Source organism: Gobio gobio (assembly GCF_949357685.1).
Source record: "Gobio gobio genome assembly, chromosome: 16".
NCBI lineage: Eukaryota > Metazoa > Chordata > Actinopteri > Cypriniformes > Gobionidae > Gobio > Gobio gobio.
Window position 1 is genome coordinate 13,084,746 of NC_137109.1, and position 72,089 is coordinate 13,156,834.

Sequence of the window (72,089 nt, forward strand, 5' to 3'; positions counted from 1 at the left end):
ACAATGACGAGGCTACAGGTTACAAAACCAAGATCATGTAGTTGTCAGACAGATGTTAAAAACATTTTTTTTTACATGGATCATTGTCAAGGTATTTCAGATCAACACATGCAAATGACCACTAGATGGCGTCGTAGAGACGGGTGTCAGATTGATTCGAAGCTTCGAAACAATATGGCACATTTGCTTCAACTGCTTCAGTGCTTCACGAAGCCTCGGTCTGCCCATCACTACTGAGAGGCTAAGCAGTGGGATTAACATCTCTGACGCGTTTCGTTTCAAATTAAGATAGTTTAATTAAAGGAACAGACAAGTGTTGTATAATGATAATAAAGCAGAAAACATAAAATAAACAAAATAACAATACAATAATATATGGTACGAAAACGGTCAACAGAAAGTGAGCGTCTCAACTACTCACCCCCTCCCTGTCTGCCATTCACAATGAACAGGTCATATAAGCACCTACACCCCAAGTGAAGTTACCCAAACAGAAAAGAACAATTTCAAAATAAAAGACAATTTCAAAATAAGAGATATCGCACTATTGCTGGCACCTACAAGTTGAATCAAAGATTCAATGACCTATTCATAAATGACTGCCTTATTCCTGAACGAATCAGCTGTTTCACTGAATCGACTAAATGACTCACTCATTAACGGTCACCTGGGCCCCATACTGGCGGTTTAGTTTCATGTTTAAACATTCTTTCCAACATTTCTTATTTGTATATTTAAAAATATTTAAAACAATCTCATAACATCATTTAACGCAGTTGTAATTTTTCAGTGCAAATTATTTAATTTAATTGGTAACAGCCCTATAGTGTTATATTCTAATTTAATTTATAGAGCCCTGATATATATAAGTGTGCCATCAACAGCAAAGTTGGTGTTATTTATATTAGATCAGATCGAGTAGCTACAAAAATTTGATTAGACAAGAATTATAATTCTCTTCCAAGAACGTGTATTTTGTAAAAGTTGTTAGCACTATTAAAAGATCAGAAGCAAAATAATACCGCCAGAAATACAAAAACAAACTACCAAATGACTAATTCCGCGGATTAATGCGACGACATTCTGGAACTGTCTGAGCGCACAGACTCTGGCTGTAGGGCTGCACGATATGAGGAAAAGCTGCGATGTGCGATAACATTGTTTGATATTGCGATGAGGATTTGACTTGCGATAAATATTCAAATGTGAATGTTAGCTATACTGTTCCCATGTCTTAGTGCTTTAATAGGTCGTGTTCAGGGTTGGGCAGTAACGGAATACACCGGCATCACGTATTCAGAATACATATTATGAGTAACTGTATTCAGTTACAGTTACAATTTAAATAGTTGATATTTAGAATACAGTAGTACATTGTTGAAATCAGTGGATAACATTAACGATACTTTTCTGTTTCATGAGTTTATTTACTCTCTAAATAAATTAAGGCAACTCAATGCATTTCTCAGAACGCCCTAATATGAAAACGAAAAAATGCACGGTTTGCGTGATCAGTCGGAAGAGGAGCAGTGGGAGCTAGAGGTAGAGATGGAGCCAGAACTACTGAGCCAGGGCAAGAATGCGTTTCTATCTTGGAAATTCAAACAGCATTTCATATTAAAGAAAAAAAGAGAAGGGAGAACGAAATATAACATGGCAGTGCAACTGTGTGGTGGCGGATACACACGCACACACGCCTAGGCCCATATATATATATATTTTTGGCTATATCATATATATAAATTCGTTATATATTTGTTAAATATATTACTCGTTTATATTTTTTATTTTCAAAATGTAGGCTATTTAATTGAGGTACTCAATTTAATTGAGATTGAGTACCTCAATTAAATAGCCTACATTTTGAAAATAAAAAATATAAGGCTCAAACATGCGTGTTTATTTTAGTAGGCCTACTTCTGTCAGTGAAACAACATACTACAGCCTGTAAAACATTTAAATAAATATCTGTAAATAATCGAAATATAAATAATATAAGTTAAATATTAGTTAAAGAAAAAATTTGTTTATATTTCCTGAATGGGATGACACGAGCAGGAAAGAAGCATCGTTTTCTAATATCTTCATGTTTTCTCCCGATGTTCCAAAACTGATAGGCTGCTTGTAGTAAAATGTGAAGAACGAAATTATCTTCCGCAGGGTCAAGAACTTAGGCTTTGTTTGATTATGCGCTGTGAGAGAAAGCGAAACTAAAAATCTCCGGCGTGAAATGCGCTATACACATAAACTTGACCAAGTCAAATAGCAAGCACAAACGGTGTTAAATAAAGTAAAGTTTGAAGTAAAATGTATCTGTCCTACTCCGTTTGCTACTTTACCGCAGTAAATGATGCGAATATAGCCTACTCCTAAATACATCAAACATGGAAGAAACGTATCCCCTGTGAGAGACGTAAATGAGGATTTGGGAAAAGAGATTCCATGTCCAGTAGAATAAAATGGAGTAAGCCTATTGTTAAATTCGTGGAAAATCGTGTGACCAGATAGCAAAACTGAACTAAAATTTAGCTCACCACATAAAGCCTCTCTCGATCGGCATGAATCCATTTGTTTCCATGGCTGTGATATAACATTTAACTGCGAACCTATTATTTATTTTGTAAATAAAGCTTTGTGCTTCACTCGTGTCATAATATAGGGCTCGGGCGCTGCGTTGCATTCTGGGACGTGGCGGCCATGTTGATGGCCTCGCGAATGTAAACATACAGCAAATCGAACGAGGAGAAGCAGAGTTGGGAGAAAGAAAAACTATGTTAAAATCCCGAAAAGGATGTGGAATTTACCGGGATACGTTAAATAGGGAAGCCAGGGACCGGTAAATGGACAAAATTGGAACTATTAACGGTTTGGATTCATATGAAATTTGCAGTTCACAAATGGATGGGTTCAGGAGCTGCAGATCATGAAGCCTATGTAACGTTAACCTTTTACCTTGAAGCATTCTGCATCGTTCTGTGTTCTCAGGTTGCACTACTTGCAAATAAACACTGAAAAATATCTTATTGTGTGACACTTCTTGCTTTTGCACATTATACGGTTATTGCGATTGTGTGACACTTCTTGCTTTTGCACATTATACGTTTTTTGCGATTGCGTGACACTTCTTGCTTTTGCACATTATACTGATTTAAGTATATTTATTGTGAAGATTGTGGGTATGGATGCAACAGACACTTATGGCTGTATTTAATGCATATTTATTTCAGCACAACGCTAGGGCTCATGTTTGTCAGAGTAAGTTACAACATACAGACACAATCTTATAGAGGAATGTCATGTCTTCATCCTTGCTTGGCAACACCATGTGAATCGTTACTTTATCTGACAAAATAGTGTACAAAATAGTTGTTGCGGACGGTTCCAATCACCCTTTACACGTGAATTCGGAGGTGGGCATTTTTTCTTGTGCTCTCCGCATCTCTTGCATCCAGCTGACAGCGTCCTTTTGTGAAAGCCGACGACTCTTTGTTACCTCGGATACTTGGTCTCCGTGGTTGCGCCTCCAAGCAGGAAAGCGGTGGAAAGTTAATCCATTTTCGACGCCAAATTAATCAAATTAAGACACACGACTGAGAGGGAGTACATCTATAAACAGTGCGTAGTAGTCCGAGTAGAAGTAAAGGAGGCCATCAACATGGCCGCCACGCCAAGTAATGACGTCAGACGCCCGAGCCCTATTCACGTAAAACAGCTTCACATACAAAAAAAAAAAGTGTTTTGGCCGACCACCGCCAGTGCTCCTGCTTAGTTGACGTGCAACTTTACATTCTCCTATGCGCTGATTTACCGTTTGACGTTAGCTAAATATTTTATAATTTAAGCAGGATTTGATGGCCGCATTCCTACACTTATAAAATGCAATTCAATGTGGAAGTAATCCAAGTATTCAGAATACGTTACTCAGATTGGCGCATGTAAACTGTTTTCCCTTATTCATCGTATCAGGCTGTCTGTTGCGATGTGTTCATCGCGCGAGTTCATATCGCGATGACGATGAAAATTCGATGTATCGTTCAGCCCTATCTGGCTGTGTTCGAAATCGCCTTAAAGGGGTCATAGAATGGTACATGCACTTTTACAAGTTGATTATACGGAAATGTGTGTTGGCAGTGCCTGTACACAACCATCCTATATTGATAAAAATACATCCAGTGTTTTTTTTTAATCTCCTTATATATTTTCCCCTGTCTCAAATCGAGCCGTCCGACCGTGTGACGTTACACGGTGTACGCCCCTCCTAAGATTGTTGATTGACAACAGCGTTTCAACACAGACCCGCCCTGAGCGAGCTGTCATCAGTCCGCCATTGTTGATACTCTGGAGCAGAATGGCGTCTAAGCGATTTTGGTGTTGTGTTGTTGGGTGTAATAACGAACACAGCAGTCGTTTTGATGTTCCTAAATCCGAACTGCTGAAGACCCAGTGGCTGCAGTGCTGAGTTTTGTTTTAGAAGGGAATATTCCCCCGATCAACGTCAATGTTTGCGCAATCATTTCTCAGCAGACTGCTTTATAAACGAGCGTCAGTATAAAGCAGGTTTTGCTAATAAGCTGCTCTTGAAAAAAGGATCGTGTTCCTGCTGCACCTCAGGAAGATCGAAGATGTGAGTGTAACGTTTTATTAACCTTTATATTAATCTTTGTAAATCGCTTGCACGCTTCACGATGAATGAGGCTAATGTTTACAGGGTAAGTTACATTACGGCATGCTTTCTGTTTATGACGTTCTCAATATAATTCATAATCCCACGTTTATAATGAACAACGCGTTATGTTTGTTATTACAAACTGTGTACTCGGGTGATAAAGTTAACGTGGTAACACTACACTAAGCTTACTTTTGTACATGGTTTATAACGGTGTCTGTTACTGATTAAGAAGTAATGTAAAAAAAAAAAATCTTATAACATAACATCAATCTGTCAATGAACTAACACATCAGTAAACACATAGCAACTACGCTACTCTGCCAGTACAAAGATAGATCAAAGTGACATGACGTTAACCAACCATTCAGAAACGTCCTGTTCGAACTTCGATGGGTTCGTCATCTGTTCCTGGTCCGACTCCGGTTCAAAATGATAAGGTTGCTTAGATGTGTCTTCAGAGACTCCCGTTGCCATTATTTCTCGAAAATATACCCTCAAATGTTGTCAAGGCAACCCTCCACATGTGTTGTGGTGTTGTGTCGGGTCGAACCGAACGCCCCACAGAGCAGAGGGGGCGGGGTGAGCAAAGCTCATTATCATTTAAAGTCACATACACTGAAATGACTTGCTAAAAACTGAGCTGGTTTTGACCAGGTAAATTGAGTGTTTTCTTACAATACTAATGAGAATTTTTAATTAAAGTATATTACAAACTTTTCATTTAGACACTAAAGAATCATATTAACTTGCACAAAAATGTCATTCTATGACCCCTTTAAATAGGGCACTGTTTGAGTGAACATACATTTGTAGTGGTGTCCGAAACAATAGTGGACGTTTTTGAGCGCACTCATTCAATCCCACCATGCACCGCAATAACGAGTGTACAGTAGATGTACACTCTAAAAAAAAAAAGGTTCTATATTGCACCAAAAATGGTTCTTGGCTCGTAATCATAGGGGAACCTTTTTTAGTGCTATATAGCACCAATTTTGGTGCTTCAGTGGTTCTTCAGAGGTTCTTCAGCGGTTCTTCAGAGGTTCTTCACCGGTTCTTTGACTAAGGTGCTATATAGCACTTCTGAAGAACCGCTGAAGAACCACTGAAGCACCAAAATTGGTGCTATATAGCACTAAAAAAGGTTCCCCTATGATTACGAGCCTTTTTTTTTTGAGTGTACGCGCTGGAGAATATGCTTGTTCGATGCCCGATCGGCGTATGACAGCAAAGTCCCGCGAGAGCATTTCGAGAGCAAACGAGAAACAACTCCTTATGCTTTTGAATCGTTCTTTCACTCAACCAGACGGTGTACTCTCAACGCACTGTGAGAGCCGCGCCCTGAATGAATGAACTTACCTGTCCGATTCGCCCTATGTACCCTCATTCTCCATTACTCCACTACTCCAAAAACGAGCCAACAAGCTTAAAGTTAACCCTATAACTTTTTACTTGTGTGGCACTGAACTTACTTGGAAAGGGGAATAATAAAGTAACTAATAAGCATTTAATTAATAAAATAACAATAATATGTATATAGTATAATATATATATATATATATATATATATATATATATATATATATATATATATATATATATATATATATATATATATATATATATATAGTAGGCCTATATATTTCATACTTTATAGTAGGCTACTATTTATATTATGGGCGTCAGAAGCAAAAAAAATGTCGGTGGGTCCTTTAACAGAAACATTTTACTGGAGTAGATGCAATTTACATAAAAATATATCTAAATATATCGGCTTGTTTAAACGTATGGTTGAGGAAGACACACCTACGGAACATACAATCTTTATCAGCACCAATAGTGTAGGGGCAAGACGCATGGTGTTAAGATTTGACACAAATTGATCAGAGGTTCGAATCTGCCTTTTGCCAAACTCGCACTGATCCTTTTTTCCATCATATATCAGATCGGAAAGGAATTTATTTTCTATGAATATGAAGAAAATATTAGAAAAGTGAAAATAAAGCTTCTAACGCGTTTAATCAGTGTTTATCAGGGTATGTAAACAGACGTGCTCAATTAGAGACGATACAAGTGAGTGGGCCCAATATCATTGGTCTTAAAAAGTGTGTGAGTCGATGCCATCTCCTGGCGAAACGCGGGAATTTATTCAATGCACGGCGCGACTCTCACAGTGCATTATGGGTATTCTCTAGCCATCGAGCATACATCGGTTGCAAACTCGTTATTGTGGTGCATTGTGGGATTGAATGAGTGCACTTAATAACGTCCACTATGGTTTCGGACACCACTACAATGGCTGTTCCCTCAAATAGTGCCCACAGCTGAATCAATCATCCATCCATCTTCCGAACCGCACTGGTCCAGCCCAATATCATGCATACAGGTATAAATGATCCTTTTTAAGAGGATTATTATATTGTTTGATTAAGGTTACATGCTAGTTTCCGTAGCAGAGTTCAGGATAAATCTTTTCATTATTACTGGAGCTGCCAAACAGAAAGCACAAACTGCAAAAACGGCAGCCTTTCCGGCGCACTTAGTGTCCGAAATCACTCACTCGTTTTCGAAGTGGACTATATCAGTGGACTAATGTAGGGAATAGTGAATGAGGGTATAGGGGGCGATTTCGGAAACAGCCTCTGAGTGACGCTGGGGAGCGAGCGGGAAAACAGGGGAGCGGATTCGCGGAATTTAGCGGAGGGAAAACAGAACACTTTTAGCTGATGAGGGCAGAGGGGCAGTGGCTCTAGCCACCGGGCCACCCCCCTGTGCACGGACCTGCTACTGCTCATATTGCCCGTTCATAGCAAATGTTTATTTTCACACTAGTAATTTTACAGCATACCATTTTTGTTTCATGTCTGACACTTTGTTCAAAGCTTAAGAAGGGGGATGTAGAATATGCAGTAAATGGTTCAGTCTAGGTCACCCCCATAGAGTTGTGTAGTTGGTATGAACCGCGGATGTACGGCGCATGTTGTTATAACTGAGCAGGTGAAAAATGCACTAGGGTAAAGAGAAGCTCAACACATTGAATTCTGTGTACGTGCCTTTATGGGAGTTAAGTGTTAAACAAAGAACACAACAAATACAACTAGCTAAAATCACATGTAAAAGCCAGTAAGGTGAGTCCAGTAAAAATACACATATCGGTCTACCTTTCTGAACCTTAGAGTTTTGCTTAACACTTAAAAAAAAAAATTACACTAACTTACAGTTTTTTAATTTTCTCAATACTTTTAACAAATTTCCTAAACTTTTAACGCAGTTAGCACAACATCTGTCTGTGTAGGCCATACTATTAAAGAGCACCTATTATGGCATTTAAAATGTTCCAAATATTGTTTTAGTCCCCAAAAACAGTTTTGCATGCATGCAATGACAAAAAAGACTTTAGTTTTCTTAAAATATGCATTTATTTTTACCTGTTTTGACAGCGATTCTCAAATGATTCCTTTAGTGATTCACTTTTCAAAACCCCACCTTCACGTGACGCTAATCTGCGGTGATTGGTCCGATGACCCAGTCAGTTGTGATTGGTATAGTCTGTGCAGATAATAAGGCTTGTTCGACTTCACCCAGCGATGCGCAGACCGATCGGCGGCTGACTTGAAGCAGTGCATGCCGGTTAGACTTGAGGCAGCGCCGACGCCATGTGACAGTGACGTATGTCAACAAAGTGCCGCGAGAGCGATTCAAGAGCAGCCGGCGAATACAGCCGGTGCAGTTTCTCCAAAGCAGCTGCTCGAGGCTGCAGGGGCTCTGATGACGACACAGCTGTTCTACGATTGGCCAGATTCACCGCATGACAGCGATCACGTGTGTTTCGTGTTTATTCTAAAACCTTCAGCTCCACTAATGCGCACAAATCTGTTTTTTATAACAGTAAAACCTCCTTTCATTTAGTCGCGATGTTATATTGTCATGTTTATCAAAATAGAACTGATTAAAAACATAGACCCCACTTCATTGATAGTGTGGCTTATATGTTGAACTTTATTCTTGTACAAACACACGCTGTATTAAGCAGTACATGAAGTATTACATGACAATAATGTCTCTGAAACATCTGTGTATTGCCAAATATTGCATTTATTTCACTTTAGCTGATAAAGTGTGCAAACACAGCGCGAGCGTCACTGCGGGAAGCAGAAAGTGTCTGACTTCACGTCTGTGTTTGCAGCTCCTCCCTGCCTGCACGCGGCTACTCTCGCCGATCAGTTGCATCCAGCCGCAGCCGATGTCGAACACACCTATAGGCTTGTTTGAGATGAGCGAAATCTGCGCAGAACCGATCACCGGTGATCAGCGCGAGATGCATTCCGGTTAGAAAAGTGTCCGAGGGCGGTCCGCTTGATCTGATGTCATGCCGACGTATGTCAAAAAACTCTCACGAGCGAAAGGCGGATGTGTCGGATTTTGCAGTTGAGCGCAGCTGCTCTCCACTGACTGCGCTGAGCAAAAGCATGATGGGAAACGACTTGCTGACGACACAGCTTAATGCTTATTGGTTTAAACAACCGTGATGTATGGTTCTTTTTAAAAATGTTTGATTTTAAAACTGTGATATCATGTTTTTAGGTGTGAATATTCCCAAACTCTCTAACAAAGGCGATCTCTCTGTGGGTTATGTGATTGTTGTCATATTTATAAATATATATATATATATATATATATATATATATATATATATATATATATATATATATATATATATATATATATATATATATATATATATATATATACAAACATGTATGTAGGCCTAATTAAAGTAAAAATGATTGATAAACACGTCTTTCGAATGGAAATAAATAACAAAAACTTTGGGTGTCTTGTTCATAATATTTATTTTCATATAAAAGTAACACAGAACTTAAATTACATCCAGTTTATCAGCAACAAAGCGCACGAGTGTGAATCCCGCGATATCCGCCTTTGATCTTGCAGGTGTCGGATCCACTACGAGAAGAGAGAACGTCTAGGGTTACGTATGTAACCTCTGTTCCCTGAGAACAGGGAACGAGCGCTGCGTCTAGCTGACGCTATGGGGAACGCCCTCGGCGTGACTGGTGTCTGAAGCTACTATCGAATCACGGCAAAGTCTTTGACCGACGTCAGCCCATGACGTCATCAACGTGCGACCCGGAAGTATAAAAGGGCGCCGTGCCAACACATACACATCTTCTCGTCTGAAGGGACTGTATGGTAGATAAGCCCTGAAGCATGGCAACGCGACGCAGCGCTCGTTCCCTGTTCTCAGGGAACAGAGGTTACATACGTAACCCTAGACGTTCCCTTTCGAAAGGGAACTCTCGCTGCGTCTAGCTGACGCTATGGGGAACGATATACCAACGCCGCCATGCTGAGGGGAGTGTCTGCCCATTGGCAGTGACAACTGTCAACACAAGTAATTCATAGAAAAACCTGAGCGATTCCCCCTCAGGTCCCTGGGCTGACAGTGACAGCACTCCCTACGGTCATAGCCCAAGCTACACAACTAAACGGAACCCTAACGCACTGCGTGGGGTTCCATCCAGACAGCTCGAAGGCCCGGGACCACTACTTCCACCGAAGGGGTCCCTTTAAGGGAATGTGGCTAGGGGACCCGAAGGAACCCCAGCCAGTCACTACCCGGGAAAAAAGTTATCCCGAGTGCCACCAGGGAGGCTTGACCTGGTGCCCTAAGTGTTATGGACACTTCGGTTTAGCCAACCCTGTCTGTTCAAAACAGAGCCTCTGGATGGTGCCCAAGGGGCGTCCAAGCTAAGGGACTGAAACACTGGCAGTCCTACTTAGCCCGGAACTCAGAGACGGGTTATCCAAGAGAGCAATACTCAGCGTAGTGCTTTTCAACCCTTGCTATCGAGGGGAGTCTGCCTGCTCAAATCAAGGATCTACCAGGTGCTTGTGTTTCAAAGCAGTAGGGAGGCCGAAAGGGCCTTAATGACTGATCTAACAGGGAGGCCTCATGAGAGGCCTACGACCGTCTGACCAGGCTCAGGCGGCTGAGCACTCATAGACGACCCTCATTGAGGGGAGCAGCTGAGCCTGCCTGGCGAGTAACCTCCAGCTGTAGGCCCAACTACCACAAGTTCTCACAGAGAACTGGTAATCAAGTGCCTAGCTCAGGAACTTCACCTTCAAGGAGGCCCTGTGGGCCTACTACTTGATAGCGGGTATTCCAGGGAGGCCTATAGAGGCCTACTACCTAACCGCAAGCCATGCTGGAAACCAAGCATCCTGGCTCGGGACTCCGTCCTCAGGGAGGCCTAGTGAGGCCTACTACCTGACAGCAATACCGCCAATTTTAGCGAAGCATGGTCCTGCTGAGGTTACCCTTGTTTTCTCAAGGAGGCCTAATGGAGGCCTACTACTTGACAGTCAAGCTACGCAGGCTAGTCGGGCATCCTGTTTAAGGAACCCGTCCTCAAGGGAGGCCTATTAGGGCCTACTACCTGATAACCAGCCTTTAGGGAGGCCTGGAGAGGCCTACTACCTGTTTGCAATAAGTGCTAACTGTTTCAAATGACTGGGTCCCAGGAACACCTTAGGGAGGCCTGATGGGGCCTACTACCTTGTTCGAGTGACCACAATCTGGGAGCTCACCCTCCGGGAGGCCTATTGAGGCCTACTACCCGACAGTCAAGCTACGCAGGCTTTTCGAGCATCCTGATTAAGGAACTCGCCCTCAAGGGAGGCCTATTAAGGCCTACTACCTGATAACCAGCCTTTAGGGAGGCCTGGAGAGGCCTGCTACCTGTTTGCAATGCGTGCTAACTGTATCAGATGACTGGATCCCAGGAACACCTTAGGGAGGCCTGATGGGGCCTACTACCTTGTTCGAGTGACCACAATCTGGGAGCTCACCCTCCGGGAGGCCTATTGAGGCCTACTACCCGACAGTCAAGCTACGCAGGCTTTTCGAGCATCCTGATTAAGGAACTCGCCCTCAAGGGAGGCCTATTAAGGCCTACTACCTGATAAGCAGCCTTTAGGGAGGCCTGGAGAGGCCTGCTACCTGTTTGCAATGCGTGCTAACTGTTTCAGATGACTGGATCCCAGGAACACCTTAGGGAGGCCTAATGAGGCCTACAACCTGATAGCCTCCAGGCTAGCTGTCCTGATGCGCACATCGGTACATACCTCCAGTGAGGCCTGGTTTGAGGCCTTCCAACTGATAATGCGCCTTGTTCAAGAGGCCTACTGAGGCCTACAATTGACAGCCGACCTTCAGGAGAGCGTATTTACCCCTTTTTAACCTGATAGCCAGCTAGGCTAGTAGTACCTTGATGCTTAAGCATTGTCACCTGCCTTACTAGAGGCCTGATAAGGCCTACCACTGTCACTGTTTAATCTTGAAAACGGTGCAATCCTTCCTGCTAACTGGGACAGACATATTTGCAAAATGTGGGTTGTAGTAACATTAGACCCTATGGCTCGTTTTCATGGAGGCCTGCTGAGGCCTAACACATGATAGCTACCCATTACTATGGGGACCCGTTCCAGGGAGGCTTGTAAAAGCCTACAAGCTGTACGAGTTTCGCAAAAACGAGAAATAACTGCCAGACAAACAAACTGACTGCTATTTAAACCAACGACTCTCAATGAGAGGAGGCCTCCGATCTAAGTGGTGTACAACCAAAGGTGACGGTGCCTCAGCAACGCGCCTCCTTCATCCACATACCGACTGACGCCGTAGCGCTCAGCTGTAACAGAGACAAACTAATCCAACCTGCAGTGGCTTAGGGAACCGAAGACAATAGTAACCCTAAGCGGTAGACAAACACTACATTCTATCAGAAAAGTGTGCTACCGCCTAGTAATCCGCAAACATTTCAAAGAAAAGAGCGGCGGCCTAAACACTACTCTCAATATGAGAGGAGGCCCATCTTCTGATAACCATAAGCGGTGGCCTATCTGGCGCCATCTTGACCAACCAGGGAAAGCCAACACACGCTCACATACACAGTCCAGTTTTAGAATGGTGCTGTGTTAAAGCCTAACTTAACAGGGGAAAGACAGTTCTCTCTGATGAATACCCAACTCTATACAGGAACCTGGGGTCTGTAAGAAATACATATTTTTAGTATAACACACAAAAATGACCACTCTCACCTGCGGCATGCTGAGCGAAGACTCATTGTGCGGTTCTCACCACCATGTTCTACCGCCCTTGAATGCCTGAAAGGGGCGTTCTCACTGAGCAAGTCCGGGCGGGCCATCAGAACATAGTTCTACTCACCATAGGCCCGCCTCAGGCCTGATGTAAGAAGCGCCTGGGTAAAAGTAATAAAAAGACATTAAAAAGGAAAAAGGAGAGGGCTATGATGTAATCGCCCTCAAGGGAAGTGATCCATCACCAACGCCCTCGTTGAGAACGTTTGTCCTGGATCACCTCCCTTAGATCCTTTTTCCCGCGGGAATCCCGTCTCCTCTGTACCCTGCTCCTCCAAGGAGGGGGGGCACGAGAGGAGACGCTAGCACTCTGGTCCTGCCTACGGTCCTCAGACCGTGAAGGACCAGGTCCCGCCTGCCTGGGTGGGGGCGCGGATCTCAGCGGTATGCATGTCTTAAATGCCGCTGAGCGCGCCTTCGCCTCCCTGAACTTTCCAACCACCGCCTCCACGGAGGTGCCGAAAAGTTCAGTAGGCGAAACCGGCGAATCGAAGAGAAAACCCTTTTCTTTCTCCCCGATATCAGCCAGGCCCAACCACAGATGCCTCTCCGTAACCACCATAGCCGCCATAGAGCGGCCGATAGCAGCAGCAGTCTGCTTGGTGGCCCGGAGAGACAGATCTGTGGTGCGGCGCAGCTCAGCAACCGCCTCAGGGGACAGCCCGGCCCCCTGGTCGAGATCCTCCAGCAGGTCCGCCTGGTACGCCTGAAACACCGCCATAGTGTGAAAAGCAGCACCAGCCTGACCCGCTGCCGTGTATGCCCCTGCCATTAAAGCACAACGTGATTTAGAAAGGCAGAGTTTGAGCTCTTCAGTGTTGATGCCCACGAAATGCGAGAAAAGTTTGAAAACTTTCCTCGCCAGTCGGTAGCCTCAACACATATCCATATTCCCCTATCCCCTCGACATCAGCGAAGTTAAAACGGTAGAATATGGATTCTTCCATGCCCTCTCGATCTCTGTAAGAAGATCAAGAAGGAATGGAAGGCTCATCTGAGCTGATGGTTTATGGCCAAGGAGAAATCGATCGTGCAATCTATCACGAGCGATCTCTCCTCTAACGCGCCAACATGGCAGCAGCAGCCTGCCTGCAGTACGTTCCATAACATTCATCAGCTCAGCATACACGGTCAAGGTGGCTGAGAGGATTCATACCACTCTCACCAGCCATCCCTAAGAGCACTTGCTGTTTAGTCTCGTTAGCCGCCAGATCGTCGCAACGATCGGCGAGCTGCATCTGAGAACCCATGATGTATGCCAACGCTCAGCCTCAGCTTGAGCGGGACAGCATCATCCAGTCCCAGATGCCAAACTTTCTTCCCTCAGGAAAAAAGCCAGACTAGAGTGGAGCGATCTCAGATTGAAAACCGCTCACACTCACACACAAACAACTTCAAATGAACTTGACTGTGCATGCTCTTGATCCCAGGCAGTAAATACACACTCGTGTGTATTAATAATTGAATTTGTTTTACCTTAACTCGTATAGCAGTTCAAACAGACAGTCCCTGAAGACGAGAAAGATGTGTATGTGTTGGCACGGCGCCCTTTTATACAGGGAGTGCAGAATTATTAGGCACATTGATTTTCTGATCATATTTTTTTTCCAGGCACATTTGACCAATTCCAAACCACAGTAATCCTAATAACTACTATTGATTTAGTATTTAATAATGTATAAGTGATATATAATTGTTCATGAAGGCTGGAAATGAAAATCACCTTATATTCAGGTGTGCAGAATTATTAGGCATGTTTTCTTTTACAGATAAATTGAGCCAAAAAAGAGATTTAACTCAGACTGAAAAGTCAAAAAGTATTAAATGCCCATGAGAAGGATGCAATACTAATGCAATACTAGACATTGCAGTTAAGGCATGACCACTGGAGAGTGAAATGCTCGTTGGGTCAGCAGGATCTGACAAAAACAGGTGGTGAAGAAAAGACACCTGTTAACTGCAAAAGAATTAAGAATTAAGGTGAAGAATTAAGGGTGAAACCATCAGGAACCCTTTAGTCTCCAGCGCCACCATTTTCCAAAGCTGCAACCTACCTGGAGTCTCCAGAAGTGCAAGGTGTCAGGATCTCAGAAACTTCAGTTAGGTAAAGAATCCTAAAAAATGACCCCCACTAGATAAGAATCACATTTTTAGTCCATCTCTGCAAAACGGACTTCAGGATGGACTAAAATGAACTCCCAAAACGTACTGCCAGATTCTGGAAGATGAATTCTTCAAACAGTGGTACAAGAGGATGTGGTGCTGGTCCTTCAAGAGTCACTCTCAACCTATCTGTCCATAAAGCCTATAAAAAAACCTTCTTCATGTATTTTACAACACTTCAGCTTGTGATTCTTATTTAGTGGGGGTCATTTTTTAGGATTCTTCAAAGGAAACAAAATGCATGCATTTACTAAACCCAAGAAAACAAAAATGCTTCAAAAGACACATAATCTATGATCAATAAAATATACTGTCTATTGTATAAAGGCAGACCTGACACATAAAATAATGCAGTTTCTGTAATTCAGTTTTTATAACATTGTGCTATGATTGACTAAATGTTCCTGTTGGAAGAGAACATGTGTTAGGGTTTTGGTAGACATAGTGTATTGTGTTAGTGAATTATTGTATTTTGAAAATTAGTTTTGGAGTTTAGTCTAATCAATGTGTGATTTTGAGTATGAAATTAATTGTTTTGGCAATTGCGTGATGTAGGTGTGTTGGTGCGTTAAGAGTTTAAGAAAAGTGTTAAAAGTATTGAAAAAAATGTCATAGCGATTAAAAAACTGTAAATTATTTTGTAATTTTACATTCTATATATTAAAGTCGCCATGAAATCAAAATTGAAGTTTTTTATATGATTGTTATCTATGATCTAGTGAGCTCCAAAACAATGACAAATGATTCGTATTTAGAATATATACACATTCAAACCTTACAGTCTCTAACTTCTGCCAATATGGATAAATTATTTTGATGACATATCTGTACTTCAGCTTCTCATTAGATTTTCAGTCCAATCAACATTTGATAATTGTCATTTTAGTGAATTTTGGATTTTGAGGGATGACTCGAAATTGCATTCAGTAGTTGACGTGAAAATGCACTGAACCTATCATCACTATTCATTTTTGCTTCCTCTTACAATGCACTACAGTACAGAATGTATAATTTCAGTATTGTCCTCCATTCATGCAAAACCATCCAAAAGAAAGAAAAGAGAAAGGGAGGAGATACAGTATAGAAAAAGAGCATGCAGGCACATCCGTAATATTGAACCTTGTGAACCTATAGGGAACCATCCACATAACAGTGCTTGAAGTGAAATGGTGCTCTGCAGCACAGACAGAGCGAGAGAGAGAGAGAGAGAGAGAGAGAGAGAGAGAGAGAGAGAGTGTGTGTGTGTGTGTGTGTGTGTGTGTGAGAGAGAGAGAGAGAGAGAGAGAGAGAGAGAGAGAGAGAGAGAGAGAGAGAGAGCAGAGGGTGGGAATAAAAACGGATGAAATCGGGCTGTGCGTCAGTTTGCAGCTGATCATCACTCTTCATCAGAGGGACTCTGACATTCTTTAATTATTCATTCTGTTCATTCAGTGATTATTCATTCTCTCCTGTTCTTTTTTTAATTTATTTCTTTGGAGAAGCGAGGACATGTTTTTTTTAAAGTTGGACTTTTTGGAGTTTTAATTTCTTCATCGATTTTTTGTGTGCATCCTTCATCTGAGCGGAAACTGGAGAAAAAACAGAGTAGGGGTGAAGGATTTCACACTTTAGAAGACAACAAAACACTTTTCAGTCGAGTTCATGTCGATTTACCTTTTGTTTGCCTGCCCTCGATTCTCTGAGGTCCTGAATTTTGCATCACCTTGGTCCTGTTTTACTCTGTTCCCCACAGTTGACTGTTCAATCTCTTCTTGAACTGAATATTGAACTAGTTCTGGATTTAACTAGCTCTCATCCTGAGACATTCTGAGGATGTCCGGCTGTGCCAGACGCTGCAAACACGGGTTAGTGAAGTTTGCTCTGTCTGTGACCAGACTGGTGACTGGAACACTCATTAAAGGTATGAACATGTGTGAATAATTAACTTATATGGGTGATCACTATGAAAATAATTTTTTACTTGCCATTTCTTTGAAATTATTTGTAGAATTTACTACTTTACTTTAGTGTATTCATTTAAATCAGATACTCTGCATTAATTGCAGCATGTTTTGTGTTAGACATCTTTAATAAAGGAAAGACAGCTGAAGAACTTGAATCCTAATGACTATCAGTTGTTCAGTTCCTTAATAATATAGGGAAGACTTCGATGCACTTGAATTATAAACTGAAGTTCTTTGAGTACACATAATATACTACATGTACAGTGTAGTATATTGACTGCTGGGTGGAAAAACAGTGATGACTATATTTATGCGTTTCTGAGCCGCGCACAGTGAGTGTCATGTGAGAGAAATAAAGGTAATGGTGTTGTTTACAAGATTGAAGATGTGTTTTATGTGTGAGCAAAGAAATATGGGAGTGATCACACATTGGATGTGTGTGCGTGTGTGTGCGTGTGTGTGTGTGTGTGTGTGTGTGTGTGTGTGTGTGTGTGTGTGTGTGTGTGTGTGTGTGTGTGTGTGAGAGTGAGTGATTGCTTTACTGCTTTGATTTACCTTCTTATTTTATTGCCCGTTGTCAAAAAGAATTAAAGGAAAACACAAAATACATCACACACACACACACACACACACGCACGCACGCACGCACGCACGCACACACACACACACACACACACACACACACACACACACACACACACACACACACACACACACACACACACACACACACACACACACACACAGAGAGAGAAAATGTTCAGCATTTTACATTTTCAAATAAGCATCATTTAGTAGCCTATGTTTATTAATCAACAACTTTCCTTGTAGGGACAAATGTGGTTCACACAATGTAGGTGATCTCAGATTTTTGTCAGTAAATACTTACATAAACATTTTTGGTCCCCATGAGCTTTTTACATATATTATATTGCAACAGTGCCATTTTTGGTTCCACAAAGAATCTTTCAGTGAACAGGTCTTTAAGGTTTTTAAATTTCCTCCAACATTAAGTAATATGAGCTTCTATCCACATAAAATGTATAACCTTACTCTTACTGTATGACAACTGTTTCTCATTTGCATGTATTTTATGTCCTAGAATTTTAGGAGAAACATCATGAAGTTGATTCCTCAATGAGTTATGAAAGAGCAAACTCTGAGCAATAATAATTTATTAGTGTGATTGTAACCTGTAAATGTCTGATATGCAATTGTGATGATTTGTATGAAAACTGGAGGGAGTTTTGTAATGTTTGACTTCTTCTTAGCCCATGTGTGTGAATGTGTGCACCTAACCATTTTTGGGGGCAAATATGTACCCAGGCCAGAAGTGAGCTAAACCTGAGAAAATCCCCCAAAATCTAATTTTTTGGTAATTGTAAAAATGCAGAAAATGTTCTGTTTGTGCTAGAGTAGGTTATATCTATAACTAGCTGTGTATAAAAACAAAATAAGTCTCTGCAATGCCCCCTTTTAGATAACTTCAGTAAGTAAACATAAGTAACTATACCATTATGTAAGTAAACACACAATCACTGTGTTTTGCTGTAAACCTGCAGGCAAAGATTACCGCATCTAAGAGAGACACGTGACAATTCACTAAGCAAATTTAATTCTGTACTTCTGATATTGTATGTAAAATGTATATGTTTGCGTGACTTAAGGCCATAGACGCTGCATTGAACGTACACACATACACAGTCCCCATGAGTCAGTATGCATTCAGGTTGAAGTCCCCACCAGGATAGAAAAACATGAACACACACACACACACACACGTGTGGATGCGCGTACACTCGATGACTCTGGATTAATGTGATTTCCTCAGATTCAAATGGTACACAGAGCTCCCTGTGGAGCCCTGAGCTGAAGCAGAGATACAGTCCTGTGTGTGTGTGTGTGTGTGTGTGTGTGTGTGTGTGTGTGTGTGTGTGTGTGTGTGTGTGTGTGTGTGTGTGTGTGTGTGTGTGTGTGTGTGTGTGTGCGTGCGTGCGTGTGTGTGCGTGCATGTGTTTTATTGTTCATCCCCTTAGGGAACACACATCACGCCTCTGGCTTTAACAGCATATGCGTCTGTGTGTTTGTGGCGTGATTTCACTTCCTGGCTGGAACAGTGTGAAGTTGTATTTGCACTGTTGTTTTTTAAGAGCAGTAACCTCAGGAGATATTCTGGCATGGGCAGATATCATCCAGATCCAGCCAACACTATACTGACAGCTCTCTCTCTGTGTGTGTGTGTGTCCGTCCTATATTTATAGAAAGCAGACATATAGAAATAGACTTATCATGACAAAGGTCACAGCCACATAAAACGCAAAGCTGGTTCACTGTCTGTATGCACTGTGATAATAGAGCATATATATATTTGTGCCATATATATATACAGTGAGGAGAACAAGTATTTGGTACACTGCCGATTTTGCAGGTTTGCCCACTTACAAAGCATGTAGAAGTCTGTAATTTTTATCATGGTACTCTTCAACTGTGAGTGACGGAATTTACTAGTTGCCATATCAACATTATTTGGTAACACTTTACAATAAGATTGTATTAGTTAACATTAGTTAATGCATTAGTTAACATGAACTAACCATGAACAACATCTCTGTTCAGCATTGGTTGATCTTTGTTAATGTTAGTCAATAAAAATACAGCTGTTCATGGTTTGTTCATTTTAGTTCACAGTGCATTAACTAATGTTAACTAGATTTTAATAATGCATTACTAAATGTTGAAATTAACATTAACAAAGATAAATAAATGCTTTATAAGTGCAGTTCATTATTAGTCCATGTTAACGAATGTAGTTAACTAATGTTAACTAATGAAGCTTATTGTAAAGTGTTACCCATTATTTAGAGAAAAAATAGCGCCAAAATTAAAAAATCTTTGGAAGTTATTACTGAACATTTATTTAACCATAGTAAAAGTGAATTTCTTACTTAAGTTTATTTTTCATCTCTGTTTTTTGTGTTTATTTAAAATAAGACAAATCTAATATAATTTTAATATTATATCTGTTATTTAACAGTTGAGCTAGTTATTTAATGCTGATCTAACCAGCAGAATACACAAACCACGGTTTAAATCCCAATTGTGCAGGTGGGGTGCGTTGTAACACTGCGTTACAATGAGCCCCTATTATAACTACGATATTATATTTTCTATACTTTTATGAATTCTTTTGAGAAACCATGAGAAAAGGGTGAATAAAGACTGAGAGTCAATGTTCAGAAATGATTCATTATTATTGTTTTGAACTATGCAGTATAACTGTATTTAGCGATGTGTTTGTTGTCAAACTCAAAATTTTGTATATTTTTAATGATTTAAAAATTTATATGAAAATTGGCAAACTTCAGACGGGCCTGGACATGCGCTGGCTTGAGCAGGGGGACCTTGCGTGCACTGCAGGATTTTAATCCATGACGGCGTAGTGTGTTACTAATGCTTTTCTTTGAGACTGTGGTCCCAGCTCTCTTCAGGTCATTGACCAGGTCCTGCCATGTAGTTCTGGGCTGATCTCTCACCTTTCTAAGGATTATTGATGCCCCAGGTGATATCTTGCATGGTGCCCCAGACTGTGGGAGATTGACCGTCATCTTGAACTTCTTCCATTTTCTAATAATATATATATCAAAAATAGTTCATGGGTAAGTGTGTACAGTAGTCAGTGGTCATTATTGGTCTATTTCTTTGGTTTATTATTGGTTTATTTTCCAATAATGATCGGTTGACTGTACATTTATGATAGGTACTGGTCCTTCAAAGAATACCATGGTACATGGTAATAGTAAATATCATGACCTTTTTTGAGTGTCCATTTCTTAACTCAATATGACTGAAAGATCAAGAAACACTCAACATGTTCCTTATATCTTACCCAACTCTGTCATTGAATTCAGTTCTCCTGCTGGTTTTAATGATTCTCGATTCCCTGCAGCATGAAGAAACTTTCTCATCATCTTCAGCTGCTGCAGGAAAACGTTCCCTTCCTTCCCATCGCTACTGTAAACCTCACTGCGGAAACCATTCACTTCTAACACATAGCTTTTCAATTTCAATCTCTCTTAAGTTATGCATGTTTCGCTCGTATTTTATGTTTGATAAAGTGCCCTGGGCTCTGTTATGAGCAGGTTTAATTGAACTGATCTGTTTTAAATGTGTGTTCAAGCAGTCAGTAGGAAAGCCTGTAATCATGCTATTATCTTACCTTTAAACTCGCAGCTTGAACTCACTTTGTCTACCTGTAAAGCAGCAGGAGCCTGATTTCTAGTTTACACTGCCACCTAATGGATGCATACAGCAATCATACATATATTATTTTCATACATAGTTATTTTATTTCACACACACACACACGCGCACGCACGCACGCACGCAAGCAAGCACACACGCACACACACACACACACACACACACACACACACACACACACACACACACACACACACACACACACACACACACACACACACACACACACACACACACACACACACACACACACACACACACACACACACACACACACACACACACATACACTGATCAGGCATAACATTAGGACCACTGACAGGTTACAGTTTTTTTTATTCGCTTTGGTACTATTTTCACTAGTAAGGTGTATATTTTCAAAACTCTTAGTACAAAAATCTAAACTGATCACACTTGTAACACAGCAAGTCATTCTTTCAAAACCTGATCTCATGCTTTCATTCAGTGGCACATATTTTCAGTCCACATAATCATTTTTTCAAACACAAGATTATTGTAATATGTAATGAGAACATTTGGTTTAATCACTGAAACACAACAGTATGATCTTCTGTCAGTTTAGTACTTTTAACAATCAGTTCATCCAACAGCAAACAATGCAAGATACATGTTTCAAATCACCCTTGTTGCTGAATTATCTACAGTAACACAGGCTACAGATGCCACATAAGAAAATACGCTTACATTACCTAATTTATGTACAGTTTTTTTTATTCGCTTTGGTACTATTTTCACAAGCAAGGTGTGCATTTTCAAAACTCATGGTACTAATATCACAACAGATCATCAAAAGTGCACTTTTTTCAAACATTTAAGCATATTTTCAATTGTGTTAGTACAATACACAAAACTACAAAGTATCCTTTTCACCACAAAAAATAACTGTTTCATCTATGTAAATGTTTCATTCACAGTAACTGCCTTTCATAAAGCTCTTTCTATGAAACTTTTGATTTGCATCTCTTCTCGTTCAGTTTAATACATTTGTCTATTATTTAATCCAACAGATCTTAATGGTTAATCAATTAATCATTTGGTTCCCCTATAGATTTCTTTTAGATATTGATTCTATATACATAGTTTCTACTTTGTTTTCAATTTCCGATATAGATAACCATATGTAATTATTTATTTTTACATTATAAGCAATTGATCATAGATTATAACTACTATGTTCAAAGTGCGTGCGCGTGTGTGGCCTGGTAAACTCTACATTATGGGGACAAGATGTCCCTATAAAGATGGCAGTATCCTAATTACTTGTCCTTGCAGGGACTTTTTTTTTTTTTTACTGTAATGTAAAAATGTAGAAAGTTTTGTGTGATTGATAGGTTTATGGGTAGGGTTAGTGTAAGGGGAGAGAATATACAGTTTGTAACCATTATGCCTGCTTATACCCAGAAAGATAGTGAACCAGACATATGTGTGTGAGTGTGTGTGTGTGAGTGAGTGAACAGAGCAGAGTAGAGTATAAAGGAAAGGAAATAGTCAATGACAATGTAACATCAGACTGATCAGAAATACATCAGAAGAAGGGAGACAGATGGCATCAAATACAGCATTTTACTGTACATTACAGTATGTATGCATTTGATACTGTAAACAGATTACCATGGTAGAGACACATTACTGTAACTCACCCTTATAAAGCTCAACTACAGTAGATTCAGTCATATGGTACAGTGAGAGCATTTACTGTATTGGCAGCAAACTCTGTTCTATAGCCCAGAACCTCATGGCTGTGTTGTAACTTCATCACACCTTTTGATAACACACTGAATAGATAGATACTATTACAAACATTATAGATTAAATAACATAAATTAGGTAATGTAAGCGTATTTTCTTATGTGGCATCTGTAGCCTGTGTTACTGTAGATAATTCAGCAACAAGGGTGATTTGAAACATGTATCTTGCATTGTTTGCTGTTGGATGAACTGATTGTTAAAAGTACTAAACTGACAGAAGATCATACTGTTGTGTTTCAGTGATTAAACCGAATGTTCTCATTACATATTACAATAATCTTGTGTTTGAAACAATGATTATGTGGACTGAAGATATGTGCCACTGAATGAAAGCATTACATCAGGTTTTGAAAGAATGACTAGCTGTGTTACAAGTGTGATCAGTTTAGATTTTTGTACTAAGAGTTTTGAAAATGTACACCTTACTAGTGAAAATAGTACCAAAGCAAATAAAAAAAACTGTAATTTAATCTATAATGTTTGAAATAGTATCTATCTATTCAATGTGTTATCAAAAGGTGTGATGAAGTTACGACACAGCCATGAGGTTCTGGGCTATAGAACAGAGTTTGCTGCCAATACAGTAAATGCTCTCACTGTACCATATGACTGAATCTACTGTAGTTGAGCTTTATCAGGGTGAGTTACAGTAATGTGGCAGTCTCTACCATGGTAATATGTTTACAGTATTAAATGCATACATACTGTAATGTAAAATGTTGTATTTGATGCCATCTGTCTCCCTTCTTCTGATGCATTTCTGATCAGTCTGATGTTACATTGTCATTGACTATTTCCACTCCCTTATACTCTACTCTGCTCTGTTCACACAGACACACACACACACACACACACACACACACACACACACACACACACACACACACACACACACACACACACACACACACACACACACACACACACACACACACACACACACACACACACACACACACACACACACACACACACACACACACACACACACACACACACGTCTGGTTCACTATCTTTCTGGGTATAAGCAGGCATAATGGTTACAAACTGTATATTCTCTCCCCTTACACTAACCCTACCCATAAACCTATCAATCACACAAAACTGTCTACATTTTTACATTACAGTAAAAAAAAAGTCTCCGCAAGGACAAGGAATTAGGATACTGCTGTAGCGACTATGAGTCAGATAAAATAATAACTCAACGGGGAACTGAATTAAAATGAAAGACTCGAATGACACTATATATTATAAATAATTCAGAATTAATGTTTACCCCTTAACTTATTCGTCCGCCGATATGTAAGAACTTAAAGGGGGCTCTGTTAAAGGGAAACATGTATATTTAGCTCAAATGAATGAATTTAATGAATTCATAGGGAATTTTGAGAGTCTATTTTACAGCCGAGCAAATGACTCTTCTAGCGTTCATTTGAACGGGCCGTAAATATCAACTCTGCAGCGGATATTAATATCCGAACAATAGTGAAACACTATTTAACAGCCAGGTAACTTAGATCGGCAGTTCAAGACATTAAATTGATAAGCACATAACACAAGAACAGTTATCTTTGAATACAAACGGAACTTTATTGATTAATCTAACACATCAAACTAATATCTAACATAAACACACACGCTCGCACATTCACACGTTGCAGAAAGGAAGAAGGTGAGGAAAGAATAAGTTCTAAGAGAGAGAAATAATGAAATCCTAAGCAATCTATGCATTTATGAAACATGACCTGAAGAAACCATTGATCAGTAATTTAACCTCCTATCGTTTCTTAGGCAGGGTTATTACATTTGATCTAATGCACCAGATCAGCTTGGAATCAAAAAGGCGTTACTTGCGTTTGTGTTTCGCGTGTCGTCTGACAAGGGGGATTCCCTTTTCCTGGCTGGACAGGGATTTTCCCGGATCTTTGATTCGCTGAAGGTCTGGTCGACGTCTGGGGAAGCCAACCACGTGGGGTGTTGGCGGCTGGATGGAAGTCTTGTGGGCGCTGTTTGAAGTTGGAGCGCGCTGTTAGAAACATCGTTGTTGAGAGACTTTTGTGGCGAAACTTAACAGAACCCGAGACTTAACGGAAATAAAATAAACTTTAAGTAAAAGAAAGGAAAGTGAGAGAAAAGCAGATGGCCTGAATGAAATCGTTGTTAACCCATTTTCTCTGTATTGGTCTGTCACGATTGTCAGATCGTCTCCTGGGAGCTCTCCGTTCAGAACTCACTCTGGTCAAACTGCTAGGACTTAGCTCATCTCTGAACTGCGAACAGGCCGCGAACCAGCTCGAACTGAACTGGAACCGAACTTGAGCTGAACTCTGCACTGCTTCTGGTCTGAACTGTACAGAACTGTACGGAACTGAACTCTTCGTTCGTGTTCTGAGATTAAACTCAAACATTTGCCCATCCCCTGGATGGGTTCTGGCCAATTAGGCTTCAGGGGTGACTGTGTCTCCACCCCTCCCACAAAATTGGGTTAACTATAGAATTTAGTTTCCTGCTCTTAAGCAGAGAGTAAATTTAGACCTAATTTCTTACTATAAGGACATGATCAATTCTATAAAGATTTCATTCAGCTCATCTGTTGGATTATACCCATACGAACGCACCGGTACCAAATACGATGCTTTTTCATCCACTCATTCAATAGTTACATAATTGCATGAATTGTGAGTAATATACATGCATGATAGTCACGTGTATCAGTTGTAAACACACTAACAAGTTATGTCGAAGGCTATTTGAATGAAATTCCAATAATCAGCGATTTGGTGCACTCATATGTAACAGTTTCTGTGAGCTTGCTTGGAGTTTTAGCTGTCACGTGGAGTTAATTTACTGGTCATGCAAAGACAGAGATCTGGTTTGTTTCTTTGTCTTGTGAACACAAAAGTCCTCTGTCCTTCCTCGATAACTTGAGTTTCGAGTCCATAGGAAGTCAGTTAATTATTAACTATAACTGGTAGCTCCGGGCAGAATCGAGCCCCCATCTCCCTCGTGATCGATGGTCGATTTCCGGGAGATCTGGAGCTGAATTGTGCTTTGTTGAAAAGGATGTTAATTTGATCGAATCATTGGAAGATTAACTCATCTATATGTCTGCGTCCATAATTGCTACACTGCCATCTTTATAGGGACATTTTGTCCCCATAATGTAGAGTTTATCAGGGCACACACGCGCACGCACTTTGAACATACTTATAATTTTGAACGTACTTATAATCTAAGATAAATCGCTTATAATGTAAAAATAATTAATTACATATGGTTATCTATATTGTAAATTGCAAACAAAGTAGAAACTAGGTATATAGAATCAATATCTAAAAGAAATCTATAGGTGAACCAAATGATTAATTGATTAACCATTAAGATCAGTTGGATTAAATAACAGACAAATGTTTTAAACTGAACGAGAAGAGATGCAAATCAAAAGTTTTATAGTAAGAGCTTTATGAAAGGCAGTTACTGTGAATGAAACATTTATATAGATGAAACAGTTATTTTTTGTGGTAAAAAAGATACTTTGTAGTTTTGTGTATTGTACTAACACAATTGAAAATATGCTGATATGTTTGAAAAAAGTGCACTTTTGATGATATGTTGTGATATTAGAACCATGAGTTTTGAAAATGCACACCTTGCTTGTGAAAATAGTACCAAAGCTAATAAAAAAACTGTAAGTGATTAACACTGATTATCTCTTCATCACGGCATATGTTAGTGGGTGGGATATATTAGGCAGCAAGTGCATATTTTGTCCTCAAAGTTGATGTGTTAGAAGCAGGAAAAATGGGCAGCAGAAGGATTTGAGCGAGTTTGACAAGGGCCAAAATGTGATGGCTAGACAACTGGGTCAGAGGGTCTCCAAAACTGCAGCTCTTGTGGGGTGTTCCCGGTCTGCAGTGGTCAGTATCTATCAAAAGTCCAAGGAAGGAACAGTGGTGAACCGGCGACTGGGTCATGGGCATCCAAGGCTCATTATGCACATGAGGAGCGAAGGCTGGCCTGTGTGGTCCGATCAAACAGACAAGCTACTGTAGCTCAAATTGCTGAAGAAATGAATGCTGGTTCTGATAGAAAGATGTCAGAATACACAGTCCATCACAGTTTGTTACGCATGGGACTGCATAGCCGCAGACCAATCAGGGTGCCCATGCTGACCCCTGTCCACCGCCAACAGTGGGCACGTGAGCATCAGAACTGGACCACGGAGCAATGGAAGAAGGTGGCCTGGTCTGATGAATCACGTTTTCTTTTACATCACGTGGATGGCCGAGTGCGTGTGTGTTGCTTACTTGAGGAACACATGGTACCAGGATGCACTATGGGAAGAAGGCAAGCCGGTGGAGGCAGTGTGATGCTTTGGGCAATGCTCTGCTGGGAAACCTTGGGTCCTGCCATCCATTTGGATGTTACTTTGACACGTACCACCCACCTTTATGGAAATACTTAGTTGGGGGCTTGGTTATGGGGGGGGGGATTGTTTAGTCAATAATTCAAGAAGGTCCATATATTAAAGCTCTTTCTAACTTGTACTCAGCCTTTAAAATAACATAGTTCTTGGAATTGTTTAACTATAGCATTTGTTACAATAAGGGTTTATTTACAAAGCAAGACCATTGACGGCATCTCATTACCATGCAAGCCAATGTTACGTTTTTTCTTTTTTCTAATCAAATAGCAACACTGTTAGAAACTATAGCTACAACATGCCACAGGTGAAATGTACATCTCTAGTGAAAAATATCACATCGTCGCAAAAATTACATCATCGCAGAGTGGGCGGTCGTGCAAACGTGTCAAGCGACTAGTGAAGAACGAGAGGACCAGGGGCCTGTTTCAGAAAGGAGGTTCAACAAACTCTGAGTTTAAACCTGAACTCTGAGTTGACTTACTCTGAGATGGGAAACTCTGAGTTTTGGGTTTCAGAACAGCTGAATTGAGGTAGTTCAATCAACTCTGAGTAGACTGACTCTGAGTTAAGCTCATGCATTCCAACTATGAAAAGCCACGATCAATGGAGCTCCGAAATTACGATTCACCATGGCAACAGCACCCAACAAAAAGACGTTTGCATACTTCCGGGTCAATACACAAGTTTAATTCTTATTTATTTTAATTAAGTTTAATTTTCATGGTATCCAAAAGGCAAACAAAGAATGTGGCAGCAGCTAAAAAAAAAAAAAAAAAAAACCATAATTCAATCAGGAAAAGCTTTAAGCATAAAATGTTCATGGGTGTAGGTTTAATGACTTTACAAACATTTGACATATTAAATAAATATCATTCAGTGTCCAATGTGCAGCAGCTTTTCCCACATAGACCCTTTTCACAGACTGTGATGACGTGTTTTAATGGTCATCAATATCGTAAATCCTGCAATGTTTTTTTTATTTATTTTTTATGTGTGTACATTTATAACACTAATACATTGTATTATATTACTTTTGCATCAAATTACAAAAATCAAGTTACCGCTGCTGTGAGAGTGTTTCTAATACAGCGTCTATGGGAGTGATAGTTAAAATTAACATCTTTCTCTCTTTTCACTGCAGTTATCAATCTCACTTTAATTTTTCCATCTTTTTGAAAGTTGTGAAATCACTATTGTGGAGTTTTTCTTTTGCTATTTGAGCAAATGGAGACACAAAAATATATATTTAATGTATTCTCTCATTCACCGCTATAAGAGTTAACCCAACTATGACGACTTCAGCTTCGGAAACCCAGAAATGTGAAAAGGGTCTATGCTCTTTTCACATAATGAAATGTTCTCTGATCCTACCTGTTACATTTATTAATCAGGGTAATGACATTATTGACTTCTACTCAGGCCAGCCAAACTCCAGCACCACTGACAGATGAAAAGGAGATGGAGGAAGAATATTAACACCCAACAGGAAAAAGAATAAAGTATTTGTAGGAAATAAAGATGACTATAAAAATGTAAATAAATGTATTTAACAGCTGTGGTGGTGGTTATGCCATATATCTCGTACTACCATCTGGCAGCATCCTTCCATTCCATACAGTAATCCGTTTTCAGAAAGTGTGATGATGGGTATATGAGTGTCATAAATGTGTCCAACCACTGGAAATCCTAAAGGAAATTCTAATTATTAGGTTACTTCTAGAGGATTATCAAGTGAACGTCAGGATCTTGTATAAAACATGCCATTTTTGTCACTTTGACAGTGTCCTCATGTGCTTTTCTTACTTTGTATTTTTGTCAAGTGGCAGAAAATTTAATTTGTTTTAAGTAAACTTTGCTTACTTTAGATTTAGATTAAATTTATAATTTTTTTTATATTTATACTTGAAATATGACCAAAATACTCAGTAAGAAAAGCATTTGTGGCGTTTGAATGAATGAATAAAGTATTTAAACACTGCTGGTGCTTTAAAAAGGGGGAGGAGAACGAAAGAAACTCTGGGTTTACCAAAGAAAACCTGCCTCTGACCAGGTTAGGTTCACAGAGTAAGTTACCCTGGTAACTGACTCTGAGTATAAGTTACCTCTCTTTCAGAAACGGGCTTGGCTTACCCTGCTTTCTCGGGTTTGACATACCTCCCATTCTGAAACAGAAAACCCAGAGTTTCCCTTATTTCAGGGTTAACCTACTCAGAGTTTTCACTTAACCTCCTTTCTGAAACGGGCCCCAGGCATGGACTTTACGTTGTTGTTATGTGTGTGGGCGTAGCAGTCGTCCTTTCAGTTTGGTTGTTTTATTATTAAAGTCTGTTGAATGTTCGCCAGTTCCCGCCTCCTTCTTCCCATAACAACAAACCGTGTTACTGTCACTCAGTGAGATTCAAATTACAGATGACTCATATAGGCGGTTCGGAGTCGATTCTTGCTTTTGGGAGACATTATTTATTGTGCACTTTCGACTTTACAACTTTTTTAGAACGTTCACATTCACAAACAGCCATATTACATACTGCATGAAAGGGAATATTGAAAAAAACATATTAGGGACACTTATATTTAAACATTGGTAAATGAACTGCATTCATATAGCGCTTTCAACAGACCCATGGCCATCCAAAACACTTTATATATTACCTCACATTCACCCATTCGTACACCGACGGCGGTGTCAGCCATGCAAGGCGCCATCCAGCTCATCAGGAGCAGCTGGGGTTAGGTTTCTTGCTCATGGACACCTCGATTCTTGGTCAGGTGGAACCGGGGATAGAAACACCAACCTTCTGTAGACAACCTACATGCACCACTGAGCCACTGCTACCCCATTAATCTTTAAATTAATCTGCAATCACATAATCTGTAATCACAAGCAACAATGATTTGTTCACTATTTTATTATACTAATTTTCACTATTCTGAGTGACAGTGATTAGTGCATTCTGGCCAACTCTGAGAAAAGTAACATATATCATGTGACAACGCCATCTATGTGCTGCCTCATGAGTGCCTCATCTGACTAATAACACCTGTAAATTTTATTAAAAATTGTAGCCTAACGAAATAATTATTATTTAGGCTCATTCTATCTGACCAATTAGAGGCAACCTCCAGGCCACCTGCCAGAACATTACAGAACAATAGGCTCCTCCTATGATACTTCAGAGATGCACTGTTAGCACATGAGTCAGGGAAACAAAGGCCAAAATAAAAATTTCACACTGACTGGATTACGATATAAATTAACATTTATGTACTGAATCCATCATGTCTTCCGTAAGTACATGCTTTACATCCCTTCATTTATTGTCAGGTCTGACGATAAGCTTTCACAAGAGGACGCCATACGTGCCTCGCAAGTGCTGCATTTTTTCAAATCTGCATTTTTTTTTTGTAAATGAAAAGTTTCGTTTGATTGTTCTGTAATTGGGATTACATATAAAGTGTGATTATATATGCTGTTGTTTGAATGTGTTTTGTTGATTAAAATTCGCTGTAGTTTGTTGTTGCCGTTGAAATGGCAGCCTGTGATTCCTGCGTCTGCCGCTGGGTGGCAGCGGTGTGCTCTTGTTCGGCTCTCTGTGTGATTGACTGTGATGTTCCTTTTTAAACACTAGAGGGTGGAAATTGTGTCTTTATTCTCAATGACAGGCCAATTAAAACCTGACATCTGTTTGACAAGACATGTTAATTAAATGTGTCTTTTGACATTGCTGTTCATCTGTAGATCTATAGTGCTGTTAAAACATACATTTCACCCTTTTTGCCTTGACAATTGATTAATTTAAAGGGATAGTTCACCCAAAAAATGAAAATTCTGTCATAATTTACTCAGCATCAAGTTGTTCCAAGTCTGTATTGAGTTTGTACTGTTTCTTTCTTCTGTTGAACACAAAAGATGATATTTTGAAGAATGTTGGTAACCTGACAGTTGATATAACCATTGACTTATACTATGGAAGTCAATGGCTACCGTAGACATTCAGTTATATTAATATTGCAATAATATTACAATAATATTGCATGTCATTCTTCATGATTTGTGAATTCAAGTGACGCAGTTGGACACTTAGAAGACTGAAACCAGTGAGTGTCATCTCGAACTCCTTGATTTGTGAATTTTTTTTCACAGCAAAGCCCTTGTCCGTAAACCCCTTGGTAAGTCCAGGAATGTGAAAAATAGACTATTTAGACTTCTAGACCATACTAGACTCAAATAAACTATTTGTAATTTGTGAAATATTTCACAATACATTTTTGGTCAGTTAACCTTGAGTGCTTAAGTTTCACTATTCTGATTTGTGAAAGGTTTATGGTATAGTTTTTGTTCGTTAACCCTTTCCTGAGTCCATAACTATTCTGATTTGTAAACGGTTTCACAGTACAGTTTTGGTCAGTTAGCCCTTTCCTGAGTCCTTAACTTAACCATTCTGATTTGTGAATTATTTCTGTTACGATCCTCTGTATCTGTTTTGTGTGGGTTATTTTTTTGCTGTGTGCACGGATTAGCTGTCATTGGAGGAGCCTGATTGGCGGATCTACTGATGTGTGGCCTTGTGGCGTGAAGAGCTCAGAATGCCTCCTCCCGTCGAAAGATCCCAAAACCTTCAGTTGATCATGTTCGCTTGATTATGATGATTTAATTAGGTTTTTATGTTTTAGGAGCGTAGGGGTGTCCTGACATTAATTTTTTTACATTGTTTGTGATTTGTTTATTTGCAGGGAGATCAGGAAGTTTCTTTGTAATTTTGTTTTGTCCCTGATTAGGTAATTTATACAAGTTTTATTTATAAGTCTATTTTGTTTATGATGTTGGCCTTTGGGCACCCTGAAGCCATTACTCCTTAATTTAATTACTTTTTCCACCTTAATAAATTATACTTTTTGTGTAATTTAGAATTGTGTCTTTGGTGATCTGTCGGCTGGGGCTGGTTTCCTTTTCACCAACTAGAAAAGTTCACATCAACCTCGTCTTTACAGAGCGGGTCGTAACACTTTCACAGCACAGTTTTAGTCAGTTAACCCTTCCCGGAGTGCTTAACTTCTCTATTCTGATTTTCAAAATGTTTCAAAGATTCAAGATTCAAGAGTTTTATTTGTCACATACACAGTTATATACACAATATACAACTGGCAGTGAAATGTAAACAGGTCCGCTCCATGGACAGTGCAAATAACAGTTACAAGAAACACAAGGGGAAATTGAAATAGAAATAGAATAAAATTAGAATAAAAGGTATTAACATAAGTAGAATTATAAATAAATCAAGTAAGGATAAAAATAGGAAATAAGATAAAAATAAAAATATAAAAATATAAAATAAAAAATATAAAATAAGTGGATATGATAAGTGAGATAAACTGTAGACTTAAAAATAAGTGGTTAACATAAAATATATATATTTAAATATATAAAGAAGTATAATGGATGTGTAAACAGGAGTATGATGTGCAAACAGGTTTATTACAGGTTGTTACGCAGTAACAATAGGAACGTAAAGTGCAGTGCAATGGCAGTATGTGGATGTTAATGTTAAAAAACTGGATGTTTATGCGTGTGCGGGGTGAAGTGAAGTCACGTGACTGAGTTCAGGAGTCTGATGGCCTGGGGGAAGAAACTCCTCCTGAGTCTTTCAGTCTTTGCCATCAGGCTACGGAAGCGCTTACCAGATGGCAGCAGGGTGAAGTGAGAGTTTGCAGGGTGATTTATGTCTCTGATGATTTTAGTAGCTCTACCTCTGCAGCGTTTGGTGTAGGTGTCCTGCAGAGACGGGAGAGCTGAGCCTGAGATGCGCTCGGATAAGCGCACCACTCTTTGCAGGGCTTTGCAATCGTGACTGGTGCTGTTCCCGTACCACGCTGTGATGCACTGAGTCAGGACACTTTCTATCGCCCCTCGATAGAAAGTTTTCAGGATGGCTGGTGAAACCCTGAATTTCCTCAGCTGGCGCAGGTGGTACAGTCTTTGCCTGGCTTTTTTCACCTGTGTCTGGATGTGTGTAGTCCAGGTCAGATCCTCGGAGATGTTCACACCCAGGTATTTGAAGCTGCTCACTCTCTCTACCGGTGTCCCGCTGATCATGAGAGGGGAGTATGACCGATGCTGTCTCTTCCTGAAGTCCACAATCAGTTCTTTGGTCTTGTTAACATTCAGAGAGAGACAGTTGTCCTGGCACCATGATGTCAGTTGCTCCACTTCGTCCAAGTATGCCGTCTCATTGTTGTTGGAGATGAGACCCAGGACAACAGTATCATCAGCAAACTTGATGATAGAGGTGGAGCTGTGTGTGGACAAACAGTCATGGGTGTAGAGAGAGTAGAGCAGGGGACTCAGCACACAGCCCTGTGGAGCTCCAACACTCAGGGTGATGGAGGTGGAGGTGAACTGGCCTACTCTCACCGCCTGGGGTCTGCCAGTGAGGAAATCTTCAATCCAGAGGCAGAGAGAAGAATTCAGGCCTAGATCCAGGAGTTTGTGTGTTAGCTTAATGGGAACTATGGTGTTAAAGGCTGAGCTATAGTCAATAAATAGCAGCCTGACATTGTTCCCACTTTTGCTGTCGATGTGAGTGAGGCAGGAGTGAAGGACGTGAGAGATGGCATCTTCAGTCGATCTATTGGGACGATAGGCAAACTGAAGAGGGTCCAAAGTGTCAGGAATGGAGGAGCAAATGTTGTTTTTAATGAGTCTCTCAAAGACCTTCATGACTAAAGATGTGAGAGCCACTGGACGATAGTCATTTAGGCAAGAGGGTTTGCTGATCTTAGGTACAGGGATGATGGAGGATCGTTTGAAGGAGGTGGGGACAACAGATGTAGCAAGGGACTCGTTAAATATGGATGTAAAGAGCCCTGCGAGCTGATCAGCACAGGACTGCAGAACACGACCTGAAATACCATCCGGCCCAGCAGCTTTCCTGACATCCACACGTTTGAGTGCCCTCCGAACCTCGTCCTCCGAGACAGAGATCACGTGACTGTTGCTGCTCTGATGGACTCTCTCTGACGCGTCACTCGCCGGAGTCGCGCTGCCGCGATTACCATCAAAGCGAGCGTAGAAAGAGTTTAACTCGTTCACCAGCAACAGATCAGCTCTCACCTCTGCAGAGGATTTAGTTCCAAAAGCACAGATGGTCCTCAGTCCCTGCCACATCCGCCGGGAGTCGTTGAGTTGGAAATGAGATTCCACTCGGTCTTTATATCGGAGTTTTGCGGCTTTAACGGCGCGCCGGAGGGCGTAACATGAAGCTTTGTACTCCCTCATATCCCCCGTTAGGAGACCGGCATTATAGGCGATAGTGCGCGTGTTTACTGCAGTGCGGATTGAACTGTCCACCCACGGTTTCTGATTAGGGAAGGACGTTATAGTTATTGTTTGTGTGGCTTGCTCTGTCAGTGTGTTGATAAAGCAGAGCGCCACTTCTGTGAACTCGCTGACGTCTTCAGAACTCGCGCGGAACATGTCCCAGTCGACGTCATCAAGAGCTGCCTGTAGCGTGATCTCTGAATGGGATGACCAGCGTTTGACTTCCCTCCTCACCGGGGGCTCTTGAACGAGCCTTTGTTTATATTCAGGTGTGAGAAAAATGGCGGCATGGTCCGATTTGCCAAAAGCTGGCTGTGAACGAGCTTTGTAGGCGTTCTTAAACGGAGAGTAGCAATGATCCAGTGTGTTTGCTCCTCGTGTGGGACAGGAGACATGCTGGTGAAAGTTTGGCAATACTTTCTTTAGGTTTGCTTTGTTAAAATCACCCGCGACGATGAAAGCAGCGTCGGGGTGTTTGTTTATGAAGCCGCTGGTCACATCATGGAGGGCAGATAAAGCCAGCCCCGTGTCTGCCTGTGGTGGAATATAAACGGCAGTGGCGATGACCGAGGAAAACTCCCTCGGTAGGTAGAAAGGCCGGCACATGAGAGTTAAATGTTCCAAGTGAGGCGAGCAGGATCGCGAAAGAATGGAGATGTTCCTAGGATCGCACCATTTCTTGTTTATCATGAAACACACTCCACCGCCTTTAGATTTTCCGGCCTCGGCTGTTCTGTCCATCCGAAAAACAGAGAAGTTCTCGGACGGCGTCACGGCTGTATCCGGGACCGCTGGCGTGAGCCATGTTTCGGACAGACAATAGATGTTGCAGTCTCTCATGTCCCGTTGAAAACTTATCCTGGCTCTAAGATCGTCCATCTTATTCTCCAAGGATTGGACATTTGCGAGCAAAATGCTCGGGAGAGGAGGACTGAATGCTCTCTTTCTCAGTCTGTTGCGGATCCCAGCGCGTTTCCCGCTGTGTTTTTTGAATCTTCGCCGTCGACTCGAGTGGCCATTGTTCAACTCGGCGTCCCGGCGAATATCAGATTGAAGATTGGAGAAAGTGTCCTGAAACAGGTCAGTGTAGCGGTAACCAATTTCCAGAAGTGTTTTGCTGTCGTAACAGATCAAAGCAGATGATCCGTTGGAAAACATAGAGAGTAAAAGAGAGTAGAATAATAAATAAAAGCAAAGTCTTAGCGGAGCGACCTGAACGGCGACCGAACACGGCGGCGCCATCTTACATCTTACAAGTGCAGTTTTAGTCACTTTAACACTTCTTTGTGTGCCTAACGTCACTATTCTGATTTGTGAAAGGTTTCACATTACAGTTTTAGTTAGTTAACTCTTCCCTGAGTCGCTTACATCACTATTCTGATTTGTGAAAACATTCACTTTAGTTTTATTCTGTTAACCATTTCATGAGTCTTTAACTTATCCATTCTGATTTGTGAAATCTTTCACAGTGCAGTTTTGATCAGTTAAAGGGTTAGTTCACCCAAAAATGATAATTCTGTCCTTAATTCCTCACCCTCATGCCGTTCCAAACCCGTAAGACCTTCGTTCATCTTCGGAACACAAGCTGGCGTTCTGACGTGACGCTTCGAAAGCGATGCAGTGTATTCACTACATCAACAACGTCAGAGACTGGCACAGAATAGAAGAGATTGTTGAATAAAGTAGTTATTTGGGGGTTTTTTTGGGCACAAAAATATTCTTGTCGCTTCATAACATTAAAGGATTACTTCAGCGATTTAGCATTAAGCTTTGTATCAGTAGAAACCTGGTATGATCTTGTGAATCGTGGGTTCTTGAAAACACAACAAAACGGTACAATGACAAACTCACATAGGCGCATTTCGCTTTGAAACCAAATCTTCCACGATCATCTGGTCTGTCAGCTACTTGCTCTCTGCTGTATTGAGCAGACACGTTCAGTTGGCATATGAGCCAAAAATACATTTTCTGGCTTTTCTCAGTCTAGAAGGCACCAACTTCTAAAATAATTTCACATTTCTACTACATAAATGACCCAATTTAAATACATATTCATCTTTCCAGCGGTGAGGTACCCCTTTAAGATTGAACCACTGTAGTCACATGGACTATTTTAATTATGGCTTTAGTACCTGTGGTACTAAAGTGGTAATTAAATTGCTATTTATGGATGGTTCAGAAACCTCTTGGAATTCATCAAAAATATCTTCATTTGTGTTCTGAAGATGAACAAAGGTCTTGGAAAATTTGGAGTCCATAACATCACTATTCTGATTTTTTTAAAGGTTTCACATTACAGTTCTCTTTCATCATCTCGTTTCATCGTGTTCGAGATCCACCTATGGGAAGGGCATCCGTACCTGACCTCTGCAGAAGGATCCAATTGCACCAAGTCTGACAAGATAGGCAGGAGCGTGCAGCCAATGCCCAGTAAGGGCATATATAGCCTGCATGCGCTACTGTACATCAGTTGACCTTCGCTTCTCGCGATCTCTGCACTGACACAGTTTGGTCGAAGTTTGCGCTGCTCACTTATTGTCTGCAGGAGGAAATCTCTTCAGATCAGCCTCTGCCAGGTGTGACAGTTTCTATTCTGCCAGTTTCTCTGTGTCTGCTCTCGGAGCTCTGAGTTTTTCGCCGGTATGTCACTCTCTATCCCTGCTTCTTCCGGCAATAGCTCATCACGGGCCTGCCCGGCCACCTGTGGTGCTCTTATCGGCGCTAAGGATCTCCACCCATTCTGCATGATTTGCTTGGGCCTCAAGCACGTGCAAGAAGCCATAGAGAATCCGGAGAACTGCAGTCACTGCCTAGTGCTGCCTAAGAAACTCCTGCGACGCCGCCTTAAAGTTGCTGCTACCCAGTGCGGCGAGCTCGACTTTTCGGACTCAGATGTGGGACACGGTGACTACAGTGCGCTACCGGGGACCTCCCGGGACGCGACTGCTCTTGTTTGGGCTGACCAGCCCAATCCTGAGTTCCCCAAGAGGACATCTTCGCAGGCAACCCCCCACTCACCGACGATCCGGCCGGGTCCGGTGATGACGATGATGCGGGCCTTCTCGGGGTCTCAGAGGACGAGGAGGCCATCCCGCCCTCTGGTATTCCCCAGGCTAGCGCCTTGAGCGCCTTGCCTCAATCCATCCATGGCGCAGAGTGCTGCTGCATGCCTTTCTTCACCTGTGCCTGATAATTCCCACACTGGCCAGGGTGAGAGAGGGGTGCCTGTCTCTCATTCTGATAGCACCCAGGTGGCCCAAAGCACCATGGCTGGTGGAGATAATCCCTCTGTTACATGCCCAGCCATGACGCCTTCCCCTACGAACAGACCTATTGTTTCAAGCGAACGGGAAGATTTATCGCCCACACCCGAACAGGGTAGCTCTCTGGGCTTGGCCCGTGAGAGGACGAACCTGAGCGCATTAGGGCTTCTCCCGCGCGTGGTGGCTACTATACAGAATGCCAGGGCCGTTTCTACACGGTCCTTATATGGCTTATTAAGTGGCAAGTGTTCGATGAGTGGTGTGATGGGTGGGGTTTCACTTCATATCAGTGCTCAGTTTCTGATATTTTGTGTTTCCTCCAAGACCTTATGGATAAGGGCAGGTCTTTAGGTCTATCTGGCAGCCATCTCTGCTTGTCATGTGCGTTTTGAGGGTTCAACGGTTGGGCAGCATTCTCTAATCCACAGATTTATGAAGGGTGCCCGTCGCTCATTGCCAGTCATTAGAAGAACAATCCCTGAATGGGACCTCTCCATGGTGCTGGAAGCTCTGTCTCAATTCCCTTTTGAGCCTCTGGGGAATATTTCCCTAAAGTTGCTGTCCTTCAAGACAGCCTTGCTCTTGGCCTTGGCATCAGCGAGTTACATGCACTCTCGGTCCACCCCTTGTGCATTCAATTCTCTCTGGGTGGAGATAAGGTTTTCCTTAAGCCTAATCCAGCCTTCATGCTGAAATGTTTCCCTGCGTTCACATCGGAGGTGTTAGAGCTGTCTGCTTTTCACCCTCCGCCCTTTTCCTCCACGGAGGATCAAAGGTTGAATGCCCTGTGTCCAGTCCGTGAGTTACAGACATATTTGGCTAGGACCAGTGCGTTCCGGAAGAGTGACCAACTCTTTGTTTCATGGGCTCCTCCCCACAAAGGCGATCCTCTGTCTAAGCAACGCCTTTCACACTGGCTTGTGGACGCTATAGTTTTGGCTTATGAATCAAAGGGAGTACAACCCCCAGGGGACATCAGAGCTCATTCCACGAGGGGCTTAGGCCACCTCTTGGGCTCTGTTCAGGGGAGTATCACTGCATGATCTCAGCTCTGCTGCCAGTTGGGCTTCTCCCCATACGTTATGCATTACTATAGGCTGGATGTCACCAGAACCTCGGTAGCACATTCGGTTTTGGAGGTGGGGTCTTCCTAACCCTGCCTTTTTTTGTGTGTGCCACACACGTTTCAGGCCCTGCTTGTACAACGCAGTTACGTGTGTTTTCGTCGGGTTCATGATTATGAGACGTGTCAAGCACCGCCCCTCGGGGTGACCGGGATAGGTTACTGTCGTAAACCCTGGTTCTCTTTCATCATCTCGTGTTCGAGATCCACCAGCTTTGCCCTGCTTGCCGCACAAGAAGCGAATATGCGTTACTGTACATCAGTAAGTATGCAGGCTATATATGCCCGCAGGTAAGGGCTGGTGCCTTACCGGGCATTGGCTCCTGCCTGTCTTGTCAGACTTGGTGCAATTGGATGCTTCTGCAGAGGTCAGGTATGGATGCCCTTCCCATAGGTGGATCTCTCCACTCAATGTTTCAGAGAACCGGGGTTACGACAGTAACCTATTGTTTTGATGAGTTAGCCCTTGCCTAAGTGCCTTAAACAGTTTTGAGGAGTTATCCCTTGCCTAAGTGCCTTAAACATTCTGATTTGTGAAAAATCACAAATTTCACAAATCACAAATAGTCTATTTGAGCCTTGTATGACCCGACTAGATGACCATTTTAACTTATACGCTGATTTATCTAATGGATTAAACCGTTATTGATTGGCACAGCCTGTTTGTCATTTTTAAACAAGAAAAAGAAGACAGAGCAGTGAGAAACGCGATTAAAATGCGATTAAAAATGTGACTATGAAAGTTTTCACAAATCAGGCTGAATCTAAAACAAGTGATTTCTTTTTTGTATTAACACAGTCTGTGCGTTTATTGGAAATAGATGTTAAACATGAACGTCTATTTTTCACATTCCTGGCAAAAGCGGACTTACCAAGGGGTTTATGGACACAATCTTTGCTGTGAAAAAATTCACAAATCAAGCAGGTTGAGATGACACTGGTTTCAGTCTTGTGTCCAACAAGTGTCCAAATTTTGGAGCTGGATGCATTATAAAATTAGGAGTCACTATGAAAAAACCCCCACTAATTTCCGTGTCACCTGAATTCACAAATCATGAAGAATGACATGCAATATTATTTGCATGTCTACGACAGCACACTGCAGATTTATAGCCAAGAAATCTGAATATCAAACCGTGAACTATCTTTACTGCAGTGTTTGGATGCAGATTCTGCTAGCTACACTTTCACTGAGATGCCCAATTAAATATTAAAATAGTTTTTTAATCATTGTTCAAAGGCATTTTTTCTGATGAGACAGGAGGATATTTGTATTCACAGAGTCAGATGTACTTTGTTAGGCTATATCTCTGCCTGCAGGGAGTGCTTGTCTTTGAAATTGAAACGGTAATTTGTCATCATTAATGTGATTAATTTAAGTTTGCTGTCAGGGAGGGGTCACATTTTTCTCTCAAGGGATCTAGGTCTGTGAGCCATCAAAACACTTCACAGCGGTACTTCCCGGTTGAGTATGTGCGAGTCCTGTGTGTTGGATGTTGATTCAGGAGCGCTAGGAGGTATTCATTTCAGTGAATGATTCGACTGACTAATTCACACCATCTTAAGTACTCTTTAAAGAACAAGTTCATATGAGTAAATTGTTTGGGAATCATACTGGTCACTCTAATGTGTTTTAACCAAGAACCACCGACTCATTTGTTTGTGAGTCAGAGTACTTTGACCATGCTGTATATTTTTGATTCACTAAGAGTCATTTGTTCGTGAATCGGACTGCACTGATCTTGCTGCATGTTTTCTATTCACTAAAAAGAACCACTCGTGTAAAAGTCAAATTAGTTTTTTGAATCGATGCCAACAGAAATATTAAATGTGGTTCATATATCATGCCATTTCTATATATAAATGATCTGTTTGTGAGCAGAACATTTGGAGCTGAATTTAGTAGCAGTCTTGTACTAGTGCCCTGATTCTCTGTATTTCTGTCTTCACAAACTCTCTAGTTCCATTTGCAGGTGCATTTGCGTGAGAACATTGTTTTGTTAAGTCTCATTCATAGTACATTCATAGCCCATGCAGTGTGACAGAACACCCACATGCAACCTAACAGCCCTCAGGAAAGACTGTGTCCCTCTGAAACATTAATTTCCAAAATATACATTTTTCATTTGGAATTAAATATATACTATAGGGCATAAAATAAAACTCATATCTGCCTCAGTCCAGAAGATGTTTGAAGAGTGTGTCCGACAGATGATCTAGAGTCATAGATTCAACTCTCCTCATTTAAAATGGCCTTGTATTGTAATGAATATCAAATCAATACAATATATGCGTGGGTGTGTTATATTACACTTTAATAATAATAGTGCAAGTGTTGTACCTTTAGCTTTACTTGGCCAGTACTCTTAAAGTTACACCTTTGTATGTTATACATATTACATATTAGTATGTTAAAGGTGCTATATGTAAGTTTTTCACTGTACTAAAGCATACAAATTCCATAATATGTTTGCAGATATTTAGGAAACATGCTAGATCCAGTTTCTTGTTTCTCAGAAGAAAAATGCTACAGCCAGTTATTCTACATTGAAATGTGTTTTCTGTGTCGAATGTTTGTTTATGTTTTGGTCTGTGTGAAACTGCATGTTGCCAGTTTACCCATTAGTATTTCGACACCACGGGTTGCCAGTTGTCAGAAAACACAGCGTATTGCTGCCATGGAAGCCAGCAAACAAATAGGGATGGGACGAAATATCGTTTGACAAAATATCGCGATACAAAACGTGACGAAACGCATCGAGGTCGAAAAAAATGGATCGCGAATAAATGATGGCACTGCTGCATGATTTGCGTAGTATATAAATAATTTAGTGTATTATATGTGTGTGTATGTATATGGGGCAGACATACAGTCTATGGTGGCAGGCTGGCAGCACCATCTGCTGATCAAGCAGGGTAAAAAAAACGAAATGAAAAAAAAATTATATCCGGGGAACGGTGCGGTACGTCGTCACGTCAACAGCGCATGTTGCAACAACAACACTGCAGCGAGCTAACAAATATTAGCATTAGCACCAACTGCCTTGCCCCCAAACAGCCGACCATGGAGTCAAATGAGGTCGAAATTGAGGACGCTCCGCCTGGATACAAGTCATATGTCTGGCAGTATTTTGGCTTTCTCATTAAAAAAGACAACGACGGCAATAGAGTAACTGACAAGACTAAGACTGTGTGTAAGCTATGCCATGCTGTCATTCCGTACACCACATCCAACACATCAAACATGAACCACCACCTTCAACGTCACCATAAAATGTGAAGATGGCCCCGGAGAAAACGAGCCTACCGAAGGGACAGCTGACCATGAAACAAGCGCTGACACTAACTCTACCTCCGTCAAGTCCGCGTGCAAAACAGATAACCAGGCTCATTGGCGAATTCATAGCGGACTATATGGCTCCATTTAACATGGTAGAGAACAGAAAATTCATCCAAATGTTCAATGTGCTGGAGCCCAAGTTTAAGATGCCATGTCGAGGACATTTTTCAGAGAAGATAATCCCGAAAATTTACAATGAAACCAAATAAAGCGTGAAAGAGTATCTAAAAAATGCTGACTGTGTCGCCGTGACCACCGACGGCTGGACCTCGCGTGCAACACAGAGTTATATAACCATCACGGCAGAAGTCATCAACGAGAAATGGGAGAGAAAAAGCTTTGTGTTGCAAACTCGTGAGCTAAGTGAAAGTCATACTGGTGTTAACATAGCTCACGTGTTGAGAAATGCACTGAGTGAGTGGGAGCTAACGAGGCCACAAACAACCATTGCTTGTGTCACAGACAATGCGAGCAACATGGACATTGCTGTGAGAGAGAGCGGCCTCCACCCTCACATCAAGTGCTTAGCGCATGTTGTGAATCTGGCCAGTAAGCGAGGCTTGGCTGTATCCCGCGTCGCGCGCCTTCTTGGTCGTGTCCGAAGAATAACTACATTCTTTCACAAGAGCACCACGGCCACCGCCGTCCTGACCAACAAGCAAACCCAGTTAGAGCTGCCTCGGCATAAACTTATCACCGATGTCCAAACCAGGTGTAATAGCACATACGACATGCTGGCGCGCTACCTGGAGCAACAAGCAGCTGTCTCAGCTGCGCTGAGCTGCCCAGGAATCCGAAGGAATGCGAGAGAAATTGACACTCTGGATAACAGTGATATTTCAGATGTCGAGGACATAGTGAAACTGCTTAAGCCACTGAAGACAGCCACAACAGTTGTCTGTGATGAAAAAGAGCCCACTGTTTCACTGATAATCCCACTGAAGTTCATGATCGAGCAAAGCATGTCACCAGACGAAAATGACACACAGACCATCGCCAACATGAAAAGCGCTATTCTACTTGACATCTCGGACCGGTACTCTGGGGACTGTAATGACATGCTGCAGGAGTGCACTGCGCTTGACCCATGATTCCGAAGCCTGTCCCATCTGAATGATGAACAACGCGAGTCCGTCTATGCCCGAATACGTGAAAAAGCTTCAGCACTTCATGAGCAGCGCAACCAGGTAGGCTAACTTTTATTGAAAAAAATAAGAGGTGTAACTCTGTATGTGTAGGCCAGAGCCCGAAAACTTATTTCTCATATTGTTTTTTTATTAGTCGATGTGAGAGAGAGAGAGAGAGAGAGAGAGAGAGAGAGAGAGAGAGAGAGAGAGAGAGAGTGAGTCTGTGTGCGTGTGTCTGTGAGAGAGGGAGGGAGTGAACACAGAGAAATAGGGTGTCAAAATTGTACCTTTAGGGGTACAACGGCTTGTCGCTGGGGCAGTACCCTTAAAAGGACATATTTGTACCTGTTTTACTCCTAAAAGGTGCATATTAGTACCTTAGAGTACAAATACGTACCTTAAGGTCCTACTATGAACCTTTTTGTGGTAAAAAAAAGGTAAAAATGTGTCCTTTTAAGGGTACTGCCCCAGCGATAAGCTGTTGTACCCCTAAAGGTACAATTTTGACACCCTATTTCTCTGTGTGAAAAGACAGAAATGTTTGAGCTAGTTTTATTTATTTTTTTTCAGACCAGTGACATAGATGAAAGAGCCACTAGGACCAGTGCTTCAACATCAGGGGCAGCAGCAGAGCCAGGAAGAGCCAGTGGAAGGAGAAAGGCAGATGCAGGACGTGACACAGCCTCCCCCACCAAAAAAGACAGCGTTAGAAGATCTCCTTGGGAGCTCCTACACTACTGTTGTTGAGACAGTGCAGTCGAGCAGAGGGATTGAAATGGAGATACTCTCTACAGAAATGGGATTCCTATCCCACTCAACAGTAGTCCACTTGAGTGGTGGAAAGTTAATGCATATGCTTACCCCATACTTGCCCCCCTGGCCAAAGCTTGTTGATATGTTAGTTTTTTTGAAGAACAACCAGTCCTGAGATAACTTAACCTAGGATTAGAGCAGCACTAAGGGAGTGTTCTTGTTTGTGTTTGGCCAGTTAGGCCTTGTGTTTCCCTGTGTGCAGCTGAAACAAAAATAAATAAGTTGTTGTTATACAGTAATATTTTCTTCTTTTTTTTTCTTTTTTGATATCGTATCGTGACGTATCGTATCGTAACCCTGGCATATCGAGGTGCATCGTATCGTGAGTTTAAGTGTATCGTCCCATCCCTACAATCAAATAACGATCTCCAATATTTTGAATTTGGACTGCAGTACCTATTTCGACCACTACCTGTCAATCCTACATACTCTACATAAATGTCTTTTTTTATGTCAAATTCTTAAATTTTAATTTATACATTTGTTTAAAAATGTATTAAAATAGTACATTCAATTAGAATAAGACAGTCTGGCTGTTATTAGCAGGGTTGCCGACTCTCACGCATTTGGCCTAATACTCACGCTTTCAGGCTCTGTCTCACGCTCTCACGCTGCCCAACTTAATCTCACGCCAAATTGCCAAACCTGCTTTTGATATTAAACAAAGTCTAAGCTTTTTTTTAAGTTTTAATGCAAAATTCAAACAATAAATAGCGTTTTGTTGCTAATATGGCATAACAGTTAAAGCCAGAGTGTTGAAAAATGGAGTTTCAAATGGAGTTTGACATGCTCATCTCCCGGTGGCGCGCACGGTCACGTGCTTCACGGAGCTCTCAATACTTCTAGCGCTGTGTCAATACATTTGAATGGCTTGATACATAACAGCTCCACTTTACAGGTGTTTGCAGCAAGTTTTGGTAAACAGTACAGCATAGTGTGCATTGATTATTACGTCAACCATACATGATCGTTTTATAATGGAGAGTGTTAACATTAATGTTAATGTTTTTTTTTATTGTATGTAGTCCTCAGGTAATTGGTCACACTCATACTCATTGATGGTCAAATGTGACCATACACCTTAACTATTTTTTTAATCGAATAAATGTTCTATATTTTAGTTCAATAATATTTATTGAATATTTTGAGATATTTTATATTATTACTAAATACTATTTGTGCAATAATTATGGTCCATTAATGACCACTTAAAATATTTTTATTATTTATAGTACAATTAGTATAGTAATTAAGGTTAAATTAGAGAATTCTTATTCAAAGAGGCAAATTAGAGTCATTTTGTGGCTCTAATAATTTCCATTTGTAATGCCATTACCCACTGGTGCCTTTATGGCTCTTTAATCAATATACATGTATCTAATCTAGTTGCTCAAAAAGTATTGCAGTTTTGCATTTTAATAAATATTTAGATATGATCAAACACTAGATTTCTTTAAATATGAAATTTTAAAATGTTAATAACGTACATATCCTTATTTCCTTATATGTACAGTAGGTTATTTCCTTATATGTACAGTAGGCTATGAATTGATACTGAAATCGAAACCGATATACCGTCGTATACAGCTGGGTCTATACTACGCAAGCTATGATGACTTTCGAGTTGACATGCACCCGCCTCCTCTCATTCAGTCCGGTTTAACCCTCTGAACATGGCGAACTGGATTTTCCCCTGATTTTTCCTCATGACAGCGTGTTGGTATTGGTGTGACCGGTCTGAATTTCGCGTGGGGTTGCACATAACGTTAATTCTACTAATTCCCGCAGATTTCGCGCTCGCATCTGAAGCGCACACACACATACCGTAATAAAGCTGCCTCTGACATACAAGTGCAAAAATGAGCTCCTTTTTCCATCTTATTAATGGTCAAATACACTCAAAAATGTCTCAATGCCCATCTTGGTGAGTTTTAACGTAAACATAGTCGTAACCAGCTCACAGGAACAGTGTTTGGGATCGATGCGTGCGTCAGGTCTTAAATGGACAGAAGTTATTTATTATTCAAATTACAAAAAGACAAATGATCATTTACAGCACACATATTCTGAATGCCTTCGGCAGAATTCAAATGAGCCATTTTAATCTAGATTAATCTAGATTAATTAATTCCAAGATTACAGTGAGATTAATCTAGATTAAAAAAATGAATCTATGCCCACCACTAATTTTGTTACACTATCTATTTGCATCTGTACTTTTCAATTATAATACAAATACGCTTTAATTATATCCTGAAGTTTTTTTTATTGAGGGATTCATATATTATCCACCTGATTTTTATAGAATATTTTATTCCTAAACACATGGTGAAACATGGTATTTTTTTCAGGCTGTTGACTATTTTCTGATTTAAAAATCCCCCCAAAAATGTTTAAAAAAGCGCTAACTCTAATATGTAACTATAAATGAAAATGTATACATTTACATTATATTTAATATAAATAAAACAAGATTTTTTTTAAACCTGACATTACCCAATGCTTAAATGTATGTTCTGGAAATGTATGCAAATTAGTGCATATGTAATTAGATAATGCATCATTTACATATTTAAACATACCATTTCAGAAAACGTGTAATGCAAACCAGCAGCCTTAAAGGTGCAGTAAGCGATTTCTAAGAAACGCTGCTGAATGTGGCTCGGACCTAGCGCCAAAACACACTTGTAGCCTTTCAGCAATAAGGGCCGTGTCCACTTATGATGGGGGAGGTGCCTGTGTTGCATAGCATTTTCTTGGATTTAGGGGCGTGGCTATCAAGATAGGGGTGTAATCCTTTTGGGTAGGGGTTGTTTATTTTGATGATTTCAAATATAAGCAGCGTACTAATATTAACATTCTGTGATTAATGACCTGAGGAAATATGTTGAAATCTATTAGTTAAAATTGTTATATATTCACCTTTTGTGTCTTGCCTTAAACCACTGGAGAAGCTTCATGTGGAGCCCTGTGAAATGAACGAATCAGATATTTTCTGAAGTGTTTTCCCTTTTGTCTAAAAGGTTGGGTTGTCGTTTCTGCTTTCGGATGACGACACACACTCTGAAACGCACACCAGAATCGTTCGCTCACTTCCTCTGTTCTTTATTCCTCTGCCAGAGAGTTTCTGTCTCCTTAGGTTTTTCTCATTCCCTGGTTGTCGTCCTCTTCCTTTTTGGCATTAACTCTCTCTCTCGCACTCTTTCTATTTGTCTCCAGGGTAGGAAGACGAAAGAGAGAGAGGGAGATTTGGACGGACAGAAAGAGAGAAAGATTAATATGCATTGATGGAGGAGGATAAAGAAAGGAGGAGTGTGTGTGTGTGAGAGGGAGAGGAAGGATCTATGATATGAGAGCAGACACACTCACGCTGAACTACCGTCAACAAACACATGTTTTGCTCTCATCTGAGCGAGTTGCTGTCTCATGCTACAGGTGTGTAGCCACAGACGCAGTTATGGGGCTCATCATGGGAACGTTCTCGATGCAGGGCAAACAGGTGAACTATCGCAAAGGTAAGCGGGCTGTGCATGTTTGTGCAGACAAATAAATTTAAGCCTATACTTTCTACATTTTCTGTCCTTTTTTTTGCACATGGAAAACTTGCTGCGATGATGCTAGGGCTTTGTTTTGGGGTTGCTAAAGTGTTCACTGTGTTTTTTTAGTACGTTGCTGTGTGGTTGCTAGGTGGTTGTGTACTGCGTCTCTTACTGTGATCTTCTGGTCATGATCTCTGGGTACCTCTGATGTGTGTCTGGGATTTTTTTCACCTGTTTTAAATTTGTTGGTTTAATGATATGCAATAAAACGTTAAGTGCATTAACCTTTACAAACAAATGTGAATGAGAAGGAAAATGCTTTTGTGTGCTCTTCTTTAGTAGGAGTTTGTTTTGTGTGTCTTCAGGGTAAAACGATGGTTATTCATGAATGTTATTCATTCATAGATTTCTCTCTCTCGTGCATGCACCATGCGCATGCACGCTCACTGTCTCTACGGGAGATGTTCCCGGACGAGACGTTGTGTAAATACACAATGAGCTGGTGGTCTATGAAAGGTTATGGTATTCACTCTAGCATTTAATCACCCGCTCTGTGTGTGTGCCTTGATGAAAATCAGAAAATATACAGAATGTATGCGCCAGAGAAACAAGTGTGCAGCCATCTTTAGAATTTTGTTTGAACTTCTGTTTTTGCTGTAGCTCTTTATTTCATCGCTGTTGAAGAGTAATTAGCTGGTGACGTGGATTTACTTACTGCAGAGTTATCATGACCATGTTTGAAGCGGATGTTGTAACAAATGTCAGTTAAACCAGGAAGATTTTAAAATGGGCATTTCATTCATAAGTCCGTGAGATCTTACCTTCATGGTGTGGAAATGCAAACCAGAAGACAGAACACAACGAGTGCAGCTCTGAAAAAGGGCGTGGCTACAGAAGGTCTCTTAGGTTTATGTGAGGGCTGGATTAAAATAAAACGTGTATATGCAGTGGGGAGAACAAGTATTTGATACTGACGATTTTGCAGGTTTTCCTACTTACAAAGCATGTAGAAGTCTGTAATTGTTAACATTGGTACACTTCAACTGTGAGAGACGGAATCTAAAACAAAAATCCAGAAAATCCCATTGTATGATTTTTAAATAATTAATTTGCATTTTATTGCATGACATAAGTATTTGATCACCTACCAACCAGTAAGAATTCCTTCTCTCACAGACCTGTTAGTTTTTCTTTAAGAAGCCCTCCTGGGGCTTGTACCATGATTGTAGTTTAACAAACTCAGGGTTACAGGATTAGTTTCGAGTTGACAAAACCAAACCAATCTATTCAGGCTTTGTTGGTCCCATGATGCTGATCATTAGCTTTCTCTGTCAACTCAGGCTTTGATCCTGAGTTTAGGAGTTTAGTTGTGACATCAGTAGTGAACAGCCAATCACTGTGGATCAACTGAGATTCACTTCTCTCTTCTGCAGAATATTACATGATTGAAAAATATTAAGAATTTAAACAAATTTACACAGCATTAAGAAAAGAGCTGTCTATAAAAGAGGACAATCTTACTACGTCAATGCAAGTAAAAGTTATAGTTTAGTTGATATATAGAGAGAATTGAACATTTAAGCTCACATGTAGTCATTTTTATAGCTTTATTTATTGATTTTAAAGCTTATTTGTATGACCTTTATATAGGCTATTTATATTAATTTTAACAAAGTGCCCATTAATTATTGAAAATGATACATGTGTAATTGATTAAGGGTATAATAATTACATAAATGATATCTAAATAATTCAAAATTATTATTATTATTATAAATAAGCATTGTTAAAAGCCAGACGCTTTAGTCTTTAAAAACCATTTGCTATGTAGTGACCTTTTAACATCTGCATTGTTAAAAGCGTTATATAAATAAAGTTGACTTGACTTGACTTAACAGATTATAATGATGTATAACAAATCGAGGTGGTCGTGTCAGCGTGATCACCGACCTCTTGCGCTTGAAAATTTTAATTGTCAAGACTTAAACTCTCGTGACGATGAAGCTCTGGCCCGTTGACTGTCCCAAGCGTCATTCATATTTGTTCACGTTCATGCATCATTAGAATTCATAAAAATGTTACCGGCCAACTGGCGATTGACACCGTTTCATATAATCGCCAACACCGATTTTTACTTGTATTTGGCGCTTGGCAAGTGTTAAATTTTAGGCCCTGATTGTGTATGTATCTCCCACATTTAAATTCATATAAAAATGGACTTACTACAGTATAATCATTATTTTAATGGCTTTGAATGCAAGCATTAAAAAAATTGACAAATATGAAAATATTCAGAAATGACTATTATAGGTCAATGTGATTATAATTTTATTCTAGGGCTGCACGATTAATCAAAATCGGCACGATCTTATGCACAATTATGAAAGCGTAAAGGGCCCCACTATATATTAAGTGCCCTTAACTACTATGTACTTACATAAAAAAATAAGTACAATGTACTTACTGTGTTCAAATTGTATTGCAAAACCCCTTTGCTGATATTGAGGTGGGATACAGGTAGGGTTAGGGACAGGTGTGGTGGTATGGGTAAGTTTAAGGGTAGGGTTAGGTGTAAGGGAATGGTCAACTGTGTAATTACAAATGTAACTACAGAAATTAATTACAAATGTAATTACATGCAGGTATTTTTTTAAATGTAAGTACAATGTAAAAACATGTATGTAAATAATAAGTGCATTTCATCAAATTATTAATTAAAATGTTAGTACATAGTAGTTAAGGCCACCTAATATAAAGTGGGTCCGCGTAAAGGCTGCGATTTTAAAGGGGTGGTAAAACACATTCTTTCGAAGGCTTGATTGGGTTTGTGGGGTGCACTGTAACGTGTTCATGCTTCATTTTAAAAAAATTGCATTATTTTTCATAAATTTTACCTTTATTCTACACTGCTCTGTCCGTCCCTGTAAAAACTGTCTGATGGTTTCCGGGTTCTATGAAGCTGGTCCCTCAAAAATACGCAATGGGCTCTGATTGGTTAGCTGGCCCAGTGTGTTGTGATTCGCTAACCGCCTAGTGCACGTTTCTCGGAAACGTCACGCCCCTTACCTTTACCGGTAGACTGTGCTTTGGTAGTATTAGAAACAATGGCGTCAATAAAACCATACCAATTTGAGCCAGAATCGGACCCAGACAATTTTAGTGAAGATGATCGAGCAGAACCTGTTCAAGAACGGCTGTTAAACGACGTTTCAGAATGGTTTGTTTTTTGTTGTTGTTGTATAGCCTACTACAGTCCTTAAAGGGATTTTTTTGAGTAAAGACTGCGGATCTATAGTGATCGCTACTGAATGGCACTGTTACTTTTGGATTTTTAGAACGATTATAGCCAAATATCTGTCGCAAGAACTATTAACCCAAAACGAACACTAAACATTGGCTTAACTATAGTAGCCAAATCAAACACAGAACCATGATTAGCATGCCTGTAGATAAACAAGCATGTAGATAAACAATACATAAAAGCTCTAATCAAAGAATAATTTACACTAATTCCAAGTTCGCTGTTGAGATTTAAAAAAAGTTTGTAATGCTAGGTGTTTGTCGGATAACGTTAAGTATGAATGAGCATTTAACAAACTGGTTTGCAGAGTCAAACAGCGTTGTCATTTGTTTACTTCCTTGCTACAACGTACAATTAACAATATGAACTATTACAGGAAAACACATCGACGAAAAATAAATCACACTTACAGGTTGTGGCCCGTAAACAGCTTCTGTTTTTAAAGTTGGAACTGCTCCATCTTTCAGTACAATCCGTTGTGCGAATCCTGCATTGAACTCGCGAAGATTGTGGAAGCTTTCCTCCGTAAAATGTGCAGCACAGAGAGCGAGATAACCATTGATCCCTAACTCCCCCGTCCCTAGGAAGCCTGAACAAAGTGGACGTGCAATCCGGATGAAAATAACAGCGTTTTCGTCTACATTGCGGCAACAACACTCCAGCTTACTAACCAGCACACAGCAGATAGATGGCATGTTGCAATTCAGTCCTACAAATGGCGCCCACGTCACTGCGTGACGTCACGTGAAATCTAAGAATACCACAACAACTCTTCTCCACAGCAATAAAAAATGGCCTCGGAATTTGACAGAATTTGGCGTAGACAGAATGAGAACATGGATCCATCATGCCTTGTTACCACTGTGCAGGCTGGTGGTGGTGGTGTAATGGTGTGGGGGATGTTTTCTTGGCACACTTTAGGCCCCTTAGTGCCAATTGGGCATCGTTTAAATGCCACGGCCTACCTGAGCATAGTTTCTGACCATATCCATCCCTTTATGACCACCATGTACCCATCCTCTGATGGCTACTTCCAGCAGGATAATGCACCATGTCACAAAGCTCGAATCATTTCAAATTGGTTTCTTGAACATGACAATGAGTTCACTGTACTAAAATGGCCCCCACAGTCACCAGGGGTCTCATTTATAAAGCGTGCGTATTATAAAGGTTGTGATCTATAAAAAACAAACTTGACGGGAGAATGTGCGCACCTTTAAGCAAACTTTGAGCCGTGCATACGCACATTCTGGAGACAAAGGGAATTGGCGACACAGATGGTGAGGTCGTGAACTGAAGTTAGATTGTAGAAAATAAATGTGAGAAGAACGATTATAAGAATTAATGACATTTAATTTTCACTTCATTTCATACGTTATATCCACATTATCATGAAGATTAAATCCAACAGTGTTATTTGTGCCGATTGTTTTAGGCTATAGCCTATACATCTAGTAAAATCCAAATGTAATTCAAAATGTATTTAAAAAAAATGCGTACAAACTCTTTTACTAGAGTGAGAAAAGTAATGAAGTAAGAACAATTTAAAACTCTGTTTCATATTGATATACACATTTACATTAATGTTCCATTTTCATTAATGGCGATATGCACTGAAATGACATAAAGTCATTACTCAGAATTGAAACAAAAATTATATGAATTTAGACATGTGGAGGTGCTACTTTGATCGGTTTTTCTGTGACACGCTGTTTTAATGACAGCAAGGATAGGTTAATTCCAATAATTCCTCTTTAAAACTAAACTGCAGATCTCATGGTATGACAAAATATGTTTTAGCGAGAACGATGATCATTGATGCACACTTACTTCGATATCACAGACATTGCAGGATTCGATGGTCGAACGGGCCATTATTCGGTTTGAATAGGTCCAATGATAACAGCTTACTGTAGCCTACAACCACAGCTGCATGGACACGGAGTGAAAAGACATCTTCACAAAATTATGAAAAATACCACTGTATTTGAAGGATACAACTTGAAGAAAAAATTACGATTTGCACGTTTCCTTTTTTAAAATACTTTGTCAGTGACGCTGAGTCAGATGATTGTATTTACGCTGCAATAAATAAGTTGGCCTATCTGTTTAAATTAAAATAGCCTAAACATCCTATATGTTCACATTATCAGCAAAACTGCATGAATTTGAGTTGAAGGGTTTAAAATTAACTAAATATTTTTAATTAAAATAACATTTGGACCATGGAAATGAATGAATAAACTTTATTTTAAAAGAATGTCTGAGAAGTATTTTATACAAATTTGTTTTTATGGATATTTTGATATATTTATTCTAAAACATAAAAAGGATATTGGATGATTGTCAGCAATGTAGCCTACTGTGTAAGGCACAAATGGCATTTATAGTCCGTATCTAATATTTTTCAATGTCTTGTACCTTTGACAGTGTTCAACATGGTGTCACGTGGATGGTAATATGCATGCAAATGATATGCAGATGAGGTTATGCATAGTAAAACTAGGCGTTGTAAGCTCCATATATGGTGATTTCAGGGAGGAGACAGGGTGGAGATGCACGTACGCACATTCTTCTGCTGGCTGTGATTTATGAAGGGATTTTTGCGCAGGTTCTGGCATACACATGATTTTATAAATCAGATTTTTTTTGTCTACTTTTCTACTTTTGTGCGTACGTTCACTTTTAGGATGAAATCTACGCAAAGTTTTATAAATGAGACCCCAGATCTCAACCCAATAGAGCATCTTTGGGATGTGGTTGAACGGGAGCTTCGTGCCCTGGATGTGCATCCCACAAATCTCCATCAGCGATCAGTGTATGACAGCAAAGTCCCACAACAGCGTTTCGAGAGCAAACGAGAAACGACTCCTTATGCTTTTGAATTGCTCTCACTCTCAACCAGACTGTGTACTCTCAACGCACTGTGAGAGTCGCTCTGAATGAATTAACTTACTGCTGTCCGATTCGCCCCATGTACCCTCATTCTCCATTACTCCACTACTCCAAAAACGAGCCAACAAGCTTAAAGTTTACCCTATATCTCTTTACTTGTGTGGCACTGAACTTACTTGGAAAGGGTAATGAATAATAAAGTAACTCATAAGCATTTAATTTAAAAATAAAGACCTAATATTTTTATGTACAAATTTTATGGTATAAAATATATATAGTATAGTATTTTTTACTATATAGTAGGCTACTATTTATACTATATTGCATGGGCGTCAGAAGCAAAAAAAAGTGGGTGGGTCTTTTCACAGAACAAAAATTGACTGGAGTAGATGCAATTTACATTAAGTACAAATTTATCGGCTTGTTTACTGAACGTCTGGTTGAGACAGACAAAAGTACGGAAAACTCAATATCTTTCGCAGCAGCAATAGTGTAGGGGTAAGACGCATGGCATCAAGTTTTGACGCAAATCGACCCGCAGTTCGAATCCACCTTTTGCCGAACATATCAGATCGGAAAGGCATTTATTTTCAATGAAAATGAAGAAAATATTAGAAAAGTGAAAATAAAGCTTCTAACGTGTTTAATCAGTGGTCAGGGTATGTAAACAGACGTGCTCAATTCAGGGCCGGCCCTGACCAATTTGCTGCCCTAGGCAAGATTTTACTTGGTGCCCCTTGTATCAAGGTTTAGCATTACACGTTATCAGTCTAAGTTGTGGAAACACTCGCACTGTTTTATTTTTGTAATGCATTGATGTTTTATTTTTATTGTTGTTGTTTTATATGATGTCCAGTCCATTCTACCCCATCATTATGTTCATGATATTATTATTGTTTTTTATTTTTTAAAGGCTGATGATAGTAAAACTGTACAAATATTACACCTATGCCACATTACAGCCTAAACACAAAGAGCAAGAGTAATTGCATCTAACATTCATGCACAAACTATTCATTGAGATCTAGCAAAAGTGTTTGTTTTCCAGTGGATGGCAGCAATCTTCCACTAAACTATGAGCATTCATGTTTTCACCAGGAATTCAACTGAGAAATTTTGATATTTAATGTGAATTTTACATAAAATGTTGCCATTTTAAATAAACCTGTATATAAATATCATTACTAGGGTTGGGAACCGAGAACCGGTTCTTATGCAGAACCGAAACTGATTTGTGAAAAATACCAGAACCGCGCGAAATTGCTAAGTTTCGGTTCCGAAAACGGTTCTGGTGCAATGTGTGTGCGAAGCGCTGGAAGCGTATCCTTTCATAGCGAGTGACAGCCAGTGTTGCCAACTCCGTGATTTTCCCGCTTTCCCGTTTTCCACTGTTGCCGCGGGCTGTGTTTCATGTCCGCGGGTTGAAACGATTGTGCAATTGCGCGGGTTTTGTTGTGAAAACCTGGCAACCCTGGCTCACCTCATCATGAATATTAATTACGTTGCCTGCCGCTTCCAGGAGTGAAACGCAGTTCAGCACTGAAAGCCCTCGCGCTACACATTTACGGTTTTGCGTCACATATTTTCTCGTTGACCACCAGCATGGCGAAGAGAAAGTCACAAGTATGGATTCATTTCCAAAGAATGAATGATAATGAAGCAAAATGTAACACGTGAAAAGTTAATAACATGCAAAGGCTGCACTAGCAATTTGACAAAACATTTGCTACAGCACAGAGTGCCACAGGGCTTATACCAGATTTATAGTGAAAGGACATATATATATATATATATATATATATATATATATATATATATATATATATATATATATATATATATATATATATATATATATATATATATATATATATATATATATATATATATTTGTCAACCGTTGAGTCACCATGGTTTAGGTGAGCGTTTAGGCACAATTACCTTTGTAATGCTGAATTGCAATTTATTATTTACAAGTTCACTGAATAACTGAATTACTATTAAATTAATATATAACTAATTAATAAATATAACTAATAAATATAATTTATAACTTGGTTTTATTCAGAGACAGAGAGATAAAATGTAATAAGACAATTTCAGAGGTGAAACAAAATTCATTTGAAAAAAAATGTGTTGCAAGAATGGCTTAATTAAAACTGTAATATATGTACAGTACAGGACTTTTGTGACATTGCCAACCTGTAAATAAATTTTAGAGCAAGTAATAAACACAAAATGGATTGTTTGAGTTGCGTATTGTGCCTTTTTCCTTTACCACTATTTGTTTAATACTTTTAATGGAACCGGAATCGGAACCGGAATCGTTAGGCGGAACCGGAACCGGAACCGGAACCGGAAAATTTCTCACGATTCCCAACCCTAATCATTACTAATTTCGGCAAATACATTTTATAATTGCTATACACCCCCTTAAAACTGCACAACTGCAGAGTAAAAACATTAGGCTATTAAAAAAGTGATATTACATGCGTTTAATATTTTTATATTATTTATTTTTTACAAAATCATACTGGCTGTGGCCTCTGGAGAACCCAGAACAGCTGCTTGCATAAAGTTTAAGGTAAAAATATCTGGAATTAATTAGCAAACATTAGTATTTTCCTACTACGCAATTAAATAAACTGTTAATTAATTTGCCTACATCACTTTACTTCTGTCTTTACACAGCAAAAAAATGCTCTTCTTATTTAGAATCTTTTTCTTGTTTCCAGTCCAAATATCTAAAAATTCTTAAATCAAGGTGCATTTAGATGAGTAAAATGACATAGCCTACTTCATTTTGATTTTATTTTCAAGTAAACAAGAAAAATGTTGCTTAAAACAAGCAAAATTATCTGCCAATGGGGTGAGAAAAAAAAAAGATTATTTTTCCAGATAATTTTGCTTGTTTTAAGCAAAAACTCACTTCATTTTGATTTATTTTCAAGAAAACAAGAAAACTATCTTCTGTCATTTAACTTATCTAGTAAATGCACCTTCAACCTTGATTTAGGAATTTTAGATATTTAGACTAGAAACAAGACACAAATACTACGTAAGAAGAGCAGTGTATCCCTTATCTTCCCTGCATCAGAGGGCTTCTGTCTTTTTTTTAAGACACTTCAATTCGGCCATCCGTCATAAATAATCAGGCAACTTACACCGTGTCAACACCTGGAGCGAGCGGCCAAGCACCCTAAAAAATGAAAGCAATCCTGTCTGCGTTGGATGCGGCGAGAGGCGACGCGACACAACAAATTCCCCTAACGATAAACTGATCGCGCGTTGTATTTCTGACGCACTTCAAGTAGATCGGTGGGGGAGATTGATGAGGCGGACCGGAAAGAGGCGGGGGACTTAGTTACGTTTTTTTGCGCTTTATTTGGTAATATTTCAAATTAATATTAATAAAATAGTATCAGTAATACATTTTGGCGCCCCTATGGATGAGTGGCGCCCCTAGCATTTGCCTATTCCGCCTATGCCACGGGCCGGCCCTGGCTCAATTAGAAACTATAAAAGTGAGTGGGTCCAATATCATTGGTCTTAAAAAGTGTGTGGGTCCGGGTCGATGCCATCTCCTGGCGAAACACGGGAATTAATTCAATGCACGGCGCGACTCTCACAGTGCATTATGAGTATTCTCTAGCCGTCGAGCATACATCGGTTGTAAACTCGTTATTGCGGTGCATTGTGGGATTGAATGAGTGCACTTAATAACGTCCACTATGGTTTCAGACACTACTACAATGGCTGTTCCCTCAAATAGTGCCCACAGCTGAATCAATCATCCATCCATCTTCCAAACCGCACTGGCCCAGCGCAATATCATGCATACAGGTATAAATTCCTTTTTAAAATGATTATTATATTGTTTGATTAAGGTTTACACATGCTAGTTTCCGTGGCAGAGTTCAAGATAAATCTTTTCATTATTACTGGAGCTGCCGGTTTGCTACGTTTCAAATAAACAGCAAGCAGAAACTGCAAAAACTGCAGCCTTTCCGGCGCACTTAGTGTCCGAAATCACTCACTCGTTTTCAAAGTGGAATATATATGTGGACTAATGTAGGGAATAGTGAATGAGGGTATAGGGGGTGATTTCGAACACAGCCCCTGACTCACCCTATTACTTCTCTCTGAGGCATATGTGGAGTTTCTGCTCGAGGGCGCCCTCTGGCTTCCAGTATGAATGAAACATGAGTGTATTTAGTGCCCAGCAGTGCTGATCCTATTTTGGGTGAATACTTCTTTCTAAATAAATGTATATGAGCGCTGTTACAGCAAAAATGAATCAGAGAGTGCGCGCGGAGGAGGAGCTATCTGCTCGTTCTCTCTGTCTCAGTTAACATGCACCCTATCACAAACGGATCAGTAATCTACATCACTCATAAATCACAATAACCGATCCATTAAGGCTTTGGTGGGACAAAAATGCGTTTTCAGCAATGAGTTAACTAGTGCTGTCAATGGATTAAAAAATGAACTAATTAATCTCTTCTATTTGTGCCGTGAACTATGGAGTCAATTTAATGCCGCATAGATTTGCAAAAGAATAAAGTATTGCAAAAGAAAATAAAGTTTTGCAAACAAAAATAAAGAATTGCAAAAGGAAAATAAAGTGGTTTCATTTGCAACGCAACTTTTATTCTGCGTTTCAGTCAAGTGTGAGTTTGCGATACTGTTTCTCCATGGTGCCTTCAGCTGTGCTGATCTGCATCTCGAGGAGATGATGTCACATGGAGGTGACCATGTCAGCTGAACACGCCCCAGTTTCTTGACTCCACCCCCCATGTCAAAACAGTGCCATGAAGTGAAACGCACAGAAAAGTGAAGCGCAAAAGGGAAACAGTATCGCAAACTCACACTTGACTGAAACGCAGAATAAAAGTTGCGTTTTTCTTTTGCAAATTAATTTTCTTCTTTCAATACTTTATTTTTCTTTTGCAATTCTTTATTTTTGTTTGCAAAACTTTATTTTCTTTTGCAATACTTTATTCTTTTGCAAATCTATGGAGCATTAAATTGACTCCATTGTGAACTTTTCAATGTGTACTCGCACCGCTGCGCACTCTGACTCTATGTTGCTTTAAGCACATTATTCTGCACCCAGGATGCGCATATGCGTTTTTTCCAAGCGGCAACCTCCCGCAGTTTCACTTGAAGCCAATACGGAAGTGCCTTAAACTGCAATTCATCGGCTGGCCGCTAGGGACAGGCTCTAGAAGGGAGCAGAATCTCATTGAGCCCCATGTTAAAATAGCCAACTTTACAGCAGAATAAAGCATGTTTACAGCCTGGTACAAATTGTGGTTTTGGTTTATATGGCTAATTTTGCCCTTCATGACAGCTGTGAGGGGGGTGAATTTTTGTATAACTCATTCTTTTACATTATATAAAGCATTAAAGTTCTGCATAATTAAGGGCATGGCCACTTTGAGTGACAGGTGGATAGCCATTTATCTGCTGTCTGTTAGTCATCGCGTCACTTAAGCTCCGCCCACGTCCCGCCTTTTTGCCCATTTTCTGTTATCCGGGAGTGATGCGCAGCCAAGATGGCAACGGCCATCTCGTCCATACTTTCCGCTTCAGAACGGCTCATCAGAATCCTATGGGTGACGTCACGGACACTACGTCCATATTTTTTTACAGTCTATGTTTTTTTCAATGCGCACTAGCGCTGAGCTGCAACTCTGACTCCATGTTTCTTTTAGCGCATCATTCTGCACCCGGGATGCGCATAAGCGCTTTTTGCCGCTCTGTTTTGAAGCATTTCATATATTTTCATAGTTTTGTGCACTGAAAGATTATTAAAAGCCTATCTTGTTCTCTCGTATCTATCATATCTTTGTTGCCCCATTACAAAGCTGCACATTACGTTTACAATAAACTTCTTGTAATTTTATTTTATTTGTGTAGGCCCATATAATTATCTACATTCATATATAAATATAAATCAAATAATAAATTGTTTTTCATAAATGTATTTTATAAGAACACAAAGTAATTTTTACCTTTTTATTAACATGTTGAGATTTTATAAAATTATAGCCCAAAGTTTTTTTTAACTATCCACTCACCTAATTTAATATATATTTTTGTCATAGCTTATGATTATGTATTTTTATTAATTTATTGTTTTCTCTAAATAATGCCTGCAATAGGCTATAGCTTGCGATATATATTATATTATATTATATATATATATATATATATATATATATATATATATATATATATATATATATATATATATATATATATATATATATATATATATATATATATATATATATATATATATATATATATACAACCCCAAATCAGAAAAAGTTGGGACAGTATGGAAAACGCAAAAAAAAAAAAAAAAGAAGTGATTTCTAAATTTAATTTGACTTGTATTTCATTGCAGACAATATGAACACAAAATATTTCATGTTTTGTCTGGTCAACTTCATGTCATTTGTAAATATGAATCCTTTCCTGTCATTCAGACCTGCAACACATTTAAAAAAAAGTTGGGACAGTAAAGCATTTACCACTTTGTAATGTTGCTGTAGAACATTGATTATATGTTCTTAGTTATACCATAATCGCAAATGTACCTCACCGGTATCTGTAGTTATGACGTCAGTAGTAGCCCCGAACGTGTACGGTAGTAGATAATGTCTACATGTGACAGCTACATGTGATAATAAATATACAGTTCTCCAGTAAAGTATTAACGAGTTGTGTGACCATCATTCATCATGGTGTCAGAAGATGGTTCGTGGAAAAGAGAACGCCTTTGAAGAAAGTCAAGTTTCATTGAAAAGACTTGATTCAAGAAAGTTTCGCTAATCTCGTCGGAAATGGCGGAAGGCTTCCGAAGACCCGAACCGCTAGTGTTTGATGGCAACATTAGTGAGAACTGGCGAGTATTCGAGCAAGAATACGATATCTTTATAGCGGCTGCTCACTCAGACAAAGATGCCAGGACTCAGGCATTTATTCTCCTTAATTTGGCCGGCTCAGAAGCCATCGAGCGGGAGCACGCGTTTGTTTACGCACCAGCCGTATACACGGGAGAAGGAGAGCAAAGACGGATGATCACGGAGGCTGAATCCAGAGAAAAACCGGAATGTTTAAAATGAAAATTCCGTGAGTTATGCAACCCACAAACAAATGTAACTATGGAACACCACAAGTTTAATATGAGAAACCAAAAACCTGGTGAATCCATAGAAGTGTATGTGAGTGATTTAAAGAACAAAGCAAAGACGTGCAGATTTGGTTATCTAACAGACAAACTCATAAGAGACAGACTCGTGTGTGGCGTGACCAATGATGGCATGAGGAAAATTCTACTGAGAGACAGTGAATTAACACTAGCCAAAGCAATAGAATTGTGTCAAATCCACGAGCTGACTGATCTGCACACAAAGATTCTAGCACTGCCTAAAAGCAACACTAACGTGGACAGTGTGTACCACAGAACAAAGACTAAAATGACACAAGGACTTAAACAAAGATCCAACTCTGATCGCACTGGCTCTCAGATCATTGTGAATTGTAGTAGTTGTGGAGGCAAGCATGAAGCAAAAAAGGAAAAATGCTTAGCTTATGGTCAGCAGTGCCATAAATGTAAAAAATGGAATCATTTCAAAAAGTGCTGCAAAACTACACCAAAGCACATGTCAAATAGTCGGAGGCTATTAAGAAGGCTGCTGCACAAGTGGTGGAAAAGAAAACTCCACAAAAGACTGAGCTAATTTGCACTGTGAACATCAATGGGCATTCAGTTGATATTAAAGTAGACACAGGGGCCAAATGTAATGTCATTTCTGAAGCTCTGTTCACGAAAATAAAAAATGGAGAGGAATTAAGCTCATCGAAGAACACAAAGCTCATAGCCTATGGAGGTGAGGAGATACCAATAGCAGGTTTTTCTACTTTCACCTGCCACTCATCAGAAAGGGCATACAACCTCTCGTTCTACGTGGTAAAAAGAAATGTACAACCATTGATAGGTTTACCAGACTGTTTACAAATGAAACTGGTCTCGTTCAACAAAGAAATTCATCAAGTGACAGCAGAAGTTTCAAGCTTTGCAAGCCAAATTCATTCTGAATATTCAGACCTCTTCAAGGATGAGATTGGAACGCTTCCAGTAACATATTCAATGAAACTGGATCCAGCAGTACACCCAGTTGTAAAACCTGCACGCAAAATCCCAGCAGCCATGCAGGGCAGGGTCGAAGCAGAGTTAAAAAGAATGGTCAACATGGGTGTTCTAACCCCAATCTCTGAGCCCACTGAATGGGTATCATCAATGGTGGCAACCCACAAAAAGAATTCAGAGGAGATAAGAATATGCATCGACCCAAGAGACCTTAATAAAGCTCTCCTACGTCCGCACCACCCAATGCGTACTGTAGAAGAAGTCGCATCTCAAATGCCGAATTCTTCTGTCTTTTCTGTTTTGGATGCGAAAAGTTCCTTCTGGCAAATTGCTCTTGATGAAAAATCATCAATGTTGACAACGTTCAACTCCCCATTTGGGAGATTTCTACGCATGCCATTCGGAATCAACACAGCGAGTGAGGTGTTCCAAAGAGCCATGGAACAAATATTTGCAGGCTATCCATATGCTATTATAGTGGACGACATCCTAGTGGGAGGACAGGACATGAAAGAACATGACGAGAACCTAAAGAAAGTGCTGGATCGCGCACGAAAGGTCAACCTTAGACTTAACCCTCTTAAATGTAAGTTTCGGCTTTCAGAAGTATGCTATGTAGGACATGTGTTCACAAGTGAAGGACTGAAACCAGACCCTACAAAGATAAAAGCCATTACAGAGATGGAAGTCCCAGAGAATGTCACTGCCCTACAACGCTTTCTTGGGATGGTTAATTATCTGGGAAAATGTATTCCTGGTTTCAGCGACCTCTCAGCACACTTGCGAGAGCTGACTCACAAAGATGTAGAATGGTGCTGGCTTAAACAACATCAAGATGCATTCAACAGACTGAAGGAGGTCATAACAAGTCCACCAAAACCTGTCACACTGACATGTGACGCCTCACAGTTTGGACTTGGTGCGGCATGCCTTCAGCAAAATGCTCCCATAGCATATGCCTCACGAACCCTGACACAAACCGAGAGACAATATGCTCAAATTGAGAAAGAGCTTCTTGCAGTGGTATTTGCATGTGTTAAGTTTCACGACTACATTTATGGAAAAAAATCCACATTGAAACAGACCATCAGCCATTAGTGACGGTACTCAACAAGCCACTCCACATGGCTCCAGCGCGATTACAACGCATGATGTTGAGGCTCCAGAAATATGACTTCATGATAAGTTACAAAAAAGGAAAACAAATGTATCTGGCCGACACTCTTTCGCGAGCCCCCATGAAAAACACAGACGTGGCAAGCAGTGAAAAGGCTGACTTCGAGGTAATGTCTATAGAACACATCTCATCATCAAGGCTCGCCGAGTTGGGAGAGCACAGAGCCACAGATCCAGAGTTGCAACAACTTTGCAGGACAATAAACCAGGGCTGGCCAGAACGACAGGCGAAGCTTTCACTTGAACTACGCCAGTACTACCCATACCGAGATGAGCTGACGACAAGGGATGGGATCGTGATGAAAGGCCCAAAAGCTGTGATCCCCAAGTCACTGCAGAAAGAATACATCACTGTTCTTCACAGAGGGCATCCTGGAGTAGAATCGACAAGACGCAGAGCACGAGGTGTCGTGTTTTGGCCTTCAATGAACAAGGACATCGAGATGGAATGTACTTCTTGTTCTATCTGCAATGGTATGAAACCGCACCAACAAAAGGAACCACTGAAGCTACATGATACTCCAGAACTTCCTTGGTCAATTGTTGCAACTGATCTATTTGAATGGAATAGTCAACATTATCTGGTTCTGGTGGACTCATATTCAAATTGGTTTGAAATAGATCTTCTTCGCAATCTGACATCGACAGTCAACAATTTAAGAACTTCTCAAATTCCTGGGATTTTGTTCATGTAACAAGCAGTCCAGAATATCCTCAATCTAATGGATTGGCGGAACGAGCAGTGCGAAGCGCAAAGGAGTTGATGGAAAAATCAAAGCGAGATGGAACAGACATCTTTCTCGATCTACTCATTTTGTGAAACATGCCTCGTGATGGAATTCTCGGATCACCAGCAGAAAGACTCATGTCAAGACAAACACGGACAACACTCCCAATTGGAAAAAAGTTGCTAGTCCCTTCTACCAAAAGCCATGTCACGGTCAGAAAACGACTAGCACATAAGTGTCATCAACAGAAGTTGTATTATGACAAAAGCAGCAAGCCTCTCCGTCCTCTTTTCAAAGGTGAAGTCGTCAGGTTACAAACACCTCAAGGATACAATAAAGTGGGAATCATCAAAGACATCTGCAGGGAACCAAGATCGTATGTGGTGGAATCAGAGGGGAGGGATTATAGAAGGAACCGTAGACACATCTTGCCTGTCCCTGAAACTTTGCCACTACAAAATGATGAATACAACCCTGCAGATCACCCAAAACTTTGTACACCAGGAGAAGATAAAAGTTTCCTCTCAGAACACACAAGTGCACAGGTGACATCTACTGACTCTAAGTTAACATCAGAAGCCAAGGTACCTGCCGAAAAATCTGAAAAAAGGCTTTATGTGACTCGATCAGGCAGAATCTCAAGACCAAACCCAAAGTATATCCAGTGAGCTGCTTGGAGATGATTAAGCATTTGTGAGAGAACATTTCACTCCAAATGATTTAAAAATCTGAGTTTAATCTGTTCATAAAATGTGACACTTTAAGTGCGAATGGCATATTTAGTTATACATGCTTTGATTTTGAATTGATGTGGATAGTTGTTATTGCAAGCTGAGCGATTACTAAAGAAAGGGGATGTAGAACATTGATTATATGTTCTTAGTTATACCATAATCAAAAATGTACCTCACCGGTATCTGTAGTTATGACGTCAGTAGTAGCCCCGAACGTGTACGGTAGTAGATAATGTCTACATGTGACAGCTACATGTGATAATAAATATACAATTCTCCAGTAAAGTATTAACGAGTTGTGTGACCATCATTCATCAGTTGCCATTCCTTTTCACAACACTTAAAAGATGTTTAGGGACTGAAGACATCAAGTGATGAAGTGTTTCAGGTGTAATTTTGTCCCATTCTTCCTGCAAACAAGTCTTAAGGTGGGCAACAGTACGGGGGCTTCGTTGTCGCATTTTGCGCTTCAAAATGCGCCATACATTCTCTATTGGAGACAGATCGGGACTGCAGGCAGGCCAGTCAAGTACCCGTACCCTCTTCCTCCGCAGCCAGGACTTTGTAATGTGTGCAGAATGTGGTTTTGCATTGTCTTGTTGAAATATGCATGGACGTCCCTGGAAAAGATGTCTTCTTGAAGACAGCATATTATGCTCCAAAATCTCTATGTACTTTTCAGCATTAATGGTGCCTTCACAGAAGTGCAAGTTACCTTTGCCAAGGGCACTGACACAACCCCATACCATGACAGACCCTGGCTTTTGGACTTGTTGCTGGTAACAGTCTGGATGATCCTTTTCTTCTTTGGTCCGGAGCACACGGCGTCCATTCCTCCCAAAAAATACCTGAAATACTGATTCATCTGACCACAGTACACGTTTCCACTGTGTGATGGTCCGTCCCAGATGCCTCCAAGCCCAGAGAAGTCGACGGAGCTTCTGGACACTGTTAACATAGGGCTTCCTTTTGGCACAGTACAGTTTTAACTGGCATTTGTGGATGTAACTACCTATTGTGGTACTTGACAAAGGTTTGCCAAAGTAGTCCTGAGCCCATGTGGTGATATCGCTTATAGATGAATGACGATTCTTGATGCAGTGCCGCCTGAGGGATCGGAGATCACGGTTGTTCAGCTTAGGCTTGCGCCCTTGTCCTTTACGCACTGAAATTCCTCCAGATTCCTTGTATCTTTTAATTATGTTATGCACTGTTAAATGTGAAATATCCAAATCTCTTCCTATCTTTCTTTGAGGAACATTGTTTTTAAACATTTCAATAATTTTTTCACATATTTGTTGGCAAACTGGCGATCCTCGGCCCATCTTTGCTCCTAAAGGATTAGACCTTTCTTGGATGCTGCTTTTGTACCAACTCATAATTACAATCACCTGTTGACATCACCTGTTTCAAATCACATCATTATTTAACCATTTTACCTCATTACTAGCCCTAAATTGCTCATGTCCCAACTTTTTTTTAAATGTGTTGCAGGTCTGAATGACAGGAAAGGATGCATATTTACAAATGACATGAAGTTGACCAGACAAAACATGAAATATTTTGTGTTCATATTGTCTGCAATGAAATACAAGTCAAAGTAAATTTAGAAATCACTTCTTTTTTTTTTATTTGCGTTTTCCATACTGTCCCAACCTTTTCTGATTTGGGGTTGTGTGTGTGTGTGTGTGTGTGTATATATATATATATATATATATATATATATATATATATATATATATATATATATATATATATATATATATATATATATATATATATTTAGGGAGCTGAATGAGACGCGCACCCACTGCCATATCATGAACACAGACACTGTTATACACGGCAACCCGTCAAAATAAAAGTTCGGTTTAACGTGAAGAAATTGACTACAGATTGTAGCCTACAGTAAATTTAGCTACGTCTCTATGTAATAATAATTATGAAATAAATAATACTAATTATATAATTATTAATGGTTGCTTATTTTTCACTTGATCTTTCATTTATAAACAATGTTTACTTTTAAAGAGCACCTATCATGGAATTTTGAAATTTACCTTTCAGGTAGTGTGTAACATAGATCTAAGTGAACAAAAACATCCTGTGATAGCTTGAAATATGACAGTGCACCGTATATATAGTTATTTTCTTTCAAAAGTAAGAGTCGACTCGGAGTCATTCTTAAGAATCGTTAGAAGACCGAAGCTTTTTCTCTGACTAGATGACGTCAACTTGTCAAGTTATTTGAATACGATACGCCCACTTATTGCGCTCCAAGACGCCAGTGAAAACTAGAAAACATCATGGCCACGAGACGCTGTGTTCTGAAGTGCGACTCAAAAGCAAACTTTTTTCATCTGCCCAAGGATGAGCATTTGAAGACTAAGTGGCTTGAAGACAAACCATACATCGTCGCGTTTGAGTGTTTATTATTAGTCGTCAAATGTATGTTTCGCGATCTCAGGAAGCTTTTATTATGGACTTTTATTATGGCACATGGTATCTTCTTCGTCTGTCTGTACCATATATGGATTACATGTGCACAGAGCGCCCTCCGGCTGCCAGTATGAATTGAAAACAACACATAAGAGACTCAATCGCTCATGATTAGGCTATTTCTGCCCATTTTGAGGAAGTATTGAATAAAAAATACTCCTCTGTTTAGAAATTTGACACAGACATATGAGAATCTATCAATATGTCTCCTCATCTGCACACTTTTGAACTAAAAGCCCTGAGGGATGTTGATTTGTCGCGAGTCTTCGTGAGGAGTTTTTTTATGAATGAGATCAGCTGAGGCTCATATTACAATCAAACAGTACCGACGCGGTTTTCATATTCATAACTCCTGACACATATTAACAAATTACTGTCATTATAAGACTTTGATGGGCGTTCCGTTTCCGAAAATATCTGCACAGACTATACCAATCACAACTGACTGGGTCATCTGACCAATCACCGCAGATTAGCGTCACGTAAAGGCGGGGTTTTGAAAAGTGAATCACTAAAGGAATCATTTGAGAATCGCTGTCAAAACAGGTAAAAATAAATGCATATTATAAGAAAACTAAAGTCTTTTTTGTCATTGCATGCATGCAAAACTGTTGTTGGGGACTTCTAAAACAATATTTGGAACATTTTAAATGCCATGATAGGTGCTCTTTAAACAACATACAGCCTTTACATGTTTATGTATTATTTACTTATGATTATCATCATAAATAATAAATATTGATTTAAAAAAAATTGTGGTATTGTACCGACTACTGGAACTACTACTATACTCTTTCAGGTGTAAAACAGTTTGGATAGTTGTTAATATGAGAATTATGATGCATTATTTAAGATTTTTAAGTATTACATAACATGAGTAGCTCTCTGTGACTTTCATTTTTAAAAAGTAGCTCTCAAATGAAAAAAGGTTGGAGACCCTTGACTTAGACAAAAGCATTGCGGTTTGCAAGCTGTGTGACACAAACGTGAAATACTCTGGAAATACTACCAAGTAGGGATGCACGATATATCGGCAACATATCGTTATCGGCCGATAAATTATTATTTTTGATGTTATCGGTCCGATAAGAAAATTTGTCCGATATATTCAAGCCGATAGATCATGTATTATTTCCTTCAGCTGAGACAGACACGTTGTCCACAATGATGGGTTTGAATTGCTCTAAATATGATTGGAATCACTTTGAAAAGGAAAATACAGTTATGTGCAACATGTGCTGCACAAGTCTAACATATAATCTACATAAAATGATAATGAGAATACGGCTGTAAAAGAACGTTGTGTTTGTTGCGCGTTTGTTGAGGGAAGCCAGCGCTTCCCTCAAGCCAAGCGCGCCCACGGAGTTACACCTTCATGACAAGCACAGTCAAGTTCGCTTGTACATTCACAGCCTTTTGTGCCATTGTAAGTTGTAATATTATATTTATTATTCTGTGTATATAATCTCATATAGGATGCGTTTGATTGAGTTAATTAACGATGCAGTAAAGCACTTCATTGTACCAGTCTTTAGCTTCAGCGCGCGCATTTCAAACAGAAATGCACAGCATTAATAACTAATGGGACTGTCCTATACATAACACTGCGTCCACAACGCCTTCTGACCAGCACAGTCAAGTTCGCTTGTGCATTCACGTCATTTTAAGCATATGTAAGTCGTAATTTTAAGTTTTTGTAGTACAAACATCTGATTAATATCATATAGGATGCGTTTCGTTAAGTCAATAACCCGCAGTGCTTCATTGTACCGGTGATCATCTTCAGTTTCAACGCACGCTCTCAAACAGGGGAAGAGCATCCACAAGAGTTATAGGCCTTCACCTGTGTGTGATTTTGTGCAAATATAAGTTGTAATATTATAATTATTTTGTATAAATATCTGATTGTTCTCATATATGATGCGTTTAGTTGTTAATTAACCTTCTAACGCTTCAGTTTACGGTTGTTCGTTCATTCTTTCCAGCTTCAGTGCGCGCTCTCAAACAGCAACATTATTCCTAATTGACTAGACTAATATTAAAGATGTTTACTATTACTGTAATATTCAACTTTTTTTAATAACTAGCACGTTTATTGTTCTCTTATCATTTCCATCAACAGGTTTGATTAAAACCATTTCCTTATTGTCCATGCGGAGGCTATTTCATGCATGGCACTTGCATTCTGATTCTTTATTATGCAGCCTAAGCAATGCTGTCCAATAACTTGTTTACATTATTTAGGTATATTATTTTTATTTTTTTAGGCAATAGAATTTTTGGTAACATTTTACAAATAAGGTCTCATTTGTTAATGCATTAACTAACACGAACAAACAGAGAACAATAACCTTTGTTAATGTTGGTAATACAATGTTTGTGTTTATTAACAGTCCATTCACAGTGCATTACCTAATGTTAACACACACAACTTTGGATCTGAAAATGTTGAGATTAACATGAACTAAGATTAATAAATCCTGTTGAAGTATTGTTCATTCATTGTTGGTTAACTAATGCTAACAAAAATTAAACCTTATTGTAAAGTTTTACCATTTTTGGCCATAGGAGTGTAAAATTAATTTGAAAAGGTAAGGAATCTTACACTGGTTCAAATAGGCGACTGTACTGTATAGGTTTGATTTATGTTGAAGTGTTTAGGACATGGCTTTTAATGGTGAGCCTTTTGTTTTTGTAATCAGGCTCTCAAAGTTTATTAAAATTTGTATTTAGATTTATCGGCCAATATATCGGTTATCGGCTTTCAAATATAAAGAATTATCGGTTATCGTATCGGCCAAAATTTTCATATCGGTGCATCCCTACTACCAAGTGTCAGTGTCAAGCTAAAAAAGCTGTCAAAGAAACTGTTCTGAAGGCCACTTGCTGCAATTTTTAAAACTCCATTATTAATTGCAATACTGCACTTTATTTACTTTTCAAAGGCTTGTAAGCTACAGTTGTTTCAATAAATGGAACACATTTTCTCAACACATCTTTGATTCATTTTGTCCAACGTTTGCAAGATGTAGACTCTCTGTCCAGTCAGAGACATATATTGTGTAATTGATATTTTTAGTTTTCAGTTCAGTTAATTCAATCCAAGTAAATTAAACACTCAAAAGATGTCACCAAAATCACTCTGCCCCCTTTAAATCTTTCAGAAAATGAAAATGATGTAAGTGTATCGAATTATATCGAATCGTATCGAATCATATCGTTGGCTGAATATCGTGATATATATATCGTACCGTGAGCTGAATATCGTGTATTGTATCGTATCGTGAGATTAGTGTATCGCTACAGCCCTACACTGCAAAGTGATAACTTAACCCCCAAGCCCCCTCGCATAATTCAATTCAATTCAATTCAAATTTATTTGTATAGCGCTTTTCACAATACACATTGTTTCAAAGCAGCTTCACAGAAAGTGCATTTCATAAATGTACATTGAAAAATGTTAGAAAGAGAATGTTAAAGAAAAATGTTAGGATAAGTTAATCAATCATGTATTATTTTAGGCCATAACAACGCTGGCGTTGAGTCGTCTCTTCACAGGCGTCGAGTCGTCTCATCACAGGGGCATCTGAAGTCTCCATGAGAGGCTGGATACAAACTGGAGCTGATGAACTAGTTACCTCGGGACTAGTGTCCCGAGATAACAACAGAAAAGCAGATGGGAAATAATTAGCATAGCTGCTGTTCAGAATATTAATGCTGTTGGTGCGATTTAACTGTAGTATAAAACTTATTTATAATGTGAATGCTTGGCTAAAGAGATGCGTCTTTAATCTAGTTTTAAACTGGGACAGCGAGTCTGAACCTCGAACAATATCCGGAAGACTATTCCAGAGTTTAGGAGCTAAATGTGAAAATGCCCTCCCTCCTTTAGTGGACTTAGATATCCTAGGAATGACCAGAAGCCTCGAGTTTAGTGATCTTAAAGAGCGCGATGGATTGTAGGGCGATAAAAGATCAGTTAAATACACTGGAGCTAAACCATTTAGGGCTTTATAGGTCAGTAGCAATACTTTGTAATTGATACGGAACTTAATAGGTAACCAGTGTAGAGATGATAAAATTGGTGTTATATGATCATATTTTCTTGACCTAGTAAGAACTCTAGCAGCTGCGTTTTGGACTAACTGTAGCTTGTTTATCGATGATGCAGGACAACCAGCTAATAAAGCATTACAGTAATCTAGTCTCGAGGTCATGAATGCATGAACTAACTTTTCTGCATCAGAAATAGATAGAATGTTACGTAGCTTGGCAATGTTTCTAAGGTGGAAAAATGCCGTTCTTGTAACATATGAAATATGACTTTCGAAAGACAAGTTGCGGTCTAATATAACACCCAGGTCTCTTACTGTAGTGGATAAAGCGACAGGACATCCTTCCAAGTTAAAGTTGTATTGTGAGAGGTTTTGTGGGCAGTTTTTTGGACCAATAAGTAATACCTCCGTTTTATCTGAATTTAATAGCAGAAAATTACATGTCATCCAGTGTTTAATATCATCAACACACGCTGTCAGTTTAGATAATTTAGCGTTTTCATCTGGTCGTGATGAAATATATAATTGAGTGTCATCAGCATAACAGTGGAAATTAATTCCATGTTTTCTTATAATATTACCAAGTGGCAGCATATATATTGAGA